We start from the raw sequence: 61,553 nt of genomic DNA, 5'->3' as shown, positions 1-61,553 counted from the left end.
AAAAATTCAAAAATATAAATAAAAAGTTTATGTTATACACTTAGGAATACTGGTATTGTTTCTTTCTCAATGATAATATTAATTTAGAAGTTTCACGTTAGCTTTTAAATTAGGATAGTTTTTAAAAATTTAGGTTAATATGTAGGTAATAATCATTGCATCTTTCCATAAATATATTGCATGAGCATCTATGTTTGTATTGACAGTAAGTTTCTAAAATCTAGGCTAGAGTACTTATTCTACAAATCCTATGAGAATATAGCCTAAAGCCTTATATGAGTGAAATATTTGAGAAATGACACAACCGAAATATTTAGAATTAGAGAAATCACACGTCCACTTGCTTGATCACTATACTATATCCTAAGCGAGAATTTAGGCCATTTTTGGATCGATATAGCCAGAAATTCAAACCTTATGAAATTATTTTCCTAATTAAGCCCCTCCGAGCCTTTTTTATTTAGCCTTTCATAAACCGCAAATCCTTTACCCTTTTATACAAAACAAAATAAAAATAAAAATCAGCCTACCCATTTTTGAATGAGTCTGAGAATAGAGATGAAATGAAGAATAGAAAAGAGAAAGACTTATGAAACCAAGATTTTGTTAGTTACTTCAAATAAGAAAATACAGTTTACATCCAAAAAAATAAATAAATAAAAAAAGAAATAAATAAAATAAAAAGTTAGAACTCTAAAAACAGAATCAAAGGAGTCAAAAGCCAAAAGCCAAAAGAAAAAGGAAAAAAAAATGGCTAAGGATGGAAACAAAGTGTAGAAGCAAAGTAAGAACAACGTTTTTTTTTTTTTTTTTTTTTTTTTTTTTTTTTTTTTACCTTTAAAAAAAAACATAATATGAAGACTCCATTATCTCAAACTTGTCCTTTTAAATATCAATTTCCTTCCTTCTTAAACCATCTCCTAATCCCCGCAATACCTAATAAAGACATCTAGCTCAATTAGGAATAGGTTAGTGTGATAGTAAGTGGCAGATGTGTTTGATCGACTTCGGCTTCCTTGTGTGTCATTAAGATTCTAAGGTAAAGTGTGTCCACTGCGCACTGGAGTGAGCAAAACTTGAGTGGAAAAATCAGAGTGTTTTTGTCTAGACTTATATGTGAGGACCTACTTAAGGACGCTATTACAAAGTTTCAGAAACGGACCTGTTATTGCATTTCATAGCATAGTTTATTATATATATGTTTATCTATAGATGATTGATTATTATAAACATATTAGCTTAGATTTCGAATTGATTATTCTGTATTCATTGCTAGTGAGATGTATAGATATCTGAGAATAAAGTAAGAAACAATACTTTTATTTCTTAGTCGTTGTAGTATAGATGAAATTTGTGAGTACCTTCTCTGGAAAACTCTCACGAGACTATAACTCGACCACTAGGGAATTCCTAGTGGTTTAAGGCCTTATTGCATATGGTCAATGCAATCGCACTCGGCGAAACGAGATTAGTTAGAACTCCATTTTTTGTCACTTATTTTAATTTCTCATATTTGCTTGAGAACAAGCAAAATGCTGTTTGCGGGTGGTTTGATAAGAGTCCAAAACTGTAGTTTTAACCCCCTTAATAATATTACATTTAGACCAACTATGTGTATAATAAATAGGAGTTAGTATTGTTTACGTGTTTTTGTGTATTTCAGGTATTTGAGACCAATATGTAAAGAAATATGTCACTTTTGTGAGATAATGGAGTAAAGGTTGGTTGCTAAGAAATTCTATGATTAAAAGACAAGATTCAAGGAGAAAAAGCCTGGTCAAAGCTGAAAAGTCAAAGTCAACACGGGCAGAAATAGAGCAGAAAAGTCAACAGAACTTCCGCAGGCCGTATTTTTGGACTCAGACCTCGGAATTGGGCTTATTATATATCAAAACGACCGGCTCGGAAAGAGATTTCTGATGATTTAGGCCTTGACCCAATCAGAATAGCAAAAGTGGACGAAAAGGCAGTTGCAGTAATTTCCAATAGAGATTTTTGGACTTAAGTAATTAGGTTTTGGGCTTGATTTAAGGGCCCAAAACATGGCTCCAAACCCCATGCACAAAATTGTAAACCAAGCCCTCTCCTATATAAAGAGGACTAAGGCCAAACTCTTAAGATAACCTAGAATAACTTAGATTTTAATACTTAGATTTAGACTTAGTTAATTATTCAGTTCTTAGTTTTAATGCAGTTATTAATTCTTAAGACTCTCTTCCATTAGATTAATAAAGCTTAGATTTGTTCTTCATTATGTCTTCTTATTATTTCTATATTAATGATAGTCTAATGACTTCTAGCTAAACCTCCATTAGAGGGGTTTGATGAAGTTTTAATGAAGACTTGATGTGTTAGTTAGAATTATTGCATTTAAGAGTTTCACTCTAATAGGTTAGTTGATTTGCCATGAGAATGGGTTGAACTTCCTCACATGCTAATTATTAGTTAGTAGATCCCTAATCCCTTCTCCATATTCACATCTTAGTATTCAATTGTCATATTAGTATAATTACAATCCATTACTCTCATTAGTTTTGTTATAAACGATTAAACTAGCGAAACTTTACGTCTAAACAAACTAGGAATGGAACGAATTCTCTACTCCACATATTTCGCGATAGCCGAGAGTGGAATCTTTGATCATAATAGTAAATAGCTTTAGTTTTACTTATTCATAGCATAACTAGTTAAGAGTAGGTAAAACTATTGTTTTACGTTTTATCATCGAGGGGGATGAGACTTATGCCCATATATAGGACGACACTGACGGCAACCATACCTATGTGATTGGAGATCCCATGAAGTAGGTTCAAAGTGAAAAACAAGTCACTTCGTCATCCTGTAGTACTATCGCCTTATTTATTTATAAAACGTCACACCCTATAGCGAGATAGTACTATAGTATACTTTGTATAACTAGAATTGCAATGAGTAAGGATGAGTTCTCTAACTCTTATTGGATTCCACAACCCATATTTTAATGAGGTGGTGTATTTAAACTGCAATATACACCTGATGGAAATCCACCTACGTTAATGTAGAACTGGGTCGGTTCTTATGAGTATTCGGGCAAGTACTCTAGAGCATTCATGGAACACAGGCAGCGCAGGGCCAAAAAGTGCAACTCCGCAGAACTGGCATATAATGAAAAAACAGTGTGGGTGCATGTGATCTATTTTACTACAAGGGAATGTTGGTTCAAAGATTATTCAATCCACCACTTTCACGTGATATAAGACATGTTGCCTTATGACTGGTTCAAGCCTGTAAAGCACCAGTATCTTAGGCATTCCTTTTTCGATTCTCTCTGGCATTTCGTAAACCCATTTCTTTTGTCATATCCTATTCCAAAATAGTGGGGGACTATAAGTATTTTAAAATAGTGGGGGATTGTTGGAATCTCTTGATGATTAGTATTTCAAATTACTATTCCTAGTAGGAGTCATTCTCTGATTTGGAAACCGAGTGTCTATTCCAAATAGGAATCTTTATTTGTTTTGGAAACAGACGAACTTACCTCCATATAAACAAGGACTTTACGTCCATAAGAGGTATTCAAGACAGAAACTCATCTCGCACTTCTAAACCCAAGCTACTGTTGCTGCCCTTCTTCTTCTCTTCTTACTGTTAGCTGCCAGAGAGAGTTATACCGTCATTTTAGAGAGCAGCATGTTCGAGTGCAAGTCAGCCTGCTAACCCATCGTATCCTGTGAGGAAGTCTTAATACTAGAGCCACAACTCCAGATTCCAACAGCTGCTTTATAGACTATAGTTTCAGACGTATATGTCTGTTTTTCCCATTGTACAATTTGCTATTTGCCTTTGTTATTGCGGCCTGACAGTCACAATGCATAAGTACAGCTAGAAGCGGTTTTGTACCAATAGGAAAATCTGCCAAGAGGTTTCTAAGCCACTTAGCCTCAGCACTTACTTTATCTAAAGCAATAAGCTCGGACTCCATTGTTGATCGAGCTATCAAAGTCTGCTTAGAAGATTTCCAAGCGACTGCACCGCCACCTAGGGTGAAAATATAACCACTTGTGGACTTCATATCATGAGAATCAAATATCCAGTTTGTATCACAATAACCCTATCACAGGTGGAGTTTTGTCTATAACGTATGTCGTAATTCATTGTTCCTCTCAAGTACTTGGCTAGTCTCTCTAACGTACTCCAATGTTCTTTGCTAGGACAATGAGTGTATCTGCTTAACCTGCTAACTGCATAAGTAATATCAGGTCTAGTGCAATTCATCAAGTACATGAGACTACCAATAATTTGGACATATTTTGACTGAAGGACACTATGTTGATTATTTTTCTTAAGTTCACTATTTGCCTCATAAGGTGTCAACACAGGCTTACTATCATAATAGTTAAACTTTTTCAAAAACATCTCAACATAATACTCTTGTGAAAGCGTATAGCCATCACAGTTTCTGATGATTTTGATTCCAAAAATCACATCAGCTTCTCTCAAATCCTTCATTTCAAATTGGGAGGATAAGAATATCTTGGTGTTTCTTACAACATCAAGGCTAGGACTCATGATTAACATGTTATCCACATATAGACAGATAATCACATATGTATTCACATCAAAAGATTTAAAGTAAATACATTTATTAGCATCATTAATTTGATATCCATTGGACATCATGACACTGTCAGACTTTTCATGCCATTGTTTTGGCGCTTGTTTCAACCCATATAAAGACTTAACTAATTTGCATACCTTATGCTCATTCCCTAGTACTATAGTACTCTCAGGCAGCATCATATATATTTCTTCATCAAGATCACCATTCAAAAATGCAGTTTTTATATCCATTTGATGAATAAATAAATTATGAATAGCAGCTAGAGCCATTAGAACTCTTATAGAAGAAATCCTAGTTACAGGAGCATAAGTATCAAAATAGACAATGCCTTTTTTCTAGGAGAATCCCTTGACTACTAGTTTAGCCTTGTATTTATCAATGGAAGCATCTAGTTTCAGTTTCTTTATCCACTTGTAACGTATAGATTTCACCCCAGGAGGTAGATCAACCATGGACCAAAATATCGCCGATATATCTGATATATCGCCGATATATATCGGTATTTTGGTACACCGATGTCGATATTTCCGACATATATCCACCGAATATAGTACTCTTTTTTTTCCGATATAAAAGTTTATATCGCCGATATAATCGATATATCCGATATTTACGATATATATCGTTTGACTTTTTGACCATTTTTTAATATGAAGATTTCCGATATTTCCGATATATCCGATATATATCGGCAAAATATCCGATATGTCCGAAATATGTCGGTGAGATTAGAGTGTTTGGGACAAAAGGTGGGCGCTGGTTACAAAGTTTGGAATAAAGTGAAAAAAAAAAAGTTTTTGCTTTAGCATCTTTTTTAGACTTTTAGTCCATTCCATTTTCCCTTTGTCAGCAAACATTCCTTTTTCACTTTGTTCAGAAAAAAAAAAAAAAACCGAATTCACACTAACCTTCACAGTTCACACCAACTCTCCTCAAGAAAAAAAACATCTACAAAAAAAAACTTCACAAAAAAAAAAATCTCTCGTGACTTCTCAACCTTCACACCAACTCATCACCAACATAAACCAAAGTCTAGTACTCAAATAGTCAAATGAGCTTTTAAGTTTCAATAACCCACGGGGAAAAAATATAGCAGCATTTTCTGTATCCAGGTACTCATTTTCATTTTCTATACTCAAATGAGCTTTCAATAACTTTGATCATGAGATTACTGTATAATTTATATGGTGATGTACAAATTGTTAATGTTGGTACTGTTGTTAATGTTACTCAATCTGAACTTGGGAGTGTTGGGTGAGTTGTTTATAACTTTTATATGGTACATCTACAAATTTCATTATTCATGCTTGATCTAAGTAAGATTATTTTCTTTCTTCTAGACATTAGACCTACCACATTATAATTCATTAACAAATAAATAAAAAGAGCCCATGATGAAGTGAGTAAACGAAACAGAAAATGTGTTGGAATAATAGTACTAACGTGTTCTTCATGATCAGTGTGTTACTTGATGAGAGATGTCGGTTGAATTTTGAGGATGAACTGATGAAGAAACACTGATTTAGTTTATACACTGATTTAGTTTATAGTTCTGACAAAAAAAAACTAAAAGAAAAAAAAGTAGACTTGATATGGGACATAAAAGAAAAGAACGGATTGGACATAAGATAAGGTCATAGGGTCCCGCTATTGGCATGGGCGGATGGGCCAAATTGCTTTTCCAAATGGTAGGACATGTGTGACCAAAATGCACCTTACAACTAAAAATGTAAATTACCATGATTCCAAGGCCTAATATTTTGAAATCGAACGATATTTCAGACTCTTCAAAAAACAAAATATATCGGAAATATCGATATATCAGAAAAAATAATAAAAAATCAGTCAAACATCGGTCAAAGTCAACAAAGTTAAAAGATATATGTCGAATAAGTCGGAAATATCGATTATATCGTCAAAATAAAGATATATTTCGGTTTTACCGATATATATCGGGCTAAAAAGGCTTAAATATTCGGCTGTGAAATATCGAATCTTTCGATTTTGGATTGCTTAAAAAACGAAATATTTCAGCGACATATCAATTTGTCGTCTGAAATTTTCGGCCTTGAATTAAAGCTTCTTCTTTCCTTTTGTTGTGCTTAGCTAGCTACCTAGTGATTAGTGTTGATTGCTTTTACTGGAATAGATTTGATCAGTGTTTTTTATGGGTATTGTTCGTCTTGGTTATCTTTCTACCTTTTGGACAAGTGTTTTGTAGTGGTTTTGATTGAGATTCGATTGAAGTTACAAAGGTTAATCTGGCAGTAAAGATGACATCGGCGGTGAAACAGTGAAGAGGTCTAGGCGATTGGTTAGATAAATATATGCCGACTGAGGGCGGGTTGGATTAAGTAGTGATAAATATTGAATCTTTCTCCACCTTTTCTATTTCCAATCCTTTTTGTTATCAGTTTGTTGGGGGTGCCTGCCTAAGGTGGTAGTATATGTCCAAAGTTATGGCAGATCAAAACAATTTCCTTCATCGATTGTTGGTATTGGTATTCTGTGCAGAGTTGAGGAGTCTATATTCCAATGTTGCTGGCAATAAACTGTCGTGGTATAGATATTGACTCAACAGTTAAGGTAGTACTAGTCTACTATACCTCATAAGGGATCATTTTGATGGGGCATATGATAAGATCACAAAGAAAATTTAATTAGTTTCCTACAAAAATTAATGTAGCTATTATGTTATCTATAAATTAAGGTAGCTATTATGTTAAAATAAAAGAAATCTCATAAATTCATAAGAACTAAATTGATCTACATTGAGAAAATGAATAAACCTACGTTGAGAAAATGAATGATAAATTGAGAATGTTGGACTTTTATGTTGTTATATGCATAGCTCGATCATTTTGATTAATTAGTTATATTTGTCTACGTACAACATTTCAACGTGTTTGGAAAAATTGTTTCGTAGTTACATATTTGTCTAAGAGAAAAATGGTTAGGAAACCAGATATTGGTTGGTCTCATGGCGTACCGTTGGATAACAACAAGGGGAAGTTTAAATGCAATTACTGCTAACTAGAATTTCATAGTGGTGGGGTCAGTCACCTAAAACAGCACTTATCTGGGGTTGGTAACCAAGTGGCAAGGTGTACGGAAGTCCCCGGACAAGTAAGAATTGCAATGCAAGACCTACTACAAGATGGCACAAATAAAACACTTAAAAGAAGGCAGCGTGAAACTCGAGTCGAGGAGATAATGTGCACTCATTTGGACGATGATTCCAGTGATTCTGACGCAGAAGAAGAAGCAAGAGCATACGAAGGGAGGGGTGAGGAGTTTCAGGGCATGCAACATGCACGAAGAAACTCTGTAGCTGACCAATGGGAAGAAAGACTAGAAAGCGGAAGGAGAACATGCAAGAAATTTTCGCATCGTGACTACTTTTTGTGTCGAAGTGGCTCTGGATCAAGCAACAAAGGAAAGGGATTCATGGGTTTGGAAGTCCAAAACCATGAGACAAGAAACAATTGATCCATACACTATTAGGCGGTAGGGACACAACCAACCTAGTGTCAAAGACATGGGTAAAATGAAGACATGGAGGCGAAGTTGGGTAGACGGATCAGTTCATGGTTCATTTTTTTGGAGTACCTCCACATGCATTAACAACAAACAATCCATACTACCAACCAACTATTGATTTCATCACGAAATGTCCCATTGGAGTGAAAGGACCAGCTCTTTGAAGAGGTAATCGGGAAAATATTTAAAGATGGAAAATGATGATATCGACAAATTCGAAATGGAAGTGGCAGAGAAGTATCCAACTTATGGATGCACCATCATGTGTGATGGTTGGTCTGGGACAAGAAAGATATCCCTCGTTAACTTTATGGTCTATTGTGACGGGGAAACAATTTTCAAGAAGTCTTTCGATATCAGCATTGAGTCGAAAGTTCACAAAACCGTATTTAAGTTAATGAAAGAAGTTGTTGATGAGATAGGTGCAGAAAATGTGGTGCAAATAGTAACTGATCAAGGTTCTGCCTACAAAAAGGCTGGAAAATTGCTGATGAAGACACCAGGATATAATTTATTTTGGACACCGTGTGCTTGTCATTGCATAAACTTGATGTTAAAAGATATTGCCAAGTATCATCGGGTGGCGGGGTGTATCAGCAAAGCTCATTCAATTACAAAGTTCATTTACAATGCATCCAGGGTCTTAGCATTAATGAGGGAGACATGTGGTGGCGAAATAGTTAGATCTGCAGCAACTAGATTCGCCACAAACTACTTGTCTCTCAAAAGTCTCCAGCATAAAAAGATATCGCTTAGGCAGATGTTCGTGGATCAAAGATATCTCAACACCCCATCGGCTAAGTATATAGAGGGTATGATGGATGTGGAGCAAGTCAGTCAAGAGCATTTCTGGAATAATGTTAACTATGTTGTACAAATTCTTGAACCTTTGTACAGATGCCTAAGGTTGTTGGATGGTGACAAGAAGCCAACAATGCCATATGTACTGACAAGCCTTTGAAATAATGAGGGAAGATCTCTGAAATCCCTGGATGTGGTTGGGTCCTTGATATTATCGACAAAAGATGGACAAAACAATTACTGCATGTGCTACACACAGCTGGTGAGTTTACTTGATTTAGTTTGAGTTAATTAAATTATTTCTATTTCAAATATTCCTAAAAGTTATGTTTATTTCTACTAGCAATGTATCTGAACCCAGAGTACCAATACACATTGAAGCTCGGATTCTCCGATCCCCACAAAAAAGCAGTTATAAAAGTAGCAAAAGTGTTATTTAGTGATGGTAGCAAACAAGCAAAAGCATTGCATCAGGTAAAAATAAGAATATTGATGTTCTCAAGTTAGAATTTGAATTTTACATTTATGTTGGGTCACTAACACTTTGGTCTATTAGATGATGTCGTTTCGGGATCATCTTGGGGAATTTGGTACACCTGCAGCGCAGGCTGGAATAGCAATTTCACACCCTGGTAAATGAAATAATTTTTTCATACTCTCAAATCTCAATCACTCAAATGCATTGTCTATAGATAATTAATATGTGTTATTTTTGTTTAAATAATACAAATTTGAATGGTGGGAGTTGTATGGTGGTGATACGTAAGAGCTAAAGGAGTTGGCGATCAAAATCCTTTCTCAAACAAACTTCATCATCCGGGTGTGGATAATTGGAGCACATTGGCCTAATTCACATGAAACTTAGGAACCATATTGGCGCCAAAATTGATGATGTTGGTGAAGGTCCACTACAACTTACGTTTAAAGAAAAAAGGCGGCGCGAAAATACAGATAATGATCAAATTATTGACCTCACCCAAGTATTTATGGATAGTGAACAAATTGATCCATTGGCTGACTGGGTTATTGATAAAAATCTTTTAGCGCTTGTGTTGGATACGGAATCAGGTAAGCCTGACCCAGATGTTGAAGATATGGTCGACAGAGTAATAAGAGAAGATGACGCTGCGCCTAGTTTCAGTTTGGGCCCCGAATTTGACACACCTCTCCAAACACAAGATAATTTATCTGAGAGCATCTCTAGTGATGACGAGACAGGAGAACCTGATACTGATGATGATGATAGTGGTGGTGGTGATGGTGACAACAACTGTGGTGGTGGTGGAGGTAATTTTAACGTTCAATTGCATGACTCAAGTGATGAGGAAACTCCATTGGACCCACAAGTATATGAGGTTGCACCCAGAAACAATAGTGATAGAGGAGTTTTTAATGACAATTCCCAAAGAATGTATGAGCAGTGGAAGTGTTGGTCAAAGAAGACAACGAGGACACATTATACCTAAATGATGTTGATATTGATTCAGGTTTCTTCTAATTTTGAAACAATGAGTATGAGTTCAGGGGACACATGACCATGACAATGAGAGTGTATATGGTAGTGGTGGGGATACAACCAATCAAGAGATAACGATTATTCTAGTGGCATAATCGGTCCTGCAAGTAGTCGCGTCATATGGTTCTTCATATGGATATTGGATGGGGCCGATCAACAACCTTATAAGCACCACAACCTGAACCAACATATGGACAACTCTATCCAAGTTATGAACCTGTTGGAACTACACCTGGATTTATTGCATTGCGCCCAATGTATAGTTACACCAACACTCCTCGAATTGGAATCATGGTAGAATTTCCAACACAAAAATATGAATGGCATGTTCGACAATTTCTCGACGGTGGGTATAACTCTGTATACACTTGGGTAGGGTATTGTGAAGCAGTTAGGATTCAAGAATCGGGTATAGAAGTTGACCAGCCACGTCACTCGTTTATGTATTGATGACTTGATGTAACTTATTTATCTTATTTTGTAATTTGAGACTTTGAGTATATTAAATTATGACATTGTGGTTAATTATTTGTCAATATTTTTTTTTATGGTTTTCTTGATAAATAAATGTTGCTATTATTTCCTCCGATATTTCCGATATATCGGATATTTTTGATATTTCCGATATTTTAGATAGTTTGGGCTGGTCACGAAAAAAATGGATATATCCGATATATCCGATATATATCAGTTTTTGGGTACACCGATATATTGATCGATATCGATATTTTGGGCATTGAGATCAACTATCTCCCATGTGTGATTAGATATAATAGAATCTAGTTATGAGTTTATATCATCTTTCCATAAAGGTGCATCACTAAAGCTGATTGCCTCATTATACGTCACAGGATCATCATCAACAAGAAACGTGTAAAAGTCATCACCAAAATTGGTGGATTTTTTTCCTCTTTTACTCTTCCGAATTTCTTGATCAGAAATTTCAAGATCTGTTGATTGTTGTTCACTAGAAGCAACCAACCTCTCAATGCCAATTTTCAAAGGAAACACATTCTCAAAGAAATCAGCATTTTTACTCTCTATAATAATCTTAGCATCGACAAGGTTATTATCATATTTTACTACTAAAAATCTATATGCAGCACTATTATAAGCATAACCAATGAACATACAATCAACAATTCTAGGTCCCAATTTCCTCTTTTTAGGTTCGTTCACTAGAACCTTTGCAAGACACCCTTACATTTTGAAGTATTTAAGGTTAGGTACATGACCTTTCCATAATTCATAGGGTGTCTTATTCCCTGTTTTTTTGTTGGGTATCCTATTCTGTGTATGGCAAGCAGATAGGATTGCTCCCCACCACAAGTTCAGGGAAGCTCCAGAACTTACAAGTATAGCATTCATCATCTCTTTTAGTGTTCTGTTTTTCCATTCTGCTACTCCATTAGACTCGGGAGAGTATGGTGGAGTAGTTTCATGAATAATGTCATTCTTGTCACAAAAGTCCTAGAAGAGATTAGACTCATATTTTCCACCCCTGTTAGACCGAAGTCTTTTAATCTTACAGTTAAGCTGGTTTTCAACTTCAACTTTGTACTTGAGAAACATCTCACCTGCCTCATGCTTGTTTCTAAGTAAATATACTATGTTGTACCTAGAGAAGTCATCTATGAATGTAATATAATAAAACTTCCCCCCTCTAGACATGATACTTCTGAATTCACCCAAATCCTTATAAATAAGGGTTAGTAATTCAGTTTTATCTCTAGAAATAGTTCTACATGGTTTTTTTGTGGCTTTAGTCTCAGCACATATCTCACATTTATCATTAGAAAAATCAGAAATATCAGACAATAAACCACATATTTTCATCTTTTTCATATACTTAACATTCACATGTCCTAGTCTATCATGTCATATATTAAAATAGTCAAGCAAGTAAACAGAAGCAGATTCATTCTCATTAATAATAATGTTGTCAAGTACATTTAACATGAAAAGACCACTGTTATTACAATAACATTTCCCAACAAAACTCTCATTCTTACTCAGAATGAACTTGTCACTTTCAAAAGTCACCTTGACGCCAGCTTTTCCCAGTAATGACACATAAATCAGATTCTAACGAATCTCAGGAACATGAAAAACATTACTAAGTGAAAGGGTTTTCCCTGAAGTTAACTTCAGAAGAATCTTACATGTTCCCTCAACAGTGGGGAACAAACCTTGAGTCACCCATATAGACATTTTCATCTTTCACTAGTATGTAGTCTGAGAAGGCTTCAACATCACCACAAACGTGGCGGGTGGCACCAGAATCTAGTACCCAGTGGCCATGAACACTTGTGACACTACAGCAACAATTATATCATCTCCCTCAACTAAATTAGCGTTGGGAGGATCATCAATGACCTTGTGCATGCACTGAAAAGCCCTATGTCCCGGTTTACCACAAGCATAACAATTTCCATTGCCAGTACCACTCATTTTAAAAGAAGTGCCTTTGACCTTGAAATTCTTATTTTTGTTGTACTTCTATTTTTTAGAGTTTTTATTGGATTTGCTGGGATTACCTTCAATGATATTGGCTTTGGAATGGAATTCCTTAGACAACACCTCATCCCGAGTCTTGTTCTTTTCCTTTATGTGAATGTGAATGATCACATCCTCAAGAGTCATATGTTTGCGTTTATGCTTCATACTATTCTTATAGTGTTTCCAAGACTCGGGGAGTTTCTCAATCAAACATCCAGCAACAAAGGCCTCAGGTAAATCAATACCCTCAGTTTTCAAATCATTAACTAGCACATGAAAATCATGGATTTGAGATGTTACATCTCTATCCTCTCTCATCTGGAACTTTAGAAAAGTCTTACAGCATATTTTTGAGTACCAGCATTCTCTATTATGTATTTTTTGTTCAAACTCTCCCATATATCATGTGTATTCTTATTTGAACAATAAATATAAAAAAATTCATTAGACAAGGTACTCAAAATAGCATGACAACATACCTTATTCCCATTGAGCCAAGTAGCTTGATTTCTTTCGAAATCATTAGAACCCTCCATGGATGTTGTATCAGTGAGATACTTTGCATAGTTGAGTACATCTAGGGTTGAGAACACCCTTTCCCTCCATCGCTTAAAGTGTGAACCGCTGAAGGATTCAATCTTTGACACATTGGGTAAGTTGCAAGCATTAAGTAGAGGTGCCACATCCCTCATATTCAAAGTAACCTCCATGACTCCTGAATTGGTTTCTTTGTTTAGCGTGTCTATTGGTGTAGACATATCGTTTCTTTCCTTAAGATTGTTGTATGCGAATAAAGAAAACAATAATGAAACGAAGACAGCAATAACAGAGAACAACCAAGGCGCGGATTAGGCTGTCCTTAAGGAAAGATGTCACCCCTTCCAGTGGTGTAGAAAGGCAACAATGGCGTCTTCCTCACAGGATACAATGGTTAAGCAGGCTGACTTGCACTCGAACAAGCTGCTCTCTAGAATGGCAATATAACTCTCTCTGGCGGTACAGCAAGAATAGAAAAAGAAAAGGAGGGTTTTGCGAGTTCTGTTTCTCTAGATGTGGAAGTATAATCTCTATGGACGCACAGTCTTGATTATATAGAGGCAAGGTCGGTTTCCAAAACAGATAAGGTAGGCAATTGGCCAAGCCACTACCCACTAGCTAAACACACAGTAAGCCCAAGCCCAAGCCTAACCCAACCCGACTCGACTCGGTGAGGTGCAGGCGAGTGTGGCTTTGGGTGAATCGTCCCTCCTAACACAAAAGCCTTTGTATCCTAAGAGCACGCCCTTATGGTAGAGGAAGTCCTCATATACTTGTTTAGCTAGTGGTGGATAACCAATGTGGGACTATCTTCTATACATTAAAGTTGAGAGAACACTCCTTGTTCATCTCCTCCACTTTACAAACACACTTAGTACTTTGAAATACAAGAGATTCCTTAAGATTGTTAGAATAGTTGTATAAAAATAGGAACTAGAGTAGAACATAAGGAACAGTAGACGAATAGTGAACAACCAAAACGCAGAATAGGATGTCCTTAAGGAAAGATTTAAGCCCCTTTCGATTAGTGCGGATAGGCAACAAGCGATGGCGTCTTCCTCACGGGATACAATGGTTTAGCAGGCTGACTTGCACTCGAACATGTTACTCTCTAGAACGGCAGTATAACTCTCTCTGGCGGCTAACAGTAAGAAGAGAATAAGCAGGCCAGCAACAGTAGCTTGGGTTTAGAAGTGTGAGATGTGTTTCTGTCTTGAATACCTCTTATGGACGCAAAGTCCTTGTTTATATAGAGGTAAGTTCGTCTATTTCCAAAACAAATAAAGACTCCTATTTGTAATAGACACTCGGTTTCCAAATCAGAGAATGACTCCTGCTGGGAATAGTAATTTGAAATACTAATCATCAAGAAATTCCAACACAACTATGATCTAATAACACATTAAGTAAAGAAGCAGACTGCATACACAACTTGCTGAAATTCAAGACACCTTTGGAACCAGATTACTGCTTGCTAAACTGGGAATTGAACGTTTAAACAAGTTTGCTACTCTCAGAACTTGTTCATGGCCAACCTACTAGCAACTCCTAAGAAAGAATAAAAAACCCCAAAAGGAGCTTAACATATTGAAGCACTAGCTAATGCCCTATAAGAACTAGTGGTCATTATAAAGGTGCATTTTGTGTTTGACCTAATCAACCTATGAGAATAGGGGATATATTAGATTGGTGATGATATGACTGAATTCGAATAATCGAACTGCCTACGTATCTAGTTCTCCAGTGAACTGGAATCAAGTCAGACATAATTCATGTTGTGTGATTGAGTTGGAGATGGAGAGAATGTGAGCATAGAGCTCTCCCCCTTCCTTTGTTAGTTCCCTCGCCATTTATAGCCTGTGACCCTTGGTCAATGTGGCTCTTGAATAAGCTTAAATGGAGGATAAATTAGTACATAGTTGCTGTTATAGAATTACTGTAACGATTGTCTTTCCTTCATTGAGCGTTACAAGACCTGGCATAAGCGGCCTGACATGATGTCTTGACGTGAGCAACCTGGCAGGTCGGTCTTGATATGAGCAACCTGGCAGGTCTTGGCTGAGCAACCTGAAAGGTCTTGACGTGAGCGACCTGGCAGGTCTTGGTATGCGTGACCTGGCAGATCTTGATATAGTTATGTGATAAATTGTGTTGGACACATATATAAGATACATAACCTATATATATTATACAAGCATCCAGCATAATTCATCACATAACTATATCAAGACCTGCCAGGTCACGCATACCAAGACCTGCCAGGTTACAAGTGATGTTCATGGAAATGAGTAAAATTTAACCATCCTTCAATATGTTGTTACTGAATTGCATATCCCCCAAACCATCTTATATTGCTCCAACTAAATATATGGAACGAAGGTTCAACCTACCAGACAACCGCACTTTTTTTTAGATAAATTGGCATCTTATTCATATGAGAAGAAAGTAAGAAAAAAGTGAGTAAGAGACTCACCAATACAAGGAAGTGTTGAACAAAAAAGAAACATATAAGTGAAAAATCCTAACTAAGTTACACCTGAAATAACAGATCCCCACTCTAACATTAAGTTCCCAAAACAATAGTCCCTTTTCTCCGAAAACATCGATGTCCAAAGCCACAAGTTCGCTTTAATGTTACGAATTGTGGTTTCAATAGATGTTGGCTTGTTGTTAAAGATGGCATCGTTCTTTGTTTTCCAGATAGACCACCACGTGGCATAAGGAACTAAAGGCCAAATGCATTTCCCATAGGCCAAAGTATTTGGCTCGGCGACACCCAGCTATGAAGGCAAGAGACTACTGAATGAGGGCAGATAGCCTAGTTGATATCAATGCCCACCGGTTGTAGAATTTTTTGCCACACACATTTATTGAAACTGCAATATAACATAAGGTGATCTGCAGTTTCATCAACTTGAGTGCACAGCAGACACTCTGCCTCCACATCATTACCCATTGTGCGCAGTTGATCCGTTGTCAGATTAGTATTTTTCCTTGTAGTAAACACCAAAGGAAGAACTGCACTTTAGGAGGTACACCACTGCGCCACGGCATCGATATAAGCTTCGGAGTTATAGGTTTGCGCCATGGCATCGATATAAGCTTTGGAGTTATAGGTTGGGGTGGGTAAGGAATGCTACTAGCCAAAAGACTGTAATAGGATCGAGAACTGAAATTACTATTGTTAGACTGCTTCCATAAACCATTTTTCCTCTTCCACCAAAGGGGTTAGCCCTGCAAGATCATCCAATGTGCAAATGACGCCGTCTATGTGCCACTCCCTTACACCGTGGCTCAATTTGAAATTCTAAGTCAACCCATTGTTCTCCAAAACCATATGATCTTTTACCAGCTCATCTTTGTCACTCGCCTATCGAAAAAGCTCTTCAAAATCCTCTTGGAAAGGTATATCCGTGCACCAAGCACCCTTCCATAATTTTGCTTTGTCACTTTGCCCCACCTGGTATGTGACATTACCTTTAGTAGCGAGAATATCACGCCACAAACTGCAACCATAGGAACTAGAAACATCAAGTGGCCAGCCCCCCACCTCTGGCTCACCAAATTTGTCCTGAATGATCTCCTTCCATAAGTCTGGTTCTCCTCTGCCGTATCTCCACACCCATTTACCCAATAGGGACATGTTGGTCAAGTGTATATTTCTGATGAAACACCCCCCCCCCCCCCCACCCCCCTCCTTAGGCTTACAAATATTCTCCCATGCCACCAGATGATACTTTCTACTCTCTGCCGAAGAACCCCATAGAAAATCTCTCATGATTCTCTCTAATTTCTTAGCTGCGCTCATCGGAATGGTACAGAGTGAGAGTTGATTGATAAGGATGGCAACAAGTGTGTTTTTGATGAGTGTTAGTCGACCTCCCTTAGACAACATCTTTCTTCTCTAACCACTAAGCCTCTTGGCGCATTTTTCTAGTATTGGATCCCATTTTATTTTATTTTTTTTTTTTTTTTGCTTGGTAAGTCAAATATATTAAAACTTTAGTATTGGATCCCATACTTACAAGGAAGTTGGCACTTTGCACACCCCATAACATTGGCAAGTAGCTCCAAATTCTGCACCTCCACTCTAATAATAGAGGTTTTTGCTAGATTGGTTTTTAAGCCAGAAATAACCTCAACCCAAAGAAGACCATCTTTAAGAACCAAGACTTAGCTACTGAAGCATCTAGAAAAAAGATAGTGTCATCTGCAAATTGTAACATGGGGACGATGGAACTAGTGTTACCAACAGAAAAGCTAGCTAGCCACCCTCTTTGCACCGCCTTTTGAATCATTTTTTGAAGGGCTTCCATCACTATATCAAACAAAAAAAGAGAGAGAGAGGATCACCCTTAAGTAAGCCTCTATTGCTCTTGAAATTACCCGTGGGAGCCCCATCGATCATCACAGAGAAAGATGTTGTTAATACACATGTCATAATCCACTCATTCCACTTATCCCCAAATCCAAATTTGCATAACATATATCTAAGAAAGCTCCAGTTCACATAATCGAAAGCTTTCATGATATCAACCTTGCATATGATACCCAGTGTATTCTGAGTTTCTGACGAAGTCTCGAGTCAATACACTCGTTGGCTATCAATACCCCTTGCTGCCCCTCGATGAAAGCACCTTGATATCTAGAGATTATATTTGTCAAGACTACCTTCAAGCGAACAGCCAAGACCTTGGAGATGATTTTATAAATGCCTCCAATTAAACTAATAAGTCTGAAATTTGACATATCCCTTGCCTCCTCATGCTTCGGAATAGGGGTGACAATTTGGCCCTCAGGCCCTCAACCCACCCCGACCCGGCCCTCAAAATTGCATGTTCAAGCCCTCAAAAGTTGTCCCTCACAAATTTGAAGGGCAGGTCAGCCCGGCCCTCATGCTTATAAAGGGCGGGCTAGGACCTAGGTTCTTAAGCATGAGCCTAGCCCTCATTAAGCCCTCACCAGCTCTCACTTGACCCTCATACGTTTTCTTGTTATTTTACATTACATTTATGTATTGTACTTTAATTATCTAACTTGTATAAAAAAAATCACTAAATTAGTTTTCAATTAATTGAAGGATAGGTATATAAGTCATACATAAAAGCAAATCCAACCTAACATAGTTAAGTATGAAAAATATAGATGTTTTAAGAATATCATCTCTTCCACCATCTCTATCTCTCTTTTTCTAAAGGCATAAAAATTAATTTTGTATACTTAGTTAAAATTGATATACATAATCAAATTATGATATAAATAAATAAAAAATCACCAAAAAAATTAAGTAAACTAGTAAAGTATAATTTGACCGTGCCCGACCAGACCCTCAAAAATGAGGGTCGAGGGGGCTGGTTAAGGGCTTGAGTTTTCATGTCATGACCCAGCCCTCAATCATGAGGGCTTTTATGCTGGGCAGTTTAAACGCCTATTAATCGCCGCTTAATCGGTGCATAAGCGCATAGCCACTTGACCGATCCGATGAAGAAAAAATTTAAAGGCCTGAGCAGGTGCCACAAATCGGGTGATTTCCGCTTAATTGGCCAAATTTTGAGAAATCGGTATAAAAAAAGCGCCGCTTAATAGGTATGCATGTTTTGTTTGTTTGTTTTTTTTTAATTTAAGTCCACAAAAAAGCCCAAAAAAAAAAAAACCCCCCCACGAATCCATATATTGAAAACATTTCGCTTCATTGAGGAAAAACAATCAAAACCGTAAAATGTGAAAAATCCACTAAAGAAAACTCATAGACCAGCTAGCACTCCACCACTCAGGCTTGTAGTTTTTTTTACTTTATTTTGTTTTAGATTGTTATATCACTTATATGTGACATGTATTATAGGTTAACTAAGGCGATCAATTCCGATTAATCCCCGATTAATTCCGATTAATAGGATTAATCGCTATAAGTTCTTGGAGTGACTTGCTCCAGATTAGCGCTTAAACTGCACAACTAGCCCAGCCCTTTTAATACCCCTACTTCGGAATAAGAATGATGTACGTGGAATTATTACGTCAGTCAATAAAAGCTGAATCTTGGAACATTTTCAGAACAACCATTGCATCATCCTTGAGAAAATGCCAGCATTTGTGGTAAAATTTCATATTGAAAGTCGTCCAGTCCCAAAGACTTGTCTCCTTTGAATCCCTTCACCACGTCCTCTACTTCTTCAATGCTAAAATCCCTCTCTAGCCACTATTTACTTTCTTCTGAAATTGTCTCAAAATCTAGGCCCTCTAAAGTCGGACGAAAGTCTTCCTTCTCTGTATGAAGAGAAGTATAATACCCCACTATGTGGTTTTTAATTTCAGCTTTATCTAACAACATTCTACTGCCCACCTAGATTTTAGAGATGTCCTTAATCCTATTATTAATGTTGGCCACTGTATGAAAGTACTTAGTGCATCCGTCACCATCTTTGGCCCACATCGTTTTTTATTTCACCCTCTATGAAACCTTCTCCCTCTTCAAAAGAGTTTGGAGCTTTGCATTGGCCTCAATTTTAGTTATGTATGTATTCCTCCCGGTTAAGACCCCTTTCCTCTTCTAACTTATCAAGATCATCAATGATGATGACTTGTGTATCAATAAGAGCGTCCACATGCCCGAACACCTCTTTGTTCCAAACAATAAGTTTATGTTTGAGTGTTTTTAATTTTCTCCACCAAATAATACTCAGAGACCCACTGAACACAAAAGAATTCCACCATTCTTCCATCTTCCCCAAAATATCTTTGTCCTCAAACCACATCAATTCAAATTTAAACGGCCTTGGGCTTGATTCTTTGACAGCGCAGTCCAATAACATAGCTTTATGGTATGAGGAATATCTCGGGAGTGCAATTTTTTTAGCATTTCAAAAGTGGCCTTCCCATTCTGGAGAAGCCAGAAAATGATCCAACCTGCTCAAAGTGGTTCGCACCTGATTCTTAGACCAGGTGAACATCGGACCTTGTAGTGGGAAACCAATTAACTGATTGCAGTCTATAAATTCCCCAAAAACTGCCATACTCTTGCTGCGTCTACTGCCTGCATATCTTTCAGGCCCTTCTCTGATAACATTTAAATCTCCACCGATGCACCAAGGGTACTCACACCAAGCACGTATATCATCTAATTCAAGCCATAAATCCTCCCTCAGACCTTTACTATTCTGATTAGGACCATACACACCAGTAGCCATCCACTTGGACAACCACACTTAATACAAATTAAGAGCTATAGAGTCCAAAAGTCCCACTTAATACAAGTTAAGAGCTATAGAGTCCAAAAGTCAACAAATCACTGCCTCTAACCACTCTACTCATACTTAAGTCAAATGTCCAAGGTTTAGCTAACGATAGTTTTCGGAAAATTGAGTTATAATTCCCAACAAGATTACAAGCATGTCCTCATTGTTCCATGAACTACTTACAAATATAGGTCGACAAATTCCGAAAACAATATCCATGTGTCATGGAACGAAGCCAACAATTATCTGCTTGCATATGATTATATTTGCATAAAAAGCAGGTTAAGAAAAATACTCAACCGACATCAGTGTCATACACTATGTCAAACAACATAATGCATTATTATATTCAAAGTTGGAACATGGATACATAATTGGTGTCAATAATTCAAGAAATGATATGATCCTAACAAAGACATAGAAAATGACATTTTCGAAAGGTCAAGATATATTTGAGCCACATCAAACTGACCTTACACAACCTGTTATACTTGAGTTTAAGAGTTTAAGTGGCCAACAAGCCAAGTGATTGCCAAAGTTAAAGGGCTTGCAAACTTGAGAAGTTCCATGTTTTTTGAGTGGGTGAAGATGTGAAATTAATATAGGGTTAACTAGTATTACCCCCCACCTCTCACTAGATGGGAAAATTAGGGCCTCCCCCCCAAGTACACACAAAATAAAAAGTCAACTTGGGTTGACCGTGTTTTTTTTGTGTGTATTTAGGGGGGGGGCCCTAATTTCCCATCTAGTAGGGGGGGAATTCTAATTGGCTCATCTAGTGGGGGGATAATACTCGTTAACCCATTAATATATCAAGATTCAATTATGTACTTACAACTGAGACACAGGGAAGTGAGGCACTGGACCATCTACTGCTTCCATCACAAGGCAATCATTAAATGAACCTGTCAAAAGTGTCGCATACTTAAAAACCGGACGAGTAATCAATTGATCACCTGCATAACCATGTTCAGCTATGCAGTTAAATCGCTACTCGGTCGCTACTCGTTTGAAGAGCGAGTAAGTGTAATTGGTCGGGGATTAAGCAGGATTAATCGGACGATTTTTCATAACACTATATTTTTTTACAAATAATTATTAAATATATTTAATTTTGAAATACCAACATAATGAAACCAATTAAGAACCCAATCAATCAATAAACAATTAAAACACTCAATCAACTAAAATAAATATAATTAAAGTGTAGAACTTTACAGAATCGAAGGTTGGTCGAATCGGCGAAATGTCGAGTTCAATGTTGAACTTTGAAATAGTTGAAATAGTGAACACAATTACTCGGCTAATTAGCTAATCGGCCGAGTACTCGGGGAGTTTTTGAGCCCGATTGTGATCGGGGATTAAACTGTTAGTCGGGTCGGCTAAGCAGCAAGTAGCGAGTACTCGGCGAGTACTCAACTATTTAATAGCCCAGATGTTCAATTGATGAGGTTTCATAAAAATGGGACTCTTTCATTTCATTACAAATGAGATGCTTTCATTTCATAAAAAATGGGAAGCTTTCATTTCATCATTTGATGTATCAAGAAATTAATACTCTATGCCACATTACCACGTGTGTATATTGACATCTGATATTGCATTTGAATGTCAAAATTTCTAATGTCAAAATTTCTAAGCATAGAGTATCATGAGCATGTACTAAGGTCCTGCTTTTAATATGTCGTCATGTGAAAATCAGAACTTCCAAGTAATTCATAATAAATTGAAACAAAAGTCTAAGAAATATCACCTTAGCGGAGGAAAAATGTGATCTAAAGTTCTATACTTTGTGACGTTCAAAAGACCTTTTTCGGTAAACTACAACAGTGTTAAGACTCATATAGTAATACCAATGCACTTTCAAACCTGACTGCCTAAAATGAGTTATTACATTTCAGTTACATTGTCCTAAATCCATGGATGATATCATAATCTAATCCTCACGACATACTAAATCCATCAGTTACAATGTTACCTTGCAGTAGACATTTTGTGTTGAAGTGAAAGGCAAGCGAGTATTATGATCGTTGGTTCCTCAAGCAAGATATTATTGGGATTTTAAGCAAATGAAATGTCAACATCATTGTAAAGACATGTTCACCAATTGGCTTCCAGACTATATTGGTCATTCATCAGTGGTTTTATTCATTGCACTTTTCAAAGAAAGTGTTACTGAAAGTTTAACTTCCTCAACATGCAAATAATGTGAAAACAACTTACGAACAAAATGATGATGAAGCAGATATCAAAATCTAGTTTTTTACAGACGGGTGATTACGCCACATGGGAATTATACAACATAGGATTCTTCCTTCCATTATTATTTTTAATAACTTTGTACAATTCACACAAGCCTTTTCCTTTCCTAATATTCCAAAAATTGTTATCTTCCCCTGGGTCCTTTATACTAGAGGAATATGTCTATTTATGAATTTTCACAACAACTGACAATTAGTGTATGTTATCTTCCTCATTTCTGTGTGCAAGCCTAGTTTCTTTAATTTCAGCCAAAATGGATGGTCTTCCTTGCTTGCCATTCTATGCATGAGATTCTTCCTTTATAAGCTCTTATCTCTCAAATCACATTAACCTAGTCAACCCACTGATTCGAAAAGGTACTGATGTTTTAAAGTGAGATGAGCATTTGAATAGGGATTTAAGTACTAAGGCATACACCCTTGTTGACCTAGTTAATGCTTAAGCCTCAACACAAGCTTACAAGTTGAGGTTTACCTTCTGATTCCAAGTGAGACTTGAACCCTGCTACCTTCACCATAGTGTGCAATATACTAAAGTAATGACTTTTTTATTGATCTACTATAAAATACCCTCAGGGTTTTACTTAGTATCAGAACAAAGAAAAAAAAAATGTATAGTCAGAACTTGCATTTGGTTCTTCTGAGGTGGTGCCAGACACTTGGTATTTGACACCAACTTATGAAATGTTAACTCTTCCTTTAGTCTAAATCTATAAAACCGTGTTCATAAGTTTTGAACCTTTTTTCAGAATACTCTATGGCAGGTAGAACGATTAACTTCTATAGTTCTATATGATTTGATAAATTGGAATATTCCTCCTTATGCCTTCAGCTCTTCACGCATAAATATGACAGTGTTGACCAGTGTTGCATGAGTACGAGACCTTTGAAGCTGATTCGTGTTTTCACGGATTCAGACTTAGATTGGAAATAGATTCAGAGCAAATTCGTGACAGTACAGGCCTGTGTTGGATGGGTACAAGAAATTTGGCACCAAGTCCCTAGTCGATCTGTGTCGACTCTGACTGAAGTAGAAAATCCAGAAAACTAGCTTGGTAGCTTGGGTTCTCATTAAAGACAAATGACTTTACGTCTTTTTATGTTAAAGTTCCTATTTTCAGATGACTAGGGAATATATCAAGATCCACATGAAGCAGGTCTCATATATCAATTGTGTACTCAAAGTTATTTACAAATAAAAGACACCCGTCCTCAATCTTTTGAAAACAACATGGATGTCTGATATTTTACGTTTTATCATTTATACTTACTCTAAATTTTAACGAGGTAAAATGTTGAGCCTAAACTAGTGCTATCAAATGGGCTGGGCCGGGCTGGCCCGGCCCTCAAACAATGAAGCCCTCATGCTTTGAGGGCTGGGCTAGCCCTACCCTCATTTACTTCAAGGGCCAGGTCGGGTCGGGCCAATGCTTAAATCTCGAAGCCTTTACCCGCCCCTCAACCCTCTCGAGAGGGCTTGGAGGGCCGGGCTTGAGGGCCAAACGTGAGGGGGCGGATCTTATGTTATACATTTGATTTTACAAAATAAATTTAGAAACATTAGTTAAAAATGATAAAATCGAATGCACTTCACAATTAAACCTTCAAACTACTAAAAAAACTTATTAAAGTTGTATTAGTCAATTAAGATCAATTAAATTCATTTCATAAAATATTATAATGAAATTATAAGGTTGGCAAACTTAATAGATAAACATTTTTTTAAGTGATTTTTAGCATATTAATGTTAAAATGAAATATATTGTAAATTTTTTTATTAAAATATATGTAATAAATGTTGAGGGCCTAATGAGGGCCGGGCTTAAGAGAGGGCTTAAGTTTCGAAGTCTAGGCCCTTACCCTCCCCTCAAAGGCTTGAGGGCCGGGTCGGCCCAGCCCACGAATGTGTGAGAGCCTCATTTTGAAGGCTTTTTCGGCCCATGGGCCAGGTCGGGGCGGGCGGGCTAAGGGTTTGAGGGCCATTTTGACACCCCTAGCCTAAACATCATAATTGTTATTCTATGAATAAAGGACACCTGTCCATTTATGTTTTGAGAAGTTCAATATTGTCTAGCAGAGTGGCAGAGCATCATGATTGGTGTTTTTTGAGTCTCTACATTTTGAAAATGAAATACTTGTCCATAATCAAAATGTTACAATTCATTATAATTAATCTATTAAAATAATTTCGATTAGCCGAACCCTATATATGGGATTTGCAGTGTCAGAAACTTCGTACAGTGTCATAGTCTGATACACACACCCATAATCATGTACCAGCTCACTAAGGTCAACCAATAAGAACAGAAACGGAATTTAAAAAGAGCTGAGGCTTACTCCTAATATCTCCCACATCATTTAGGGAAATCGGTTAGCATTAGTGAAAATGAGTAACATCTTGACTAATCTATTAGTTTTTGCAAAGATTACTATAGTTCACAGTCCAAGCACAGAAAATGGTAAAAGTAGCATCAACTCTATTTTAACATGTGGTAGCCAGAAAGCTGCAGTAACAGTATTCTACCTTAACTTTCTAGAGAGCCATACTACTGTAGATCAATGTTTTAATCAGTGAATATTTTAGATCAACATCTCTCTAATTAGACCAAGCAAAAGAACTAAAAGACAGAGTTCGTGGAAGCTGCTTTTTTTTTTACCTTTTTTTTGTGGTAATATAAATATTAACTGTGAAGGAACTTTTTTTTGTTTGTGTGTGCCTTCTCTCTCTGGGGGGTGTGAGAGAGAAGGAGGTGTGAGAAGGTTTGAGGAAGGAGCTAGGGTGGTGGTGATAAAAGAGTTGTTAAAACGCGCCTTTTTTTCTGTTTCTGCAGTTAGCTATTTTGGGTAAATTGGAAAGTTTAGATAAAGTGGACTCAGTAGTTAGTTATTACGACAAATCTTTCTAGGTCTGCTTATTCATGTAGAAAGTTTTTGAAAATGATTTATTGACACAATTTTTGTTTTTGTTCGACTTTAATTGAAAAATGATAAACAACACCATCTCTAGTTAAAACTGGAGTTGTAACTTACTTGTGTCGTTTTCAGATTGTATAGAGAAACAGTGAATCTTAAGCTCTGAACTATGGGCTTCTAATAGAACAATAGTTACAGACTTACAGTATAACTTTCTTAATAATAGAACATTCCTTTTAATATCAACCTCGACACACCTGGTTCCATTCTTTTTTAGTTTTTCATAAGTCTTCTCACACAAAATTAGAACTGAAAGGCAGACAACAATAACAGAGAAAAACAAATAAATCATGCAGATCTCAATGTACGATATAGCAAATAGTTGAGAAACCACAGGTATATATTACTATACGTATATAGTAAACTCCTAAGTATCATGATAATAGTAATCTATGAAGCACGGACACTGATACGCGACACAGATACGACACGACACGACACGGACACGCAGACACGGCATAATTCAAAAAAGTAGAACACGGATACGTCATGGACACGTTATATATATATATATATAATTGAAATTTAACATTCTCCACCACATTTTAATCAAAATATGAACACTAGTTTGAACATGTCTAACTCTAAAAGATTAAACAACAACATACATGTCCAATAATGTAAGCTAATGCCAACGAAAGAAATAACAATTATAGAAGATTTGTAACAAATATATATAAAAAGGACTTGGCAATCATCAAGTGCAGTCATGCATTGTGCCTCAGTTTTTTTATTTCAAAAGTGAAATAAAACCCTTACCAAGTCGTGTCTTCTTTTAAGTATTTTAATCACTTTTAAAAAAATAAGAATAAAATGTAGAAGTGCCCCTCGTGTGTCCACGGAGTGTCGGAAATTCTAAAAATTAATTAATAAATCCGACACTCCAAATCGAGTATCGGACACGTGTCGGAGGCGTGTCGGAGGCCGATACGTGTCCGACACGGATACGTTGCCCTAGAGGAGTGTCCATGCTTCATAGATAGTAATCACCAGCACGTAATGGCTGACTTTCTCATAACCAGAGATAAAATCAATGATACAGAAACCATGACATAACTAAGAATATGGAACTGACCTCAGAAACGTGAAGTATCAACTTTGGCAATCATCCCATTTTAGATGACATCATGAATTTCATTTTCTTCTCAGCTGGCTTCAGAATTTGAAAAGAGCACATTAAGCTTTCATCGCCCCAGCATTATCAAATTCCCCACAGTAGTTGGGGGCTGAGAATATTGTAACAAGTTGTCTGTCAGCAAAAAATCATATCCATCCTCCACAACCTGCAATGGAATACAAGATTTTATGAAATTGCTCAATCATAAATAACAAGACAAAAAGGTAAGTCTGAACACTAACAACCTGATGTGCCCGACAGACAAGGTCCAAATCATGCTTCAGTAAGAACTCTGACACTTTATCAGCACCAAAAGTATACGAGATTCCTCTGTCATTCATTCCCCATCCCTTAACATCTCTACCAGGATCTGACAAGAGTAAGTCGCAAAGCAAACCAGTGTCCGGAACATCAGTTGGGCGAGTTAAGTTTCTAACTTGATCCATGTTTGTCAAATCTGGGGAAAGGACAACCATGCATGCATAAGATTTTGTCATCTATAAGAGCCACAACCGGGAGACAATTAAAGCAATCCGTGAAAGCTTTCCAAAGCCTCACATTAAACCGGCGTTTACACTCATCATAAAACCCATATATCCGATTAATAGAAGCACATTCATGATTTCCTCTAAAAAGGAAAAAGTTCTCAGGGTATTTGATTTTATATGCAAGCAAAAGGCATATAATTTCCAAACTCAGCTTGCCACAATCTACGTAATCCCCTAAGAACAAATAATTGGCTTGCCTCCATATTCAAAAAGCATTAGAAGATCACCATATTGCCCATGAATGTCACCTGCAACCACCAGTAAATGAAACAAGAGGGGGATAAGAAAACTGTCTTTCAAGCCACAGCCACTATTATCTGTATATATAATAAACAAACTAAAAAGGCTGTAATTTCTAAACTATAAAGAACAGTTCTGCTTAGACAGTACATAGATGTTTGAGAGAAGGCCAAAACTAATTAAGTCCGTATTGTCTTTTCTCTCTTCTTCTCCAGACTCTCTCTATTCTTCTCTTGTTCAATGGCTAAATATAATTTTACTGCAGTTAACAGGATTTCTCTAAAATCCTGAAGCTCCCCTGCAGCTTATTATGGGCTATCCTACAGTCTCATAAATTAAGAAACTCTTGCTCCCATGTTGATTAAAAGTCGATTTCATATTTTGACTATCCAAAAGAACGTGTCAATTTGGATAAAGCATACTATAGCAGAACCTGAGAACACATACTGAAACTTTCTAGGACTGTGTTATAAACTTATAATTGTTATAGACATTAGCATTGTAAGCTTCTAGCAGACTACATGTAAGTATGTAACTGACTTCAATATAAACCTCTGACACCAATATGGCCTGCTTGGGGATATAAATCTAAACCAATTGTTAGAAACCAACTCTTCCTAGGGCCAAGAGAAATGTTAGGTTTTGGGTAATCCAGAAATCCAATAATGAGAAACACACATGTTAGTCTCCTTGATGAGATGCCACACAAACCGATCCCCAGGCCTATCTTCACTTGTCAAACGCTAGCCAATCAAAAATTATGACACCATTCATTTGCTTCTCCCACCCTTGTCTGAGTATATCAATAACAAGACAAGTATCAACTCTCCAAAAATTCCCTATGTCCTAAGAACTCAACTGAACACATCACTCAGTCAGACACTCCAACTCCAATAACCCAAAATAAAATTAAACCTCACCAGTCAACCACCATATCACTAGAACTCACTAAGCAAGATATTAGCCTATCCATCAAACTAGCCAAAATTTTCTTCAGAAATTGTTTATTCCATTTTAAATAACTACATTATTTAACTAAAACAAAATTATCTCAAAACACAGCTGCAAAATTAAAGATTCGAACTTTAACTGGGGCTCGAACCCTGCCAGCATCAAAGAGTTACTGATCTCATTTAAAACAGGCTTACCAATCAAAAAAAAAACTAACATATTATTCATACTTTAATCGAAAACAGTATAAAAATTTAAGAAAAAGAAACTGGCCACAGATCTTGATGGGAGCTTCAAGTTCTAATAAATTGGGCTGTTGAAGAAAAATATCACGAGAAGAAAAGATGAAAATATGTTCAGCTTGAATGAAAATCTCACCATTTCGTGTCGCGGGATTGTGGCTCTAGAAGTTCTGCTTGAGAACCGAGAGTCTTAAATGTGTGAACTGATGATATTAGTAAGGATGATTTAGGGGATAGATATCAGTATCAACCCTCACAATATGGATAATTTTGGCTAACTAACAATGGCCAAATTATTTGAATACTACTATGCTATAGACAACGGATTGGGCCTGGTTGCATATTTAACACCTCTTTGCTCCAATTTTTCACCTGAAAGGCCATTGCATTAAAAATCTTAAAAGATACTTCTGAACAACTAAAGCGATACAGTATCAGTCAATTCCAAGTATGTGTGTGATGAGATCTATGTTACCTGCTTTGGAAGAAGCCGTGCTCCCAGTGTGATTGTCAACTGTAGAAACTTTGATGTTCAATCTTTCCGATTCAACATTATGCTTTATCGTGTTTCTTCCAAATTTAAAGAGCTGTTTAATCCCTTTTGAGGATACCTTTAAAAGAGACTTCACAAAGCATCCCAGAGTTTTCTTTGAAATATTCAAGTGAGTAAGACCAGATGGATGTGTCTCAGAGGCACCAGCCCATTTTTGAGCAAGTTGGGAGTACTCTACTGTCCCCTACAAGCCTTTAACCTAAATCATACTCATGATTTGGTTCTTCAACTAGCCCATTAGCATATCGAAAGGAATGAGATGATATCATCAGTGAGTACTAACTTCCTCCTATTAACATCAATCGTTTCTTTACTTACAAGCTTTCTATTAAACTATACATGGATAACACTCGAGCATCTATTATGTCCCAACACATACCCTTCAAAGATATTATAATCCTAGCCTGCCTAATAACCCTCTATGAAACTACCAGCACAAACATAAACAGCTAAACTGATAGTGTATGACCCATCTAAAGCCACAAAAGAACACCAAATTCATTAATCCCAAGAAAGAATCTAGAAATCCATACAATCAATATTCTAATATAAAGATCAAAACTTTACAGGCTTCATTTCAGTCCACCTAAAAAAAACCCAAACATTCACTTTCCGGAGACAAAGGTCAATCATCTGACCAAAAACAAAATTGAAACGACAATATTAAGCATTTAAGCCTATTAGCCTAAAATGCTGATCTATGCTTTGGCATGCCATATGCATCATTGCATCTGCCACCAAAAAGGGTGTGCGTAGCCAGAACAGACAACACACTATACATAAAGAAATAACATATTTTATACTAAAAAGAAATTAAAAATTGTTAGTAAAACTAAATTTCAAGCATAAGATCAACTCTGCGGGATACATACTCACGTAGATCAAGTTAATAACATGTTAACAGGGCACCAGAATACAAGCATTGACGAACAATGACAAAGGCCATATAGATAAATAAGAAAAAAGCTCGGATGCCAATGCTTGAAAAACAAACAATAACTTGTGCAAGTACAAAGGACACTATACGACAAGACAAAGGAAAGATAGACCACAAATGACATAATCAGGTAACTGTAAAAACTCCACGGAGCTTTTAAACAATTTTTAGACCATTCTAACATCACATAGTTCTAAATTGAAGCATGAAATCTAATTTTTCTTCCTTTCGATGAAAAAATCATATGAAAGTACTTCTTGAAACATTTACATCGATGAAAGCAAACAGTTCCCTATGCCTGTAGTACAACTCGGAATGGGCAGCTACAGAGGACCAGTGTAAGCACTACGTTGAACTCTTTGTTGGGATGTGGAACCGTCGAGCGAATGAAGCTCTGGTATCTCACCAGCAAGCTTGAACGACATGTGGACATCGTGTGGGAAGAGAGCCAAACGAGAAAAGCGTTGAGCGGTCTACGCGCACCGTTTGGAAGTAATGTTGCTGGTTTTACCTCCCAATGACCTGATGGTGTCGTTTGAAGTTAGAGTTATGAAATTTTTCGGAATTTCGACGGTTTGTCGATATTTCGGCCCAAAGTCTATTTTTCTCATCTTTTTCTATATCAATTTTCTTTATCTAGAAAGTAGCTAGATAAAGGAAATAGATTAGGGTTTTGAGACAACTTTTGAGAGATTCATTTCTTGCGTATTGTGGGAGCTCTATTGAGCTAGGGTTTGAGTGAGGCCTCTTGTTCTTGATTCTTGATATCTCTTGTAAACTCTCTAATCTTTGCTATAAAGGAAACTCGGCTCTTGTGTGGATGTAGGTAACATTTACCGAACTACTTAAATCTTTGTATCTCTTTGCATTATTTACTTTCTTATTTATTGTTTGCTTGTTATAGGTGATGATAAATTAGTGATTTTGCTTGTTTGAATTTGTTGTGATAACTACCAAAATCTTGGGTGGGTGATTTCCTTGGTGTGAGCTCCAAGTTGAAATCATTTGGGATAGAAAGTAGCTACATTGAGGTGTGACTTTCTAGTGAAATCTCTCAACAAGTGGTATCGGAGCACGGTTTTGAATCATTGGAACAAGGTGAGTGAGGAAAGACTCCACCTTTAGCATTGAGAGCTAGGTGTTTGAAGAAATTCCTCTGAGAGGTTCTCCACCGTTGTTTTGGTTCAGTGGAAGTCATGACAACCGAAAAAGAAAGCTACAAGATAGAGAAGTTTGATGGAACAAACTTCGGCTATTGGAAGATGCAAATCGAGGACGTACTCTATCAAAAGGATTTGATGGAAACATTGATAAGTGAAAAACCCGATGAGATTCCGCAACACAAATGGGATTTGCAAGATAAAAAGGCATTGGCCACAATCCAATTGAGTCTCTCGAAGTCGGTAGCCTTCAATATTAAAACCGTTAAGAAGACGGCGAAGTCTCTCATGGAGGCACTTACTACGATGTATGAACAACCCTCGGCTGCGAACAAAGTCTATTTGATCACCAAGCTATTTAGTATGAGAATGTCGGAGGGGACCTCCTTCAAGGATCACCTAAATGAATTCAACCAAACTAAGGACCAATTGGAGTCGGTTGAGATTACATTTAGCGATGGGGTGCTAGCTTTGGCGATACTTGGACAATTGCCTCCAAGTTGGAAGGCGACTATGGCGGCTATTAGTGGCTCTACGGGAATGACCAAGTTGAAGTTTGAGCACGTTGTTAGTATGGTACTAACCGAGGAAATCCTGAGACAGGATTGTCCTTCATCTTCGGGTCAACCTTCGTGGTCGAGATTCAAAGACCGAAAGTAGAGGAAGAAATTCAAACAGGAGTCGTATTTAGAAAAAGTGGAGGGGGAGATCAAAATCTCAAGCCCCCCAATTGCAAAGCGTTGAACACAATCCTCGAGACATAAGTGAAATTGTATGTTACAATTGTGGTAAGCATGGCCACTATAGTAACAATTGCCCAGCACCAAGAAACAACAACAACATTAATAAGAACAAGAAAAAGAATCAAGAAGCTAATGTTGTTAATATGGTAGATGATGCTTTGATATGTTCGATGGAGCATAAGAAGGAGTCTTGGGTACTTGATTCCGGCGCATCTTAATTTCCATGCTACCTCACATCAAGAGTTCCTTGAAAACTACACCGAAGGTGACCTTGGAACGGTCTTTCTCGGTGATGATCAACCTTGTGACATTGTCGGCAAGGGTGACGTGCATGTCAAGATGAATGGCTCGCCATGGTTATTGAGGGACGTCAGACACATTCCGGATTTGAGGAAGAATTTGATTTCTGTAGGGCAATTGGCAAGTGAAGGATTTGTTACAGTCTTCACCGGTGATACTTGGAAGGTCTCGAAGGGTTCAATGGTTGTTGCAAATGGTAAGAAAGATGGTACTCTCTACATGACTGCACATGGTTGTGAGTCGATTGCCGTGGCACATGGCAAAGAGGATCCGAATGTTTGGCACCGCAAACTTGGTCATATGAGTGAGAAAGGAATGAAAATCCTTCACTCTTCTGGTAAACTCCCAAAGTTACAGTCTACTAAAATTGACTTCTGTGAGAACTGTGTATTTGGAAAGCAGAAGCGGGTGAGTTTTCAGAGAATGGGTCAGACTCCGAAAGCTAGAAGGCTTGAGTTGATTCATACAGATGTATGGAGGCCAGCTAATGTCTCTTCACTTGGCGTAAAATCATATTTTGTGACTTTCATTGATGACTATACTAGGAAGGTGTGGGTCTATTTCTTGAGACACAAGTCAGAAGTATTTGAAGTGTTCAAGACTTAGAAGGCCATGGTTGAGAATGAGATAAGCTTGAAAGTAAAGAAGCTGAGATCCGACATCGGTGGAGAGTATGAGGATTCAGGTTTTAAGAAGTATTGTGCTGACAATGGCATCAAGATGGAAAAGACTTTGCCAGGGACACCTCAGCAGAATGGGGTTGCAGAGCGGATGAATAGAACACTGACAGAGAGAGCTAGGTGTATGCGTACACTAGCAGGCTTGACCAAGCAGTTCTGGGTAGAAAGTGTTAGCACAGCAACTTACTTGATCAATGGAGGATCATCAGTACCTTTGGATTTAAAGAATCCAGACGAAATATGGAGCGGGAAGGATGTGAACCTTTCCTATTTGAAGGTGTTTGGTTGTGTGTCATATGTCCACATTAGTGACCAAGCTAGAAGCAAGCTTGATGCTAAGTCACTAAAGTGTACCTTCATCGGCTATGGCAGTAATGATTTTGGGTATCGCTTTTGGGATGATCAAAATCGGAAAATCATTCGTAGTAGAGATGTTGTGTTTAATGAGAAAGTGATGTACAAGAACAGAGATGAAGCACAAACCAAGGAATCGGGTACAGAGAGTGGCACAGAGTATGTTAAGTTGAAAAACTTTGTTGTAAGTCGTGGTATAGTGGGAGCCCCACAGTCAGAGGATGATAGTAGTAGTGACTCAGAGAATAATGAGAATACTACACCACCGAGTCCATCTCCACCTCGTGCCCCAAGGAAAACATCCAGGCCACATGTACCGAGTACGAGATATCCGCCCTCCACCTATGTGAATTACTTACTACTTACTGATGGTGGCGAGCCTCAATGGTATGATGAAGCATTGGAGGCTAGTGATGCAAGCAAGTGGGAGCTTGCTATGCAAGATGAGATGAAGTCCCTCATCTCTAATAGCACGTGGGAGTTAGCCAAACTACCCATAGGCAAGAAGGCTCTACAGAACAAATGGGTGTTTAGAGTCAAAGAGGAACATGATGGTTCCCAGAGATACAAAGCGAGGCTAGTAGTCAAGGGTTTTTCGCCAGAAAAGCGTGCATTGACTTCACGAGATATTCTCCCGGTGGTGGCCCGAATACTATTCGGTTAGTGTTGAGTATTGTTGCAGCGGAAGATTTGTATCTTAAGAAGTTGGATGTTAAAACTGCCTTCCTCCATGGTGACCTAGTTGAAGAAATTTACATGCATCAACCGGAGGGTTTCATCAAGAAGGGTAAAGAGAATATGGCATGCATGCTTAGAAAGAGTTTGTATGGTTTGAAACAAGCCCCTAGGCAGTGGTACAGGAAGTTTGATAACTTCATGCAAGGAAATGGCTACTATAAGTGCAACGCTGACCATTATTGCTACTTCAAGAGGTTCGACTCCAGCTACATCATCCTATTACTATATGTTGATGATATATTAGTAGCGAGTTCTGATATGTCAGAAATAGGGAGATTAAAAGAGAAGTTGGCAAGTGAGTTCTCTATGAAGGACTTGGGTGCAGCGAAACAGATTCTAGGGATGTAGATCGAGGAAGAGATAAAGTAAAGGTATTCGAGTTGTCTCAGTCGAAAGTATGTTGAGAAGGTATTGAAGAGGTTCAACATGGGTAGTACGAAACCAATTTGCACACCTTTGGCAGTCCACTTCAAGTTGTCCAAAGAACACTCTCCCAAGACTGTTGAGAAAAGAAACTTTATGGAAGTCTTATGTATGTCATGGTTTGCACGCGTCCGGATATAGCCCAAGCAGTGGGAGCTGTCAATCGATTTATGTCTAATCCTGGCAAGCAACATTGGGAAGCCGTGAAGTGGATATTGAGATATCTAAGAAGTACCACAGAGAAATGCCTATGTTATGGAAGGGGTGTTGTGAACCTGCAAAGGTATGTGGATGCCGATTTTGCAGGTGAGGTAGATCGCTTGAAGAAAGCACTCTTGGTTATGTCTTTACGATGGAGGTGCTACCGTGATGAGTTGGATTTTCGATTCTGAAGATTGCTTTGTCTACCAGAGAAGCAGAGTATGTGGTCGTTACAGAGGCAAGCAAAGAGATGATCTGGTTACAGGGATTGATGGAAGAACTTGGGATGAAGCAAGAGAGGAGTGTGTTATCACGATGGCGGTCAGTGCTATACATCTTGCTAAGAATTCGCTTTTCATTCTAGGACCAAGCACATTGGTCTCCGGTATCATTTTATCCGATCTCTGTTGGAGGATGAGGTTTTGGCACTTGAGAAGATCCGAGGGAGTGAGAATCCGCTGGGATATGTTGACCAAGACCGCGTGCTCATCGAGAAGTTGAAGTTGTGTTCAACCCGGTGGGTCTTCTTGATTGAAGACCATGATGGATGAGCCGAGTGTTTCTTTAGTAAATTGGAATTGGATGGAGTTGTTACAATTGAGATATGATGTGCATGTAGAATCTCGAAGGTTCCAAGTGGGAGATTGTTGGGCTGCGGAACCGTCAAGCGAATGAAGCTCTGGTATCTCACCAGCAAGCTTGAACGACATGTGGGCATCATGTGGGAAGAGAGCCAAACGACTTGGTGAAGTCGTTTGAGAAAAGCGTTGAGCGGTCTACGCGCACCGTTTGGAAGTAATGTTGCTGGTTTTACCTCCCAACGACCTGATGGTGTCGTTTGAAGTTAGAGTTCTGAAACTTTTCGGAATTTCGATGGTTTGTCGATATTTCAGCCCAAAGCCCATATTTCTCACTTTTTTCTATGTGTACCTATATAAAGAAAATAGATTAGGGTTTTGAGACAACTTTTGAGTGATTCATTTCTTGGGTTTTGTGGGAGCTCTATTGAGCTAGGGTTTGAGTGAGGCCTCTTGTTCTTGATTCTTGATATCTCTTGTAAACTCTCCAATCTTTGCTATAAAGGAAACTCGGCTCTTGTGTGGATGTAGGTAACATTTACCGAACCACCTAAATCTTTGTGTCTCTTTGCATTATTTACTTCCTTATTTATTATTTGCTTGTTATGGGTAATGATAAATTAGTAGTTTTGCTTGTTTGAGTTTGTTGTGATAACTACCAAAGTCTTGGGTGAGTGATTTTCCTGGTGTGAGCTCCAAGTTGAAATCATTTGGAATAGAAAGTAGTTAGATTGAGGTGTGACTTTCTAGTGAAATCTCCCAACACTCTTGTCTAAAGTGTCTTCATTAGGGGTGACTTCGGATCGGATTAACCTCCTTCAGAATTTTTCCAAAAATTTTTCGGAACCTAATATGCTAGCCAAATCCGATCCAATTTTTTTTCGGATTCAAAATATATTTCCAATTTCAAAACTTTCGGAAATTTCGGAATAACTCGGAAATTTCGGAATACTTGGTAAATTTTCAAAGATCTCTTTACTTTCAATTATTTTTGGAATATCATACGCTAATGTTCATTGTAGGGAGAGAAAACCATGTCCACAACACCAATGTACCAACAACAATACGCACTTATTTACTGAGAAAACCCATTTTCATTCAAACAAGTGATCCAAGAAAAAACATGAAAAAGAACCTGCAGCCACCAATAGCAAGCATTGCATTCTGTTGAGGTCTGAATATTTGTAATGTTTCAATCTTTTTTCGTGTGTGGAAATTGAAGCGTGAAGTGTCTGCATAAATAATGGATTATGATCTTGGACTCTAAGTAGCTTTACATAATATTCTATCTATTGGAATTTGGCTTTTGGATTGGTTTGGAAGTCATTGTATGACTCAATGACATTTTTTTTCATATCATTGTTGTTATGGTAGACGGTGTAATGACAGAGTGGTCCAATTTAAGTGGGAAAGCAGCGGCTAGGTTATGTTTTTGTTTTGTTTTTGGAAGTAAAAAACTAGAAAATGTATGAACGGTCGAGATCTAATCAAGTGGATAGTGAGAGAAGTATATATTTTCGGAATAAATTGGCAATAATATCGGAAATTTCGGAATTTTCGGATCGGATCGGATTTTAGAATTATATCCAAATCCGATCCAATTTTGTTTTCGGAATTTTCGGAAATCGAAAAATCGGCCCATGAAAACTACACCCATAGCCAAATCAATTTCGGGTCGGATTTCGGAAAAATCGGAAATTCGGCAAAAAGAGACACCCCTAGTCTTCATAGAAGCACATCAATGAGCAAAAACTGTGTCATTGCGTCTTGGGGGTCTGTCAGGAATTGACCCAGGCTTGAATTTTGAAGCTTCATGCCCTGCCAGCTCAGGGGTCACCGGACTATTGCTTTGAATGAGCATTTGTTTAAGATCATAAATACATCTGAGTCGTGAAGAGTTAAAAATGTTGTTACGGTTCCTGTTTTACCTGCACGCCCTGTCCTTCCAATACGATGTGTATACATTTCAATATTCCCAGGCATATCATAGTTTATAACATGGGCTACGTCACGTATATCAATCCCACGCCCTGCTACATCTGTGGCAACAAGAACATTGAACTGTTTATTTATGAAACCGTCAAGACTAATCTCACGCTGCTCCTGCGACTTCCCTCCATGCAAAGTAGTCACACGATACCCCGCCTTATCCAAATTCTTGGAGAGATAATCAGCAGACTTTTTAGTATTAATGAACACGATAGCAGTCTTATCGCCAAGATCATTAAGCAGCTTCTGCAGCCTAGGCCATTTATCTGAATCCTTGATCATAATCACATGCTGCGTAATAAGATCAGTTGCCTTTCCAGCAGTACAAATAGCTACCATGACAGGGTTCCGTAAATACTTCCTAGCAAGTCTCTCCATAGCTGGTGGAATAGTTGCACTAAACATATAAGTAGTTCTGTAAATCCTCTTCTCGTCCAGCTCTTCATCCTCATTCTCAGGTTTCAAATTGCTAGAAGGCATAGCATCTAACACTCCAACAACCTGAGACTCAAAACCCATGTCAATCGTTCTATCAGCTTCATCTAGTACCACATAATTACACTGATTCAAAACTGCATACCGCCTCTCCAAACAATCAATAAGACGACCAGGAGTCGCAATAACAACTTCACAACCCTGCCTAATCTTAAACCCCTGTTCCTCAATCGACTACCCACCAACAATAGACATAACCTTAATACCCAAATAATGCACAAACTTAACAGCCTCATCCTCAATTTGCTGCGCAAGCTCTCTAGTAGGAGCCATAACAACAGCATAAGGACCCTCAGCCTCATTTTCCTCACTCATAGGTGGCAATCTAGATATATAAGTCAACATTGGAAGTACAAAAGCAGCAGTTTTACTTGACCTAGTTTCCGCAATCCCAATCACGTCTCTCTGCTGCAACCCAAGTGGTATCGCCACCGTCTGAATAGGAGAAGGTGTCTTATACCCGGCTTTATCCACCGCCTTCAACAACTCCGTAGTCAACCTACTTTCCACCCAACTCCTCATCGGCCTCGGTATCCTAGACCCTTTATAAGAAATATTAAAATCTTCCCTAATTATCCTCCAATCCCGTTCCGTCATTTCCTCCAACTTCTCCTCCGACCAATGCCTATCAACTCTCATATCAAACGTATCATAAACCTCCGCCGCCTCCTCTTTCTGATTCTGTAGAGCAGCTTCCTCAGGCCGTTCCTCAACACCGTCTTTCTTCCTAATCTCTTCTCTCATTTCTTTCTCATTCTTGGCAGCAAGCTTTTTCTGCTCCCTTCTATCCATACCAGCACGAAACCCTCTCCCAAATAAAAGCTGTGCTTCATGTGGGTTATGATAAAGTATATTCATATCACGTGACGTGTCTTCCGTATTTTCCCAATCAAACAAGAATCTGAATTTCTCACTCGATTTAATAACTCTCTTTTTCGGTTTCTTTGTTCCTAAATATTGGTCTTTAATTGCGTCCATCTCTTTCTCACATTCTCTTTCAGCTTGTTTTTCTATTCTAGCTCGTTCTCTAGACCGGTTCTCTTCTTCGCGTTCCCAATCCCGGGTTCAACGGTCCGAGTCACGAGAAGAGCGATGGTGACGAGTGGGGCAATGGTTGGACTGGGGTTTTGAGGTGGAGCCGTTTTGTTCTTGGCGGCGTTTCAAGTCGGCTGCGTGTTCGTCTTGGCGGCATTGGATGGCTATCTTTTCGCGTTCGGCTTTGGTTAGGAAAACGATTTTTTTGGAATTTGGAGTTGGGGTTGTGAGGGTATCTTCGGAAGAGCGTTTCATGGTGAATGATCTCTTGGAGAATTGCAGGATGGGAAGTTGAGGATGGAATTTATTAGAAACTGAAAAATTAGGTAACTGGAGTGTTCCTTTTGTTTCTTTTAACAATACTACGTTCAGTTTTGGGCCTATGAGATTACGGCCCAAGGACAAAGCCCAACAATTACTTGATTGATTATATAACCCGCCGAAAAACGACTACCATCTTGGATTTTGTTGTTTGGGCTTTTGTGTTTCGTTTTACTATTGGACTGTAGATCAGAACTAGGAGTTGCTCCATGTCATTGGGTTTTGTAGGACCTTCGAGTGGTTTGATGTATAGGGTGTCAATGGGATGATCTATTGAACCTACTTGTGTTGTTGTTCTTCAAGGAGATTTTAGGCTTTGTTATCTTCTCTAGTTGATCCTTGTAAAGACTAAATGTAGTGGTTGTTATTTCTTACTCTAATTTAGGTTCTAAGTTGTATTTCGAGACTCGTTATTTATGTACCTCTTTGAGGGGATGTAATTGTTTCGACCCCCACCTACGTGGCAAACATCCATTAGTAAGAGTCTCTATTTTATTCATTTAATCGACAGGGCTAAAGTCCAATTTGCAATATCATGGATCAATGTATAGGCCTATTAACGCATGTGTCTAAGGCTGAATCTTAGTCACATGACTTGCCACTAATGTACATTGATTTATGTCCATATTCATTTCTTATCAAAGAGATAATTATCAGTTGATAGTTATATTCTATCACAATTACTCAAGCAACAAGATTACTTGAGCTACAAGGACTCTCTACTCTACCTATATAAATACCACATTATTTTTCATAAGGAACTACGTGGAAACTTGATCCCTAGATAATAGATCTTGGAGTGCGGGCGACCATTATTTGGTTCGATTTCATCTCCCCAACATCAAATTCCTCTGTTTCTTAGTGTGTTCTTTACCATTGCTCTCGTTGTGTTGAAGCAGTTTACTGCTGAAACATAATTGGCGCCGTCTGTAGGGATTTTGAATCCATTATCACGTGAAACAATCAAGATGGTAAGCACAAGAAGCAAACCGAACAGTCAACATATTCCTCCTGCCAATAGGAATCGCAACCCTCGAAATTCAAATCGGCCAATGCAAGAACCGTTGAACAATCAAGTTGCTCCTAGTGGTAAGATCAATTCTCAACATCCAACCGTAGCAGCGCCACCGCCACCACCACCACCACCGCCTCCACTACCGCCACTCCTAATACGGTTGAGCGTGAGTTACGACAAGTCAAAATTTTAAAATAGGAACTTGAGAAGGAAGCTGGCAAAGAGGCAAAGGCTGGTGGACGAGGCTACAAATTCAATAACATCAGGCGACCACCAAGGGATGCAGGCCATTCCAGTGTATGGGACCGTCTTGAAAATCCACTTCATCATCCTCAACAACGTGTTATTTCTCAAACACAATCAACCAGTGCACACTCTAAGAGTAATGATCCTATTACCCGTACTTATAGGGAGAATCGGATTGGCAGGGATAACTACTACCCTAGACATGTCCGATCTCAAATGGAAGATTTACCTCTGAGAAGCAATTTCAGGGAAGACTGCCATCCGAGATATGTCCGACATGACTGGGAAGGCGGGCATCCCAGACAAGAGCAACAAAACATATAGAAGTGGTATAATTATACCGACCACCCGGCCAAGGGTGACTATCGACCTAGACAGGCTGGTTACAGGGATAGACAAAGACAATCACCGGTCGGAACTGATCGTGCGTACCGCTAAAGATCTCTAACTCCAATAAGAGGTAATGGAAGGTATCCTTCTCCACATGGGCACACGACCGGGCCCGGTTGTTCGAGCTAATACTTTAACTCTATGAGAACAACAGTTTGAAAGAGTTGATTGCAAAAGAACTTAACGATAGAGAGTCGAGGGATGTAAGAATGAAAAACTTGATACCAATGATGGTACTTGATAAGTTTTCGCTCGACATTCAGGAAGCTTACCACCATCCCGAATTCAAACAACCCGATTTTGAACTTTATGATGAGTCGGAAGGAGATACTGGCTTGCATGTTCTATCGTTCAAAAATAAGTTGGTGTTATGGGGTGGAGATGATCCGCTTCATATGTAAGCTCTTTCCATCAACTCTAAAAGGAGAAGCATTACCGGGTTTAGTGAGTTGCCTTCAAGATCAATTCACCAATACAATGAACTAGAAAATCGGTTTGTTAATCGTTTCGCCACAATTGCAAGGCGCCAAAGGATGTCGACTCACTTTTGAACATCAAGCAACAACGGACGAAAAGTTACGTATTTTTGTTACTAGGTTAAGCGCAAAGAAGACCGCGCTACCGCGAAATGGCGGTACAAACGCCCAAAAAAGGCGCCACGGAAGAAAGTATAAGGAAAACTTCATCCCAGATTGGACCGACGGCGAGGGAAGGCCGACCTCGCAGATTTGCAGAAAATCGCCATCCTAGACAGGTCCGTCCAGACAGGGAAAAAAGGCGTCACGGAAGAAAGTATAAGGAAAAACTTCATCCCAGACTAGACCGACCTGACAGGGAAGGCCGACCTCACAGATTTGCAGAAAATCGCCATCCTAGACAGGTCCATCCAGACAGGGAAAAAAGGCGTCACGGAAGAAAGTATAATGAAAACCTTCATCCTAGACTAGATCGACCTGACAGGGAAGGGCGACCTCGCAGATTTGAGAAAAACTGCCATCCCAGACAGGTCCGACCAGGCAGGGATGAAGGTATCACAGAAACAACTAGAGGGAAGACCACAATCCCAGACAAACTACCGACCTAGATAGGTTGGTTACACGCAAAGAAAAATACAATCTCCAGTTGGACCCGAAAGTGTGTACCGCCTAAAATCTCTAACTCTTGTAAAAGGTAATGGCAGGTGTCATCTTCCACATAGGCTCGACCGGGCGTCAATGCATTTTAAATCTTCTGGGTGAAATGGATTTCACTCTTCAATACAATTTTTTCCGATCTGCTGGGAAAAATAATTGAGGCTTATATCGATGATATAGTCGTTAAATCGAAAGATACTGAGACTTTAAAGAGGGCGGCAACTTGGAACATTGATTGTAAGATGGCATTGCAACAACTGAAGAAATATTTGGGCAGTCCTCCTATATTGACAAGTCCTTCAACGGGTCAACCTAGTGGCATGTACCTGGCAGCTACAACTCAATCTGTTAGTGATGTTCTTTTCATTGATGATGGTAGACCCGTCTTTTTTTATCAGAATCAAGTAGATTAGCCGAATGGGAAAGTTATCTTAATGCATATAGCATTGTCTTTGAAAGTCGTACTACTGAAAAAGGACATGCTCTGGCTTCTTTGGTAGCTGATTTTCCGATTGATGATTCTCCTATTGACGATTTTTTGCGCCAGGAAGATTCTATGGAAGACATTCTGCCGCCAATAACTGGGGGCGATGAAGACCAACTTGAAAACGCAATTCCTAAACCCATTGACCTATGTATTGTTTACTCAGATGGCTCCCATAATAAATCTCGGTCGGGAATTGGATGTGTTTTTGTTAAACCCGGCGGAGAAAAGATTGGGAAATCTGTGCAACCTGGCTTCGCTGCTTCAAATAACGAAGCTAAGTATGAGGATGCCATTTGTGCCTTGAGAACAGCTTTGACACTGGGGGCGCGAAAGCTCCAGTTATACACGGATTCTCGCCTTGTTGCAAATCAGTTTGGTGGGTCTTTTAAAGCAAGAGATGAGCGTATGGCGGCTTATCTTAGTTTGATACATAGTCTTGTTCGACAATTTGATAGCATCTCTATCACTCAAAGACCCCGAAATGACTTACGTCATGCAGATTCATTGTCTTATCTCTCCGCCGCCGTTAGAAGCGAAGGGCTTGACACATCACTTTTGCAGTCATCTTTTCGTCAATCTAAGTTTGAACGCTTTTACGTTCGCTTAGTTCATTACTATTATTACGAAAAAAAATCTGACGAAGTTACCACATTTAGCTTTGTCAGTCTAAGTTTGAACACTTTTACGTTCGCTTAGTTCATTACTATCATTACAAAAAAAATCTGACGAAGTTACCACATTTAGCTTTGTCAGTCTAAGTTTGAACGCTTTTACGTTCGCTTAGTTCATTACTATCATTACGAAAAAAATCTGACGAAGTTACCACATTTAGCTTTGTCAGTCTAAGTTTGAACGCTTTTTTCGCTCGCTTACTCATTACTATCATTACGAAAAAAATCTGACAAAGTTACCACATTTAGCTTTGTCAGTCTAAGTTTGAACGCTTTTATGTTCGCTTAGTTCATTACTATCATTCTGAAAAAATCGGTGAAGTTACCACATTTAGCTTTGTCGGTCCTAAGTTTGAACGCGTTTTTTACGCCGCTTACTCATTACTATCATTCTGAAAAAAAAAATCGTGAAGTTACCACATTTAGCTTTGTCAGTCTAAGTTTGAACGCTTTTTACGCTCGCTTACTCATTACTATCGCTACGACAAAATCGGACGGTTACTACGTTTAACCGCTAGTCTAAGTTTGAAGCGTTTTTACGCCGCTTAGTTCGTTAATATCATTACGACAAAATCGATGAAGTTATCGCGATTTAACTTTGTCGGCCTAAGTTTGAACTTTTTTACGCCGCTTAGTCCATTACTATCGTTTGACAAAATCTAACGGTTACCACGTTTAGCCGTCGGCCCTAAATTTGAGCGCTTTTATGCTCGCTTAGCCTAATTTTGCAAAGTTAAGCACGATTGGTTTTTTTTCTACATGGGGGCGTCTCGTTCTCTTTCATTTCAATTACATAAATCTACAACATTGTCAGTATTCCGCAGGTATGTTATCTGATCGACACAACAACAATATTCAATAGCAAACCCATTTTTATTTATTTTTCATCAAAAAAAGTTTTAGCTCTATGGTATTACATTCACACAATTACCTAATCAATTGTCTCTGTCAATTATCTTACGGTCGCTCGAGTAAATCTTCGTTTTCTTCTTCGAAATCTGCATTCGCTTCGCTTAACACTTTCGATTAACTATCTTCCACATTCATTATTTTTTCTAAGGCATTGCGCCGCTCTTTCTCAACGAAACTTTTCGTCAGCTTCATTATTTTTTCTAAGGCATTGGGCCGATATTTCTGAGAGACACTTTTTGTCGATTTTTCTGAGCAAAAATTTTCTCCGACTTCTTTATTTATTTTACGGCATTGCGGCGTGATCACCTTGAGCAAAACCTTTCTTCAACTTCTTTATTTTTTCTAAGGTATTAAGATCTTTCCACTCGAAATTTTTCATCAATATCTTTTGCTCGTAATTCCTCCGTTTCAACCTGCGACAAAAATACAAATCTTTTCGTCACTTTTTCAGACTTAACCAAAATTTTACGATAACTGATAAAAAATTAAAAAAAAAAATACTAACATATCTGTTTCCGACACCGCTTTGTCATATTCTCCGCACTTTTCTCCGTTTTCTTCTTCGACAGGCCAAATTTAAGTTTTATCGAAACTCAATAATTTAAGCTTAATATCCTAGCCGATCCAATTTGAAGCTGCTCGATCCTGAGCTAGATTATGTCGTGGCCTCTTCTATTCGTTATATCTGTCACTTTCTTTCCACCTCACCAAGTCTACGATCGTCAACGCATCTTCTTCTTCTCGATTATATTTCGCCCGTATAGTACAGTCGTTTCTACCACTTAAAAAAAAAATCGGGTCAGATAGCTCAAAAACCGGGTTTACTAACTCCACAAGGGTGAACCGGGTCAGATCAAGGCAACACCGGTACGGTGCCCCTTCTTTCCTGGCGCTGCACCATATCTTGTTTGGTTGTAACATGTTTTTGTATATATTGGCACCATCAGTATCACCCTCACCATCTTCTCCAGCAGGTCTTGAGGGGGTTCATTCAAAATAAGAAAAACCAAAGTGAATATTTTTTGTCGCCACCTATGTTTGACCTTTACCAGCCAAGGTCTATAAACAAAGAACTATCAAATATTCTTTGTAGCAAGAACGATGGCAAAAAGATATTTGATGGGACAAATGAGATTGAAGGCTTATGAAGGAGTTCCTCCTCATTATGATAAGGTTAAGAGGATGATCGAAACGATGTTGCAAGTGGATTTTATTCGTCTCATGAAATTGTTGTATAGTGTCGCGATGTATCGATAAGAGCCCAAAACGTAGTTTTAACCCCTTAACAATCGTATTTTTTTAGACCAATTATGTGAATAATAAGTAAGAGTTAATAATCGACGACACGTGTTTTATGCATTTCGGGCTTCAAAGTCCATTATGTGCGAAATGTGCCACATTAGCGAGATAAAGGAGCAAAGGTCGGTTGCTAAGGAGTTACGTGATTAAAGGCCAATTTTCAAGAAGACAAAACCTCAGTAAAAGCCCGGTCAAAAGATGAAAAGTCAAAGTCCACGCGGCGTAAAATTAATACAAAGTCAACAGAACTTCCGAAGACCATATCTTTGGACTCAGACCTCGGAATTGGGCCTACCTTATGTCAAAACGACCGGCTTGGAAAGAGCTTTCCAATGGTTCAAGACTTGACCCAATCAGAGGAGCAAAAGTGGATGAAAAGTCTGTCGAAGTCAACTGCAGCTGAAGAGGCCTTTTTGGACTGAAAGTATTGGGTTTTGGGCCTGATTCTCTGGCCCGAAACATGGATCCAAGCCCATACACGATTTTTGGATCTGAACATATAAAAACCAAAGCTTAGCTCTTTGTTAATAGTAGATAGTTAGGTTAGAAAATAAATTAGGTTAGGAAGCTAATGTTAATGGAGTTTAGGGTTAGAAAAAGATAGATCTAGATCTAGTTTTGAGTTTTATCCCATTAATTAATTAGTTTTCATACCTTGTTTTAATATAGATTATTGAATCATTGTTACTTTTCATTAGATTAAATAAGTTAGTTGTTTTTGATAATCTAGCTTCATTTTCCATTAAACATCTATTGCAATTCATTAATTTAGTATTTGTCACTATTAGTTTAAATCAATTCTTATATGAGTAGTTTCCTTTTAAATTCTAACAAGCAAAGTTCAACCCTTTATACCATGTCTTGTTTGATTTGCTTGGGAAATGATAGTATAATGATATTAGAAATTTCACATCACACATTACTCTCACCATTGTTCCTTTTGGGTTTGATTAGTTGAATTCGATTTAAGTCTAGACAGTTTAAGAGTGGAACGAATCCTGACACTCTTATATTACTTCGTTATTGAGAGTAGGAATATTGATATAAACACGTATTTACGTAAATTGATTATTTGTGTTTACGCATAGATAGTTAGATTTACGTAAAACTACTTTTATCAAATGGCGCCGCTGCCGGGGATCGAACCCGGGTCACCCGCGTGACAGGCGGGAATACTCACCACTATATTATAGATATGTATAATATGCATTTGTTTTCAAACCCAAAAGGAACAATGGTGAGAGTAATGTGTGATGTGAAATTTCTAATATTATTATACTATCATTTCCCAAGCAAATCAAACAAGACATGAACGCTCAACAAGCTTTAATTCCAATACAACCATCTACAGACAAAGTAATAGTGATCTTGTTGGAGAAACAAAATCAAATTATGCAACAAAACTCCAACTTGATGAAAGATCAGCATGATCAAAACTCTAATATGATGAAACAAACGATGCAAATGATGCAGTCTTTGTGCCAAAAGGTTATTGACATGTCTTCTAACCAAAATAATAACCAAACCAAACAGTGTTTCCAAGTCAAGCGATTGCCTAATCCTAAGTTAACAAACACCGTGATTGAAATAAAAAAAGTATTCAGTGTAATGGTAATATAAACCAGGGGACTACAAAGATCACTACTACCCTTCGCTCAGTGGCTGCAGTAGTTGATAACCAAGTGACTATGCCTAAAGATTACCCGCAAACTAAAAATGATACCATACCAAATACTATAATAGAAACTCAAGACCCTACAACCGTAGAAGTACCCGGTTAAAACCACAACCAAAAGGGAAAACATTACAAGACCCAATAATAGAAAGTGAAGACCCTACACCTGTAGAGGTTCCAATATGGAAACCTAGTTCGAAAGTGATAAAAGATAAAGCAACGGTTAACAAATATGTTCCCCCTTATATTAGGTATAAAGATAAACCACCGTATCCTGAGAGACTAATTGTGTCTAAAAAGGACGAGAATTTTGATGAGATTAGGGAAGTGTTTAAAAATTTGACTATAAACCTACCTTTTCTAGAAGCTATAAAAAGTCTACCTGGACACGCTTAAGTTTCTAAAAGAGTTGTGCACCAAGAAGAGGAAAACCAACATACCCCACGAAGCATTCTTAATGAACAATATCCTCTTTATCTGAACATAACGGAATTGTTAAGTACAAGGACCCGGTCGCCCTATCAGACAATGCACCTTAGGTGATACCTTCATAACAACCTGCTTTATTAGACTGGGGCGAAAGTGTTAACTTACTCCCTTTTTATTTATATAAACAACTAGGTCTAACAAAACTTCAACCAACCAAAATAACTTTGCAGTTAGCCGATCGTTCTATTAAGTATCCCAAGGGTGTAGTTGAAAATATTCTCGTTAAAGTTCAGGATTTTTACTATCTAGCCGACTTTGTTATTCTTGACACAGAAGTTGCTCATGATTCCATTCCCATCATCTTAGGGCGTCCTTTCTTGGCAACCGCCAATGCCCAAATCAATTGTCGGGATGGCTCAATGACTCTTTCTTTTGAAAATCTTTCTATAGAAGTTAACATATTTAGACAAAAACAGGGACAACTAGGTTTGCCTGTAGAAGGGGAAGTGAAGTCCATTGAGAGTTTTGTACCTCACATTAGTGCGGCTGACACTTTAGTCCTCACACTAGTAGATACCCCTCTTATGAAAGAAGACAAGGATCACAATTTCTACTCCCTAGACGTAGATAACATCAAGGAGGATTTCTTTCGAATCTTTTGCAACCCTTCTTTTGCCGCCTCCATGAAGTTCTCTCCCATCGACATCCATTCATCTCTTGACGCCATGACGGAAGAAGAATTTTTAAGCCCTCTATCCCGATTGATTCTTCTTACCCACCTATTGAGGAATGTCTTGCATATCTCAAGGCCTCGATGATATAGACCTAAGAACACTAGTTGAACACCATTCACCCACCCCACATCCTCATGTCACTCATTCACCTTCCATCACTTAATGTTCCTCGCCCTCTACCTTTTCAAAGAACCATTGAGTTTGTACTTGACCTTGGCGTTTCTCCTATGCTTCATAACTATCTAAAACCAACTGGTGAAGAAGTAACACCCAAGGACAAGCCACCTGACATTTTTTCCATTTTTTCCTTCTCAAAATTATCCACATCCCACGTATCTTCCACAACCATCAATTTTCTCACGTTCATTTAATTGGCATCCCCTTCGTAGGAGGACAAAGAAGAAACTGTATACTCGATTAGGTTTTAGATCTATAAGGCTTTGCTCTCATTCCACTAAGCTACGTCATAGGAAATCTTGGTGCTTGATTCTGTTTGGTGGTGCATTCCATGTTAACTATTTATGGAAAGATCCACAATTGTTTAGATTATTGATATATGAGAAACTGCATGTAAATACATATATATATCACTTTAAGTCTAGGGAATCTGACTTTAAAAGACCCACGTTTTAAAACAAATTTTTACAAACCTGTTTTCAAAAATTTGTTTGGGGGTGGGGTGTTTGGTTTTTCCATGCTTGATCACTAAACTTCTTATTTTTATCCCCACCTTGCTCCCTTTAAGAGTAGCTAGATTTCTCTTTGTTTGTTGTTTTGATGTTGTTTTTTATTATTTTTAGTAGATAGGATGTTACGTTGTTAAATTCCGTAGTTAACTTTGAATTTGGTAGTTAAATGTTGTTTGAATTTCAATTTTAATATAATGTTGTTCTTTTCAAATTGTGCATGGATTTTATTGTTAATCCCACCTTCGAATTGTTTGGGGGTGGTATTATTTATTCTATCATGATTTGTAGAAGATTCTCCATTTTAGAGTTTGTTTTGGAGTGAAGGTTGAGAATATTGTCATAATTGGTATACCTATGATTAGATGTGGTGGTAGGATGAAATCTAAGAGAGTTTAGAAGTTACTAGTCTAAATCCAATTATAAAAGATATTAGGGTTGTTATAGAATCAAGAATATGAGTTGTTTCCGTTTTTGGTTCGAAATTTTATTGTTTCCGGAAATTGCCTTAAAGCTTTTTGGCAACCTACCGATTCGTTTTAACAATTCAAAACCTATAAAAACTTCATTCATTCTACACTCACAACCCACACTACACCTAACTTCCATCTCTCACCTTTCACTCCCACGTTTCCCGTTGTTCTTCACCATTTTCACAAATCAGCACCTCGGAGCGCACCTGCGCCCTAGCCATTTTCTGAAATTTTACACTGAGTGCACCCGCCCCCAATTTGAGCGCGACTCGCGCCCAAACACTGTAACTCCAAAAACCTCAGAGCACGACCCGCGCCTAAGTGGAGCGCACCCGCGCCCTGCCTTCTGTGAACACGGAAAATTCCAGTTTTTTGCGGGTTATTCTCGGGTGATTTGCAGCTGTTCCAGAGCGTAGTGTTGAGATGACATCTCCTACAATAATACTGAAATAGTCTTTCGAAGATTTGTTTCAAAGCACTACTTATGGTGCTTGGTTTCGCGAGGTGATCACACACGTAGGCTGGGAACCGCTTATGGTTCTTGCTAGCATTTGTTCTTGGACTTGCCATGCCCGCTGAAATACAAGACCCATGATGTTATGGGGTAGATAATATGCATGTCTACACTTATGACTTTTTGCATGAAGCTTATGGGGCAGGCATTTTCCGTATCGAGGACCAAGGGGAATATAACGTCGCCCTTGGTAGCCTGTCCATGAACATAGGAACTGTTATGTTTTGGATCATACTAAACATTTTAGGGGAATGGCGTTTTTTTCTTCTGTGAATGATGCCACTTGCAGCGTCTTCCTTGCTTTAGCCACGAGACGTATGTGTCATGACCTTCCCAGAACCTTGATGTCTAGTTTAGCACGAGCCCATAGCATGAGGCATAAGTATCTTCTTATGCCTGTTTTAGTTTGCCGTATTATGCTATGTTTCTTCCCAATTTTTTGTGCCCGTTTCACGGATTGGGTTGGGGTCGACATTGTGAGACCCACCAATTCTATTATTCGATCTTTCCATGCAATGACTTGGCAAAGGTGGAGGATACAACCTCATCAGGTTGCACCTTACACCCCATCCGACCAAGTGGCGCTTAACAGGTTAGCATCCGTAGATGATAAATGGCGGCAAGCTTGGCAAATTATAATGGCATGGCAGGACGCGAAGGAACCTCACTTCTTTATAGAAGAGGAGGATGACGAGTAAACGCTGGAGTGGAGGTAAGTTTTTAGTTTCAGTTAGTGTCTGCTTATGTCCCAAGCAATTTATTTCTTGTTAACCCCATAATGGATGGAACTCTTATAGAGTTGCGTTAGTTTTTTTATTTCCTATATTAGTATGTTCTAACCTTGTTTTGCAGATGTTCCAGAATTTCACGCATTTCCATGGTATTTTTGTACCCTCTTTATTTAAATACTTTGAGGACAAAGCATGCTTCTTGTTTGGGGGCATAGAAACACGTGTAATTAAGGCATTTGTTAAGATATAGATATGTATAATATGCATTTGTTTTCAAGTTAAAAATTTCAAAAATATAAATAAATAAGTTTATGCTATACACTTATGAATATTGGTATTGTTTTCTTTCTCTATGCTCTTAACAATCTAGAAGTCTCACATAGCTTTTGCATCAGAATAATTGTTAGAAACTTAGGTTAATATATAGGTAATAATCTTTGCATCTATCTATAAATATATTATATGAGTATCTATGATTGTTAGCAGTAAGTTTCTGAAATTTAGGCTAGAGTACTTATTTTACAAATCCTGTGAGAATATAGCCTAAAGCCTTATATGAGCGAAACATTTGAGAAATGACACAAGGGAGAAGTAAAATCCGGATAGAGAAATCACAAGTCCACTTGCTTGATCACTATGTCATATCCTAAGCGAGAATTTAGGCCCTCTTTGGATCGATATAGCCGAAATTCAAACCTATGAATTATTTTCCGCTAATTAAGCCCCTCTAAGCCTTTCTTTAGCCTTCCATAAACCACAATTCCTTTACCCTCGTTACAAAAACAAAACAAAATAAAAAATTCAACTTACCCAATCTAGAATAAGTCCGAGAATAGAATGAGTGAAGAAAGAAGAAGAGAAAAACACGTGTAAACAAAAATTAGTTAGTTCTTTAAAAAAAAAGAAGTTTCCATCCAAGGAAAAAAAAAAAATAGAAATAAATAAAAACTCCAAAATAGAATAAAAGGGAGTTAAAAGCCAAAGAAAAGAAAAAAGAAAAATATGGCTAAGGATGGAAACAAAGTATAGAAGAAAAAAAAATAACAAGATTTTCTCTAAGTTACATAATATGAAGACTCTATTATCTCAGACTTCTCCTTTGAATATCCATTTCCTTTCCTTCTTAAACCATCTCCTAATCCCCATGACACCTAATAAAGACCTCTAGCTTAATTAGGAATAGGTTAGTGTGATAGTAAGTGGCAGATGTGTTTGATCGACTCCAGCTTCCTTGTGTGTCATTGAGATTGTAAGGTAAAGTGTGCCCACTGCGCACTTGAGTAGCGAAACTTGAGCAGAAAAATTAGAGTGATTTTTGTCTTGACTTTTATGTGAGGACCTACTTAAGGACGCTTATTCCGAGTTTTCAGAAACGGACCTGCTAAGCATTTCATAGCATTACTCATGTATATATGTTTATTCGTAGATGATTGATTATTATGCATATATTAGCTTAGGTTTCGACATGATTATTCTATATTCATCGTTAGTGAGATGTATAGATAATTGGGACATAAATAAGGAAACAATAATTTTATTTCTTAGTCGTTGTAGTATAGATGAAGTTTTATGAAAGTACCTTCACTAGAAAACTCTCACGAGGCTATAACTTCGGCCCACTAGGGAATTCCTAGTGGTTTAAGGCCTTGTTGCATATGGTCAATGCAATCGCACTCAAGTAAACGAGAGTAGTTAGAACTCCATTTTTGGTCACTTATTCTAATTTCTCATATTTGCTTGAGGACAAACAAAATGCTGTTTGGGGGTGGTTTGATAAGAGCCCAAAACTGTAGTTTTAACCCCTTAACAATTGTACTTTTAGACCAATTATGTGAATAATAAGTAAGAGTTAATACTGATTACGTGTTTTTATGCATTTCAGGCTTCAAAGTCCATTATGTGCAGAAATGTGCCACTTTAGCGAGATAAAGGAGCAAAGGTCGGTTGCTAAGGAGTTCTGTGATTAAAGTCCAATTTTCAAGAAGAGAAAGCCTCTGTAAAGCCCAGTCAAAAGATGAAAAGTCAAAGTCCACGCGGGCAGAAACAGTGTACAAAGTCAATAGAACTTCCGAAGACCATATCTTTGGACTAAGACCTCGGAATTGGGCCTACCTTATGTCAAAACGACCGGCTCGGAAAGAGCTTTCCAATGGTCTAAGCCTTGACCCAATCAGAGGAGCAGAAGTAAACGAAAAAGTCTGTCGAAGTCAACTACAACTGAAGAGGCCTTTTTGGACTGAAAGTATTGGGTTTTGGGCCTGATTCTCTGGCCCGAAACATGGATCCAAGCCCATGCACGATTTTTGGATCTGAACATATAAAAACCAAAGCTTAGCTCTTTGTTAATGGTAGATAGTTAGGTTAGAAAATAAATTAGGTTAGGAAGCTAATGTTAATGGAGTTTAGGGTTAGAAAAAGATAGATCTAGATCTAGTTTTGAGTTTTATCCCATTAATTAATTAGTTTTCATACCTTGTTTTAATATAGATTATTGAATCATTGTTACTTTTCATTAGATTAAATAAGTTAGTTGTTTTTTATAATCTAGCTTCATTTTTCATTAAACATCTATTCCAATTCATTGATTTAGTATTTGTCACTATTAGTTTAAATAAATTCTTACATGAGTAGTTTCCTTTTAAATTCGAACAAGCAAAGTTCAACCCTTTATACCATGTCTTGTTTGATTTGCTTGGGAAATGATAGTATAATGATATTAGAAATTTCACATCACACATTACTCTCACCATTGTTCCTTTTGGGTTTGATTAGTTGAATTCGATTTAAGTCTAGACAGTTTAAGAGTGGAACGAATCCTGACACTCTTATATTACTTCGTTCTTGAGAGTAGGAATATTGATATAAACACGTATTTACGTAAATTGATTATTTGTGTTTACGCATAGATAGTTAGATTTACGTAAAACCACTTTTATCATGTACTCCAAATCATGACTCAGCATATGTGTTTCAACTTCCTATATACGAAGATCGAGACGAGATACATGACTTATTATCTTATCTCATTCGTTGTGCGAGACTTTTATAGTTTGGTCTCAAATTCAAACAGAGGCAATTTTCACGCAATCTTCAATATACGATGAAAAATTATACAGAGACGAAGTGGGTGACTATCAGTTTTAAAATCGTATAAATAGACAAGCACTGTACTCATCCATGACTACGGTGGGAGACTCAGTGGTATGTGTTATCTAATTCTATTATCCAAACGGACTTAAGTACTGGTGGGATTCTTCTCCAACTCCAACTTTATCTCTACTCTCAATTCTTATCTCATCCGAACACTTAGAGTCCGATTAGTAGCTAACTTCCTTTGATTACTATTATTACTAGACTGCCCCTACGTTTAATTTTCAACGGAATAATCCAAGTATCGCTATTCCGTTGGCATGCATCGTCGAATTCAAATTTCGTATTATTTCGCGGACGTTGATCAAAGACAGTTTTTAATCTAAATTTTTTTTTGCAATTTTATTTCTGTGCATATTTTATTTTTTTCTGTGCATTTTCGGCCATCTTTTATTTAACTATATTGCGTCCCGTATACGTTAGTTTGACATTCTTTCGTTCCCGATAATTTGCAATTTTTTTTCGACAGTCAATTTTCCAATTATTTCTTTTCGCACGACACTTTGTTATACATTCCGCTTACTTTTTTCTTATTCCCAGTTTTCCTTGATTTTTCTTCTCTTCTTTGCCATGTGAACTTCGTTCGCATGCCAAAGAGGGGGCGGTGTTTCGACCCCCACCTACGTGGCAAACGTCCATTAGTAGGAGTCTCTATTTTATTCATTTAATCGACAGGGCCAAAGCCTAATTTGCAATATCATGGATCAATGTACAGGCCCATTAACGCATGTGTCTAAGGCTGAACCTTAGCCACATGACTTGCCACTAATGTACATTGATTTATGTCCATATTAATTTCTTATCAAAGAGATAATTATCAGTTGACAGTTATATTCTATCACAATTACTCAAGCAACAAGATTACTTGAGCTACAAGGACTCTCTACTCTACCTATATAAATACCACATTATTTTTCATAAGGAACTATGTGGAAACTTGATCCCTAGAGAATAGATCTTGGGTACGTAGGCAGCCTTTATTTGGTTCAGTTTCATCTCCCCCAACATCAAATTCCTCTGTTTCTTAGTGTGTTATTTACCATTGCTCTCGTTGTGTTGAAGCAGTTTACTGCCGAAACAGTAATCTTATTAGTAGATGAATACATGTTAGGGTATGCCCAAACCCATAATTTTTTCAAAAAAAAAAAGTGATAGTTTTGTGTGGTCGTCTTTCAATAGTGAAACTTAAAAAGTTTATGTGATACCGTTGTTCATTATTACACTTTATTATAACTCTCTAGATATTTTTCACTGATAAATATAATATAGCCTGGCTAAACAAAAAAGTTTTATATGCTATAGGCATCAATAGATGTTGTTGCTTGGGATACTACTACAAAAGTTGCATAGCATAACGCGCTTTGTGGTATGGTTTGTGCAAAGAAATTTAAGTAAGAAAAACAAATGACAAGGCTTTGCTTATGAATTTTACCAAATTCGTAAGTTGGGTTCATGAGACTAATAAACGAGACACAAATTTACTTACTAATCAAGCACTTCGACTCGAGCATTATTCTTATATTTTTTGGTAAAGTTTTGACTCAACTGTTTTTGGTGAAAGTCAAAAGCAAGTCTCTGGAGAAAATAGGTCATTGCGTTGTGGTGACAATGAGACTACTTATTATATATAAGGAATCAATATCTTCGTTCCTAGCTTAGCACCATAGTTACAATTGTAAGTGTTTGGTGCAACTCAAAATCATATCACAAGTAAAGTTACCAATTTTGGTTATGATGGTGATTGGTATTTTACTCTTGTATATGGAGAGCCTGCTTCATATCAAAAACCATTAATACTGAGTAGTGGAAAATGCTCCCAGTGACCCACGTCAGTCCCCTTTTTTTCTCTGAGACTGACACATCAGATTTTTCATAAAAAAAGGAATTCTACGCCCTTTTTTGCTGATTTCAATTGTTCGGGGGTAACCCAAAATAGATAAAAACCTCTTTCCATATTCTCTTTTCAATTCTACAAAACACTCCCAACTCTACAAAAAAAAACATCTCTTCAAACCCTCTCTCTTATTCTTCTCTTTTTCCAAAATTAAACTAAGAAATTGTTTAGGATGATAGAGTGATATCAAAATTATAGAAGAAGATGTTGTTCTCTGGCAACACCTCTCAAATCCCTCTGTACCGAATTTCATTTTTGTTGAAGCCAAGGGATTTTCAGGGTGTCTGCCCGAACAGTTTTGATGGGCATGGAAATTATAGCATACGGAGATCCGTTATCATGCCCTTGGTAAACCAAGGGGGATGTATGTTTGCATAACCACCACAGCAAAAACTAATAAAGAAGGTCAAAAGCTACTTGCACTCATGGGTGAGGGTGGAAGCCAAACTGCTGTAATTCGTAAAAAGAAGTTGAAGAAACATCATTTTGATTCCAAATCTAAAGGAAGGAGGTAAAAGTGAAGAGTGTTTCTGTTGTACTTTTTGTGTATCCTTGAATTTTCCAATGTCATGTTCTTTCAAACAAATTGTGTGAAAGAAGACAAATAGTTATGGTTTCCTCAAGTAGTTAGATTTAAAAGATACTCCAAGCCTTTGGCAGTTTTACGTTCTCCATTGGTACATACATTAGAATCTTTTTTTTTAATCATCTTACTTTGTTTTAGTATTAATAAAGCTTATGCAGGTTGCATCTATTACCACACCAATGAGTCCCAGAATCACATAGACTACAATGGAAAAACTTGATTAATACTATAAAGAAGAAATCGATGGTTGTGTTGTCATCATTGCGGTTTTCGATTCGGGCGTCGATCCAGCTGCAGATGGTTTAAAACTCACGTCAGATGGGAAACCCAAAATTCTAGACGTTCTCGATTGGTACATACATTAGAATCTTTTTTTTAATCATCTTACTTTGTTTTAGTATTAATAAAGAAATATTGTTGTTGAAGGTATGATTCAGCAGACTTGCACAAAGAAAAGAAAACCCCACATTCTAATCTAATTCTAATCTAATGAAAGATTATAGTTTAAACACCAAACAAGCTTCTCCTTTTGGTCGCCTCTATCTCTCGCCCTTATTCTAAATGATTTCTCCTTGAAGCCCTGCATATCAGAAGGTATATTTTCCAACTAAATTACTTTTATTTGTTTTAAGTTCATCAAAACCTTACTTTATGACTTTTATCATTTTCAATTCTTTTCATGTAAACAAAGCTATGTTATGCTGATGTGAATTTTTTTATGTGGGCGTTATTGAATTGGAATTGGTTTCTGTCTGATGCATGTGTGACAGAAATTCGTTATGTATGTGTTTCCCAATTCACAAAGTTATCCTTAAAAAGAAGAAAAAAATGAGGATTAGTTTGAAATTAGTTTCTGTTATGTATGTGTGACCTGAGTTTCAGCATTGGCAATTCCACGTTGGAAGAAAATTGGCGCAACATGAGCGAAAACACGATGGAAGCCATTGAGTTTCGCCATTCGGAAGTCAATGAGTTCAAGAAATGTACTCCTCGCGCTTTTTTCTGAATTTGGAAGTAAGATAGTGAATTGAGACGTGGGATTAGTGGATTATAGAAATGTGTATGTTAAGACTTAAGAAAGTGTACCTGATAAAAGAGAACCGAAGCCGCAGATGGAAATATAGCCGTCGGATGAAAGTAGAGATGTGAAATCAGATTCGTTGTTGAGTTGGGTCCAAGTTTTGGTAATTGAAATTGATTGTGGACTGTCGGATGATGCCATGCTGATGGTGGGGTGTGCTGATTTTTTGAATTTCAGTGAAGGAAATTGCTGGGTGGTTGGAGTAGAGGGAAAGAAAGGGAGTTTGGAAGGAATTGGTGGTTTGTGGCACCTGTGTTGAGCACGTGATATATTTGAAGGAAGTGGTCAGAGAGAATTGGCATGGATCATTCTTTTCTCTATTGGTTGCAGCTTCAGGGAGTGAATTTTAGTAGTTACCATTTCAAAGCTGCTGCTCATATAGTCATATTCTCATATGTAGCGAGTAGCTAGGTGGCAAAGAAGTGAGAATTACGTTCTTGGAATTTTGTAGAACCCAGGTCCTCTAAAACTTCTGATAAAATTAGGCACTTTTCAAGGATAGTAGATATTTCAAACAATTTTCAAGTGAATCTGTCTAATGTGTATTCGCTGATGCTCTTTTCTTCCATAAAAGGTACTACCCATTTCTTTCTTTGCAAAATCAAATGCTTTTAATGAATTGCTTCCTTTAAAATCAATGTATGAGGATTAGGTTCAAATGCTTATGCATCAAGGTATAATAACTCTCTTTCTTTCTCTTGGTGTTTAAATATTTGAATATTAGGATAAAAGTGATTGCTTTTTGTTGTGGGTTTGAGTTGTTAGCTACATTTGGATAGAAATGAGGAGACCCGTATTAAATCTAGATGTATTATGAGCTTTGGAAGTGTTTTTAGATTTTAAAGTTGATTGGGCATGTGATATTGTTACTTTGATTTTGAAGTTGTTATTATAGGAAAGCTTAAATTGGACTTTTGTATGATTTGTTGTAGATAATGGTATTAAGTTCTAGGGTGTTTATTAGTTATTGGTACTGGAGTAGATATGTTACTCCTTGAAAAGTGTTTATCCTTTGTGACTCTTTAAATTATATATCAAAGCTGTTATTATAGGAAGTTAGAACTTCGAAAAATATTGATATTTTTGGTATGAGATTGAGTTGTACAGTAAAAAAAAATTGATTGAATGGACTGTTGTCTTTTTGACTGGAGTACGTGTTTTGTGTAGAATTGGGCAGTATTTTAATTAACTGTATATAAGTGTATTGGTATGAAGTACATAATAATCTATGTAATGTCAGCAATAGGATTTGATCACAGTAAGCATTACTTTGAATTCAAGCATTTGAAGTTCACATCGATTTTTTTTGTATGTGAGCTTAATTGGAACACTGCATATGATCAAAGTCAAAACGTCCTAACCTGCTACTGCGAGGTTCTCTCTCTTTATCGCTTCTACCTTTTGTTTCGATATGTACGTGTATTTTTCATTTAGGGTATGATGGTAATAATTATGAATCACAGTTATAGGTTCTCAATTAAATTTCGACTATCAGTATGATATGATTTCAATCATCGATACCGATCAGGTACACTCTTCTTTGCGCTTCCCACTTTTTGAATTTCAAATATAATAGATTATTATCATTTTAAATCTTTGATTGAATTCAATTTCTGAATTCATCAATTGCACATCATTTTCAATTCAATGATTTTTTGTTGTTTTTCTTGGGCACGTTAAATCATATTGGATCAGGAGTATACAAACATTTTTCAGAAACAAGATGAACAAAGTTTTATCTTGATAATTTTGTCTTTATTAAATACTATGACCAATTGTCTTTAAAAATACTTTTGCATGTGTACATGCATCGAAACCTTTCTAACCTGCTACTACAAGGTATATAATGTTGTTTAATCCATCAGATGTTATGTGCAAAAGTTAGCTAATTGCAATGTCATTTGAGGTATAGTTTGTGATTGAATAACCCTTTTATCCTTTTATATCTTCTTATGATTTCAAGTTGGTTCAATTAATATTGACATATTTATATATTTATTACATAGCAGTAGGTGTTCAAGTTGAAATTTATTCATACCTTATAAAGGGTTGGGTTACAGGAAAAGTTAGTATTTTTTACTTGGTCTTTTTTTCTTCTTCTTTTTATTCGAACCTCACAACAACGGAACTTGAATTGTACGTCCTAAAACAATAGGAATGATTGGTAACTGAGTATTTTTGTATATGGAAAATTTTAAACTTCAATATTTGATAATTCATAATTGTGATGAATAACACTTTTAGCCCTCGCCTAATTTTCTGATTTAGTGCCCTTTAAAATGCCCTTAATGGAAGAGTTTAGCGACTCATTAAACTACGTTATAACCTTAGTTCAGTTTCACTTGGATCAATTACTTTTACTTGCATCATCATTCATTCAAGTCTCTCAAAAATACTGAAATTTGATACTGTGTATCATATAAACATATGTTGTTACAATGTTTTGTAGGTAACTAAGGTTCTTTTTAATTGAAGAGCTGAGCAAGAAATACCTTAATGGCAAAACATGGCATGGGAGGCATATGTGGATCAAGTAAGAAACTTTTGCATCATTTTGTTATTGAGTAAGAAATTTGTAAGTTGCAGGCAGCTTACAGATAATAATGTTAATCCAGAAAAGGGTCATGTATCATGCAGTTGAATTATTTGAGTAAAGTGATTTCTTATTTATAATTGAAAAACTTTTTACCTTTGCAGGGGAGTGAGGAAAAGGAAGAGGAAGAAGAGGTTAAAGGAATCAGCAGCATAATAAATCCGGCTTTGAGCAATAATCTTTCTCTTGAAGATGAAGAACTTATATCTGAATTTGAAGACTTCTTTTCTGGTGAGATTCAATTTCCATTACCAAATGACAAGTTTGACTTGAGAAGCGAAGCCCAGGCTGAGACAAATAGAATCTATGAAATTGAGATGGAAAAAAATGCAAATGAACTTAAACGTTTACGTACCTGGTCAAAGAATTGGAAGAAAGGGAAGTGAAACTTGAAGGTGAGTTACTCGAATACTATGGTCTGAAGGAGTAGAAATCAGACATTGTGGAATTACAAAGGCAACTCCAGATCAAGACAGTTGAGATCAACATGCTGAATATCAGCATTAATTCATTGCAAGCGGAGAGGAAGAAGCTTCAAGAAGAGATCCCAGAGGGAGCAGCAGCGAGAAAGGAGCTTGAGATGGCAAGGAACAGGATAAAGGAGCTGCAGAGATACCAAGATTCTACTTTTAGTGTGGTGCTGCATATATGTGGCAGGTTTTGGGAGCAGTAGTCATAGCCATCAACTCAGAAATGGAACTGGGGTAACTCAAAGATGATGTGCATCACCTGGGATTCATATGGTAGAGTCTATGGGATTCAATGAATCGTCGCCATCTGCTTGCCACCGTAAAACCAAAAGTTATCAAAGGTAATAAAATGTTTTAATTTAGAATCTCTACATGTTGATATTTGTGTTTTCCTTTCTCTTAGGTATTTTTCAAAATGTTTTATTTAGGCGTGAATTCTATAAAATTGGTCATTGTGTGAGATTTTTTTTATGAGAATGATATAAGTATTATATATTTCTTTTTGCGGTATATGTAGAACTATTTGTAATGTGAGAACCATATTACATGCCATCTATGTTACAATTGCTTATTTCTTCAAACTGTTCGAGAAATTGTTTTAAATGTCAAACCATTTAGGCAAGATCAGTCAAGTATCCCCTGTATTAACTAGTAAAGCAAAAAAGTAATAAGAATTCAAATAAAACTTATCACTGAGGATTGTGCTCAGCACACTTTCCTTAAGACGAAAAATGTTGCCGGTAACGTAGCTGCCAGCTTCAAGCGCACGCCTCCTAGGATACAACAGTGGAAGGGTAAGTCACCAGCAAATGACATCCCC

General features: G+C 37.4%; 1 protein-coding gene and 2 pseudogenes across 2 annotated transcripts; 1 reads left to right on the top strand and 2 right to left on the bottom strand.

Moving 5' to 3' along the window:
• Positions 1 to 8,330: 8,330 nt before the first annotated feature.
• LOC147515747 (uncharacterized) lies at positions 8,331 to 9,101 on the top strand. The gene has a single exon (XM_086593039.1). It carries the CDS (start codon positions 8,331 to 8,333, stop codon positions 9,099 to 9,101), a length of 771 nt encoding a protein of 256 aa, XP_086449165.1.
• A 17,828-nt stretch (positions 9,102 to 26,929) lies between these two features.
• On the bottom strand, positions 26,930 to 30,980 carry LOC147515746 (serine/threonine-protein phosphatase PP1 isozyme 3-like; annotated as a pseudogene). The gene is made up of 4 exons (XR_015212985.1): positions 30,954 to 30,980; positions 29,533 to 29,794; positions 27,322 to 27,872; positions 26,930 to 27,242 (listed from the first exon to the last, which is right to left on the bottom strand). The product of XR_015212985.1 is annotated as a serine/threonine-protein phosphatase PP1 isozyme 3-like (transcript).
• Positions 30,981 to 37,193: 6,213 nt separating this feature from the next.
• LOC147515745 (DEAD-box ATP-dependent RNA helicase 21-like) lies at positions 37,194 to 39,684 on the bottom strand (annotated as a pseudogene).
• Positions 39,685 to 61,553: the final 21,869 nt, after the last annotated feature.

The sequence above is a fragment of the Coptis chinensis genome, chromosome 2 (genome assembly GCF_015680905.1).
Source record: "Coptis chinensis isolate HL-2020 chromosome 2, ASM1568090v1, whole genome shotgun sequence".
NCBI classification, from domain to species: Eukaryota; Viridiplantae; Streptophyta; class Magnoliopsida; order Ranunculales; family Ranunculaceae; genus Coptis; species Coptis chinensis.
Note: the sequence above shows the minus strand (reverse complement) of the source record. Positions and strands in the feature narration are given on the sequence as shown.

What these genes read in the sequence shown, in the direction of transcription:
- LOC147515747 (XM_086593039.1), top strand. Translation starts at nt 8,331, where the DNA reads ATGGAAAATGATGATATCGACAAATTCGAAATGGAAGTGGCAGAGAAG.